Below are 72,089 nucleotides of genomic sequence, written 5' to 3'. Positions count from 1 at the left end.
TAAATATTCACTTACCTTTGATGATCTTCATCAGAATGCATTCCCAGGAATCCCAGTTCCACAATAAATGTTTGATTTGTTCGATAAAGTTCATTATTTATGTCCAAATTCCTCCTTGTTGTTAGCGCGTTCAGCCCAGTAATCCATCTTCATGAGGCGAGAGCACTACGTCCAGACAAAGTCCAAAAGTTCCGTTACAGAATGTAGAAACATTTCAAAAGATGTATAGAATCAATCTTTAGGATATTTTTAACATAAATCTTCAATAATGGTACAACTGGAGAAATCCTTTGTCTGTAGAAAAGCCATGGAACGAGAGCAACCACTCACATGAACGAGCGTCAGAGTTTGTGGCACTCTGCCAGACCACTCACTCAAAGAGCACTTATGAGCCCCTCCTTTACAATAGAAGCCTCAAACAAGTTTCTAAAGACGGTTGACATCTAGTGGAAGCCTTAGGAAGTGCACAATAACCCCATAGACACTGTGTATTCGATAGGCCAAGCTTTCAAAAACTACAAACCTCAGATATCCCACTTCCTGGTTGGATTTTTCTCAGGTTTCCACCTGTCAAATGAGTTCTGTTATACTCACAGACATCATTCAAACAGTTTTAGAAACTTCAGAGTGTTTTCTATCCAATACTACTAATAATATGCATATATTAGCATCTGGGACTGAGTAGGAGGCAGTTTACTCTGGGCACGCTTTTCATCCAAAAGTGAAAATGCTGCCCCCTATCCCAAACAGGTTTTAACAAAGAGTTGCAGTCTGTTTTGAAATGGGTTGCCAGTAGATAAACTAGTCCTGACAATCTCTAAAACTAAGAGCATTGTATTTGGTTCAAATCATTCCCTAAGTTCTAGATCTCAGCTGAATCTGGATATGAATGGTGTGGATGTTGAACAAGTTGAGGAGACTAAATTACTTGGCGTTACCTTAGATTGTAAACAGTCATGGTCAAAACGTATAGAGTCAATGGTTGTAAATATGGGGAGAGATATGTCCGTAATTAAGAGATGCTCTTTTTTTTGACACCACACACCAAAAAGCAAGTTCTGCAGGCTCTAGTTTTGTCTAATCTTGATTATTGTCCTGTCGTGCTGTCGAGTGCTGCAAGGAAAGACCTAGTTAAGCTGCAACTGGACCAGAACAGAGCGGCACATCTTGCTCTTTATTGTAAACAGAAGGCTGATATAAATACTATGCATGCCAGTCTCTCTTGGCTAAGAGTTGATGATAGACTGACCGCATCACTTCTTTAAATAAGAAACAATGTGTTGAAAGTCCCAAATTGTTTGCATAGTCAATTTACACACAGCTCTGACACACACACACACTTACCCCACCAGACATGCCACCAGGGGTCTTTACACAGTCCCCAAATCCAGAACAAATTCCAGAAAGCGTACAGTATTAAATAGAGCCATTATTCCATTTCATATTGCTCCAATAAACAGCAAACCTGGTTTCAAAAAACAAATCAGGTAAAAGCTCATGGCACAACGCCTCTCCCCTATTTGACCTAGATAGTTTGTGTGTATGTATTGATATGTACTGTCGGCTACATGTGCCTTAAAAATGTAATGTTTCATGTTTTGTGTGGACCCCAGGAATAGTAGCTGCTGCTTTTTCAACAGCTAATAGGGATCCTAATAAAATACCAAATACCAAGTCAGAACAGTAGGCTAAATTATGAGGGGAAAAGGGGCCAAATTATTAGGGTGAGGCACATTGGCTACTAACAGCTTACTACACAACATACACTTAGTATTATTTTCGTAGCTACAGTGTGCATATCTTTCTGGCATATTACATCATTTATGCAACATGACTGGACTTGTTGTGCTGTGCTCACTTGAACAGGAAGGTGGTGCGACGGTCCTTCGTGGGCATATTTGGTCATCAAACTTTGTCATCAAAATCTGTTATTCTCTGGATTTATGGTGCTTTCAAGACAACTGGGAACTGGGGAAAAAAACAAGGTCGAATCATGATGTCACGTTCCTGACCTGTTTCTGTTAGTTTTTGTATGTGTTAGTTGGTCAGGACGTGAGTTTGGGTGGGCAGTCTATGTTTTCTGTTTCTATGTTTGTTTAAGGGTGACCTGATATGGCTCTCAATTAGAGGCAGGTGGTTTTCATTTCCTCTGATTGAGAGTCATATTAAGGTAGGTGTTTTCACACTGTTTGTTGTGGGTGGTTGTCTCCTGTGTCAGTGTTTGTCGCGCCACACGGGACTGTCTCGGTTTATGTAGTCTGTTCCTGTTCGTGAGTTCTTCGTGTATTTATGTAAGTTCCATGTCCAGGTCTGTCTACTCCGTTTTGTTATTTTGTTAATTATTCAAGTGTATTTCGTTTTCGTGTTTTTTCGTCTTGTTCATTAAAATCATGTCATTTCACAACGCTGCGTTTTGGTCGAATCCCTGCTCCTCCTCTTCGGATGAAGAGGAGGAGGAAAGCCGTTACAGAACCACCCACCGATCCAGAACCAAGCAGCGTGAGTTCGAGCAGTGGACATGGGAGGACGTGTTAAATGGAAAAGGTTGCTACACATGGGAGGAGATCCGAGCTGGAAGAGATCGCCTTCCATGGGAACAGCTGGAGGCGATTAGGAGAGCGGAGGCAACGGGAGAGAGAGACCGGATTTATGAAGGTACGCGGCTAGCACGGAAGCCCGTGAAGAAACCCCAAAAATTTCTTGGGGAGGGGGCTAAGAGGTAGTGGGCCAAGGGCAGGTAGGAGACCTGCACCCACTTCCCAGGCTAACCGTGAAGAGCGGGAGTACGGGCAGACACCGTGTTACGCAGTAGAGCGCACGGTGTCTCCTGTACTTGTGCATAGCCCGGTGCGGGTTATTCCACCTCCCCGCACTGGTAGGGCTAGATTGGGCATTGAGCCAGGTGCCATGATGCCGGCTCAACGCGTCTGGTCTCCAGTGCGTCTCCTCAGGCCGGTATACATGGCACCAGCCTTACGCATGGTGTCCCCGGTTCGCCTACATAGCCCGGTGCGGGTTATTCCACCTCCCCGCACTGGTCGGGCGACGGGGAGCATTCAGGCAGGTAAGGTTGGGCAGGCTCAGTGCTCAAGGGAGCCAATACGCCTGCACGGTCCGGTATTTCCGGCGCCACCTCCCCGCCCCAGCCCAGTACCACCAGTGCCTACACCACGCACCAGGCTTCCAGTGGGTTTCCAGAGCCCTGTTCCTCCTCCACGCACTCTCCCTATGGTGCGTGTCTCCAGCCCAGTGCCTCCAGTTCCGGCACCACGCACTAAGCCACCTGTGCGTCTCCAGAGCCCTGTACGCACTGTTCCTTCTCCCCGCACTCGCCCTGATGTGCGTGCCCTCAGCCCGGTACCTCCAGTTCCGGTACCACGCACCAGGCCTATAGTGCGCATTGAGAGTCCAGTGTGCCCTGTTGTTGTTCCCCGCACTAGCCTTGAAGTGCGTGTCTCCAGTCCGGTGCCTCCAGTTCCGGCACCACGCACCAGGCCTACAGTGCGTCTCATCCGGCCAGAGCCATCCGTCTCCCCAGTGCCGTCTGAGCCATCCGTCTGCCCAGTGCCGTCTGAGCCATCCGTCTGCCCAGTGCCGTCTGAGCCATCCGTCTGCCCAGTGCCGTCTGAGCCATCCGTCTGCCCAGTGCCGTCTGAGCCATCCGTCTGCCCAGTGCCGTCTGAGCCATCCGTCTGTCCCGAGCCATTAGAGCCGCCCGTCTGTCCCGAGCCGTCAGAGCCGTTAGTCAGTCAGGAGCCGCTAGAGCCATTCGTCAGTCAGGATCTGCCAGAGCCGCCAACCAGACAGGATCTGCCAGAGCCGCCAACCAGACAGGATCTGCCCGAGCCGCCAACCAGACAGGATCTGCCAGAGCCGCCAACTAGACAGGATCTGCCAGAGCCGCCAACCAGACAGGATCTGCCAGAGCCGCCAACCAGACAGGATCTGCCAGAGCCGCCAGCGAGCCATGAGCGTCCAGAGCCGTCAGCCAGCCATGAGCGTCCAGAGCCGTCAGCCAGCCATGAGCGTCCAGAGCCGTCAGCCAGCCATGAGCGTCCAGAGCCGTCAGCCAGCCATGAGCGTCCAGAGCCGTCAGCCAGCCATGAGCGTCCAGAGCCGTCAGCCAGCCATGAGCGTCCAGAGCCGTCAGCCAGCCATGAGCGTCCAGAGCCGTCAGCTAGTCATGAGCGTCCAGAGCTGCCATGTATCCAGAACTGCCCCTCAGTCCAGAGCTGTCTCTCTGTCCGGAGCTGCCCTTCAGTCCGGAGTTGCCCCTCTATCCTGAGCTACCTCTCTATCCTGAGCTACCTCTCTATCTTGAGCTACCTCTCTATTCTGACCTACCTCTCTGTCCTGAGCTACCTTGTCCCGGAGCTGTCCCTTATTTTTGTGTTGCCTCTTATATTAGGTGGGTGGAATAGGAGGGTGGTCATTCTGAGGGGGAGAAGTAAGCTGGGATTGACTATGGTGGGGTGGGGACCTCGTCCAGAGCCTGAGCCACCACCGTGGTCAGATGCCCACCCAGACCCTCCCCTAAACTTTGTGCTGGTGCGCCCGGAGTTCGCACCTTAAGGGGGGGGTTATGTCACGTTCCTGACCTGTTTCTGTTAGTTTTTGTATGTGTTAGTTGGTCAGGACGTGAGTTTGGGTGGGCAGTCTATGTTTTCTGTTTCTATGTTTGTTTAAGGGTGACCTGATATGGCTCTCAATTAGAGGCAGGTGGTTTTCATTTCCTCTGATTGAGAGTCATATTAAGGTAGGTGTTTTCACACTGTTTGTTGTGGGTGGTTGTCTCCTGTGTCAGTGTTTGTCGCGCCACACGGGACTGTCTCGGTTTATGTAGTCTGTTCCTGTTCGTGAGTTCTTCGTGTATTTATGTAAGTTCCATGTCCAGGTCTGTCTACTCCGTTTTGTTATTTTGTTAATTATTCAAGTGTATTTCGTTTTCGTGTTTTTTCGTCTTGTTCATTAAAATCATGTCATTTCACAACGCTGCGTTTTGGTCGAATCCCTGCTCCTCCTCTTCGGATGAAGAGGAGGAGGAAAGCCGTTACACATGATGACATCAGTGGTCTTCATGTCAGAGCTCTAGAAAGAGACCAGAGATCCCGACTTGCAATTCCTAGTTGGATGACCGTTCAAAACGTATTTTCCCAGTCGGAGCTAGTTTTTTTCAGTTCCCGGGTTGTCTTGACCTCACTGAATTCTGAGATATCCCAGTTTCCAGTTGTCTTGACCTCACTGAATTCTGAGATATCCCAGTTTACAGTTGTCTTGACCTCACTGAATTCTGAGATATCCCAGTTTACAGTTGTCTTGACCTCACTGAATTTTGAGAAATCCCAGTTTCCAGTTGTCTTGACCTCACTGAATTCTGAGATATCCCAGTTTCCAGTTGTCTTGACCTCACTGAATTCTGAGATATCCCAGTTTCCAGTTGTTTTGAGCGTGGCAGAAGTCATGCTGGATTGACAGCATGGCCAATGTTGAATGTTTATCCTTTTAAGATTGGAAAAGAGACCCTTACACCCAGACTGTGACCACACACCCACTCCACTGAATAGCAGGCGAGTGATGGTCAGTGACTGTAACGGCAGCCTTCCCTCTCTTCACTAGAAGAGAGGGTGTAACAGGGATCAGACCAACACGCAGCGTAGCCAGTGCTCAACATGTTTAATAAAACGATAAACAGTGGACACTTAACACAATACAAAATAACAAATGTGGCAAACCGATACAGCCCTATCTGGTGCAGAGAAAACACAGAGACAGGAAACAACCACCCATAAACCCCAACACAAAACAAGTCACCTATATATGATTCCCAATCAGAGACAACACAAAACATCTGCCTCTGATTGAGAACCATATTAGGCCAAACATAGAAACAGACAAACTAGACACACAACATAGAATGCCCACCCAGCTCACGTCCTGACCAACACTAAAACAAGCAAAACACACAAGAACTATGGTCAGAACGTGACACACCCAGACTGTGACCACACACCCACTCCACTGAATAGCAGGCGAGCGATTGCTTTGCAATGCTTGCAGGTAGCCACTGATTCCTTTTAAACCACTCATTGTTTAATTTGCCAATTCTAACTTGTTGTGTAATGTTTATGTCCAATGGCCGATGAGCACCGATACGTTTTATCTAGAATTTATCTTCATTATTCTCTTCATATGACAAGGATTGAAAAGGATTTGCCAGTAGATTGTCGACTTGATTCATGATGATGACTACTAGCTTGCTAGCTAAGATTTTGAAAGTATGATGTTGACATGATCAGTCCAATTAAAGCTACGGTAGATATAACGTGATTTGACTTCATTTTATCTGTGGCCAATGACTTTGAGCTTTCTTGGATGGGCACTTATAATGTAACTCTATGGCATCACCCAAGGGACTTCAATTTTCAAGCTATACCCGTAGATTTTGCGGTGACGTAATGTCCCCATGAGTGACAGAACACTGAGCCATTCATGGCGCAAGTAGAGAACATTACCAACCCTACGCTCTGTATTTTCCACTGGCTGCCCCACCACCACAGAAAGCACTGAGCTAAGCTGAAACACCTCCATTTTGGAGCTGCCTTACTCAAGAAAGCAAAAATGAGACCAAGTTTGTATGCGGCTTTATGAACTCAATGTTTTTTTACATTGTTTGCAAACTGATATGTGACACGTACTAATGCCAAAATAACATGCTAAACAGGTGGCGGACCGGTCGCCACCACTGACTGTAACCATTTCTAATACACCACACTGACTCCTCAGATGCAGCTGCACATCGCTATTGGACTGAAAGACAGAGGCATAAGTTGTTGAACACACCTGACAGAGCAAAGGAACGGGACATAAAAAAGAGAAGGCTGCGTCGCCATAGAGACAGGTTTGTTTATAAATGTAAACCAATCCATACATTATACAGTACCCGAGTTGAGAAAAGTGATATTTTAGTGTGTAGTTTTTTAGTTTTGGGATTCCAGTGTTCAAGACCGTTTGTTTATTGGGCAGAATAACTTAGTCTCCTATAATTTCACAGGCTTTGGTCAGTTGGTCAAAATAACTCTTTTGATGTGGAGACAGAGTCAGATAATTATTTTTAAATAACCTCCCAACCCTGGCGCTCTCCTCATTTTTGAGGACCTGATTGTGTCAGCAGACCAGGGGAAGAAGGGGCATGTGCTCTTATGGGGAGTTAAACTGGAGCAACCGTCCATGTCCACCACAGCCCTACCCAGAACATCAGTGCAATAGACCACAGACAATCACCTGCACCTTAGAGACTGTATTCACTGACTCTTCACACTTGCTTCTCAAGAGACTTTCTGCACCAACTCCCACTCAACCACTCTTACAGAGCCTTCAGAAAGTATTCACACCCCTTGATTTATTCCCCATTTTGTTGTTACAGCTTGAATTATAAATATATTAAATTTGACTTTTTCCACACATCTACACACAATACCCCATAATGACAAGGGGAAAACATGGTTTTTGAAATGTTTGATAATTTATTCAAAAATAATTTACACCTTTCATAAAGGGATGGGGGGGGCTGTGCCCTATGCACTTGTGGCGATCTGAGAGGATTTGATTGGTGTAAACAATCTGGTAATGGCTCCACCTTGCCCTCTGATAGGCCAGGTTGAAGTTTCACCATATTGCTTACTGTATACCAGTTTATGCATGAGGGATGATTTGGGATTGGCTCAGTGTCTCTGCAGACTCCTGTTGTGCCAGCAGAGGGCACTGCCACGCCATATTAATACAAACTGTTACCTTGGCCAGGAGCTCTCTATCAGGGCTGGGCAAAAGAGGGAGAAATTCTGGTACAACAAAATGTGCACACCTCCCCAAACCCATGAGCAAAAACATTGTTGCCTAAAACTGTGTTTATCTTTGCAGTTTCATTTGATAGTAAGATATCTATAAGATAAAAGATTAATATATAATTTAATGTCTGAACCAGACAGCCAACATTCAACTCAAACTTTGACATATTAGCAACTAAACCTCCATTTACATCTTTAAATGTGGGTTGATTGTTAGCCTTTTGATAATAGGAGTCTTTTTACAGAACATTTGTAATGGATGTGGACTGTTTCCAGCCAGTGAGATCATATTTATACGTGCAAAAAAAAAAAGATTGGACAGAATAATTGGACTGCAGAGCCGGAGAGGGCCAGTGGCTAGAGGGACCTCTTGCACAATTTCCTGTGTTTTGGCGCTTCCTATCTTTAAACAAACACAGGAAGTGGTCTATGCAGCCACATTGATCTACATTCCATAGGAAGTAAAGAACAATTCACTGACCCCACCCAAGTTTACTCCCACTGTGCACACCACCTCAATTCAATGTGGAAATGTGAGTAATATTTGGTTGAGACGTTGATCAATGAGATTAACTTTAATTAACCGACTCTGTAATATCCAGTTTGAAAACTATACTCGACTAATAATCAACTACATTTAAATATTAGAGTGAGATTGAAGACACATTGTGATCTGATTTGACCAGAACACACCATGAATTCAACAGGGATTAGCACCAATCCATGAATTCAACAGGGATTATCATTATTTTGGGGCAGCAGGTATCCTAGTGGTTAGAGCGTTGGGCCAGTAACTGAAAGGTTGCTAGATCGAATCCCCGAGCTGACAAGGTCTGTCTTTCTACCCCTGAACAAGGCAGTTACTCCACTGTTTCTAGGCTGACATTGTGAATAAGAATTTGTTCTTAACTGACTTGCCTTGTAAAAGGTAACAAGAAAACACCAAGCCATGGAGGTAGTTGCCATTTTGTGATGTAAACTTCTTTATATTTCTGCCCTGCTAGAGCTTTCCCGGTCAACTATAAGTGCTGTTATTGTGAAGTGGAAATGTCTAGGAGCAACAACGGTTTAGCCGCAAAGTGGTAGTCCACACAAGCTCACAGAACGGGACCGCCGTGTGGTGTAACACGTAAAAATTATCTGTCCATTCCAAATTGCCTCTGGAAGCAATATCAACACAAGAACTGTTCCTCACGAACTTCATGAAATGGGTTTCCAAGGCCGAACAGGCGCACACAAGCCTAAAATCACCATGCTCAATGCCAAGCATCGGCTGGAGTGGTGTAAAGCAGACTCTGGAGCAGTGGAAATGCATTGTCTGGAGTGATGAATCACGCTTCACCGTCTGGCAGTCCGACGGATGAATCTGGGTTTGAGGATGCCAGGAGAACGCTACCTGCCAGAATGCATAGTGCCAACTGTAAAGTTTGGTGGAGGAGGAATAATGGTCTGGGGCGGTTCATGGTTCAGGCTAGGCCCCTTAGTTCCCGTGAAGGGAAATCTTAATGCTACCACATACAATGACATTCTAGACGATTCTGTGCTTCCAACTATGTGGCAACAGTTTGGGGAAGGCCCTTTCCTGTTTTAGAATGACAATGGCTCCATGCACAATGGAGGTCCCTACAGAAATGGTTTGTCGAGATCGGTGTGGAAGAACTTGACTGGCCTGCACAGAGCCCTGACCTCAACCTCATCGAACACCTTTGGAGTGAATTGTAACGCAGACTGCGAGCCAGGCCTAATCGCCAAACAGTGCCCGACCTCACTAATGTTCTTGTGACTGAATGGAAGCAAGTCCCTGCAGCAATGTTCCAACATCTAGTGAAAAGCCTTCCCAGAAGAGTGGAAGCTGTTATAGCAGAAAAGGGGGGACTAACTCCATATTAATGCCCATGATTTTGGAATGAGATGTTCGACGAGCAGGTGTCCACATACTTTTGGTCATGTAGTGTATCAACCAGGACCTTTGATGTTGCCCACACTTGAAAAGAAACCCGATATGTATAATACCATTCTAGCCAAGGTGCAACATGTATCTTCCAGACTAAGGGTCTGTACTACTGTTGGCTACTGTCATGATGTGTAACACAATTAGAGCTGTATTGTGGAACAGCATCGTGTAAACCTCTGTCCGTGTAAAAGATGATATGCATTTAAATGAACACCTTTATTGCACCAGAAAATATATGTACAAGACAACAACATGCATTTCTAGCACAGACTTCAGTAAAGACATGGATATACAATTGTTACGGATACAAGTGTTCTGTGTGTATCCTGTGTGTATTTCTTTTCTCTCCTTCTCCCCTACTCACAGGTGACAATAATCATTCCCCAATCAGTCATCAATCAGTCGCTAATCGGAAGACACCTGCTCCTTTTCCCTTACCCAATCACAGTCCCTTTCCCTTGGTTTAAAACCCCTGTCAGTTGTTGTCTCCCCAGCTCAATCTCTTTGTAACATGCCTTCTGTCTGTAGATCGCTTGTGTGTTTTGCAGCTACATGTCACTTTGTCCCCACCTGTGAGTATTGTTTTGGTTATGGTGTTTGAGTGTTTGTTTGATGGTGGGAAAAGGGGGTAACCAGACAAGTCGCCCTTGGGCTACACTACCCGTAGTTAAACATTGTTAAAAACACTAGTTAGAACTGGGCGGACCACCCCCTGTATTTTTGGTTAGTTAGTTAGCTGTTTGTGAAGTAGGCTAGTCTAGCTTAGGGGTGTTTTTGAATTATTATTCTTTCATTCCTTGGGTCCCGCTCAGCCCCTTTTCCTGCTTCCCCCCCCCCATTTACCGTGTGTTTATAAATAAACATTTAGTGTTTGACGGTAATTAAGTTGTCTGTGTTATTTGTTCTCACTGTTACGTTTTCACTACTATAATTTGCATGAGTTGTGTTACGGGTCCCATTACCATCCCCCCTAGACTGTCGGGCCAAAGGGATTCGTAACACAATGAACCAAAAAAAGGCTTTGATGCTTTTAACTATTTATGACCTCTTTCATCCCCTCATTCCCGTTGCTCAGTGAACCTTCCACTGCACCCTTGCAGTCTGTTGCACATTTCAGGCAGGTTGACATTGCCTGTAGTATTTCTGCCTGTAGTGTTTGATTCACCAAGACTCACACCTGCTGTAAAAGGGGGGAAAATAAATATTAGCTGGAGAAGATATTAAAATGGCATCTAGAAGGACATGTTTCTAACTGTGTCTATAATGATGCTGCAAAGGTTGGAGTTCTCAAAGTCCCTCTTCCTTGTTTCCTTTCAAATGTCATCGTTGACATGAGGCCATTTGTCAGGGTTCTGTTTAGAACACAAGGCCATTTGTCAGGGTTCTGTATAGAACACAATGCCATTTGTCAGGGTTCTGTATAGAACACAAGGCCTTTTGTCAGGGTTCTGTATAGAACACAAGGCCTTTTGTCAGGGTTCTGTATAGAACACAAGGCCGTTTGTCAGGGTTCTGTATAGAACACGGCCGTTTGTCAGGGTTCTGTATAGAACACGGCCATTTGTCAGGGTTCTGTATAGAACACGGCCATTTGTCAGGGTTCTGTATAGAACACAATGCCGATTGTCAGGGTTCTGTATAGAACACAAGGCCGATTGTCAGGGTTCTGTATAGAACACAAGGCCGATTGTCAGGGTTCTGTATAGAACACAAGGCCGATTGTCAGGGTTCTGTATAGAACACAAGGCCGTTTGTCAGGGTTCTGTATAGAACACGACCATTTGTCAGGGTTCTGTATAGAACACAAGGCCATTTGTCAGGGTTCTGTATAGAACACAAGGCCATTTGTCAGGGTTCTGTATAGAACACAAGGCCATTTGTCAGGGTTCTGTATAGAACACAAAATATGTACTTTCCAAGCAACACACCACAACCTAATTTATAAGTGAAACAAATATGGCAATAGTTTACTGGTGCACTGCTCTCTACACCCGGTCCGGGATGTCCCCCGCTTCCCAAGCTTTGAGATCTGTAATTTTACAAAAGGACAATTCATGTATTACACATGTACAGGATTTGTCCATCCAGTACGACATGTCACACCCTGATCGGTTTCATCTGTCCTTGTGCTTGTCTCCACCCCTCTCCAGGTGTCGCCCATCTTCCCCATTATCCCCTGTGTATTTATACCTGTGTTTTCTGTCTGTATGTTGCCAGTTTGTCTTGTTTGTTCAAGCCTACCAGCATTTTCTCAGCTCCTGGTTTTCCCTATTCTCTCTTTTCCTCGTCCGCCTGGTTTTTGACGTTTGCCTGTCCTGACCCTTTACCCGCACGCCTGACCACTGCCTGACCCTTTACCCGCACGCCTGACCACTGCCTGACCCTTTACCCGCACGCCTGACCACTGCCTGACCCTGAGCCTGCCTGCCGTCCGGTGCCTTTGCCCCCCTACTCTGGATTATCGACCCCTGCCTGCCTTGACCTGTCATTTGCCTGCCCCGTTACAATAAACATTGTTACTACACACAGTCTGCACTTGGGTCTTACCTTGATTCCTGATATGGCAATATAATGTTATTCAACTCATACCAATGAAACATTACATTTGATTCTCTATGTGCTCTTCCATCTTTATTAAACCCTCCTTTTGTTTAGGTTGAAGTCAAAATACCTCAACCGGACTCCTTTAGAAGGTCACGGATCTTCTAAAGGAGATGTAGGACACTTTTTTTTTTTTTTATTCTGAAAACAAAGTAGTTTTACATGTGTTCACATCCAAATAAACGGCCTAATTTCAATATTATTTAAAATGGTTGTGAAAAAAAGTGTCATAGTTGCGTCCAGCAAAGGAAAAGGATCTGACTTTAAGCGTTTTGGTGAAGGGGACTGAAAAGGTAGAAGGAGACCTCCGTCTCCCACATGACCTATCCCTGGAGCTTGAAGGCTCAAGATTGTCTGCATTCAAATATTGGACAACATTTGCAAATGCAATTCTTGGTACAATTAGAATACTTTTCCCAAATACTGTACATCGATCAAGAAGGAGAATAAGGGGTTGGCTTACGTAGCGAAGGGTCCTCCACTGTAATACTTGGTGGCCTGTGCTGCGTTTTAGCGTTTTGCTTCTTGGTAGCAGTGGCACAGGTTTTCTGGTGCGTCAGGGCATATTTTGGTGGGGGCTTGGGTAGACCTTTGCCTGAAAATAAAATGTGTAAAATAACATCCAGCCTTATTCTACACACATTTGTCAAGCGTTAAAATGTTACTGAAGTGGAAGACATTTAAAAAGTTAAACTAAACACATTACCAAACTTTAAACCAACATTCCTCCCAAGCCTCTACCCCCGGAAATCCAGACAGATTTCAGCTCAGTTTCACGTTTCACTACACTAACAATGGACTGTCCTGTCTAGGTTGAGTCTACCTCCCCACTAGCCACATAGTTGTAGATTTGAAAGGATCAGTTTAAGTAATTTAAGGTCCTCCCAGTCTATTAAAAGGCAAGGTAGTTGTTCAGTGGCTAGGTTTCAGGGACAGGGGCTTGATTAGTCATCATTGCAGGCTACCATACTTACATACTGTAACTTGGAGGCAGTAGTGGCTGGAGTTGGGAGACTACATTCCTCCTGCGATTCTAAACACACAATATACAGAATACAACCATGCCAAGTAAATTGAATGTACACAAATTGTCAATATGTGTTTAAACATACCGATTATAAATTATTTGAATATAGTTCTCTTTCTGTTTTACTTGGAGATTTCCTGCACTTTATTATTGCACTAACTATTGTCTATTGTCCATGAGAATTATTTTAATATTTGTGTTGTCAAAGAAACTGACTCCAAGGCGATTGAATTTATGAATCTTTTGATCTCTTTGGACTTCATCCAACATGTTACTGGGCCCACCCATAAACACAGCCGTACTCTGGACATGGTTATTACCAAGGGGCTTTCTACTGGGCCTACCCATAACCCCGGCCATACTCTGGACCTGGTTATTACCAAGGGGCTTTCTACAGGGCCCACCCATAACCCCGGCTATACTCTGGACCTGGTTATTACCAAGGGGCTTTCTATTGGGCCCACCCATAACCGTGGCCATACTCTGGACCTGGTTATTACCAAGGGGCTTTCTACTGGGCCCACCCATAACCACAGCCATACTCCGGACCTGGTTATTACCAAGGGGCTTTCTACTGGGCCCACCCATAACCACAGCAATACTCTAGACCTGGTTATTACCAAGGGGCTTTCTACTGGACCTGGTTATTACCAAGGGGCTTTCTACTGGGCCCACCCATAAACACAGCCGTACTCTGGACATGGTTATTAACAAGGGGCTTTCTACTGGGCCTACCCATAACCCCGGCCATACTCTGGACCTGGTTATTACCAAGGGGCTTTCTACAGGGCCCACCCATAACCCCGGCTATACTCTGGACCTGGTTATTACCAAGGGGCTTTCTACTGGGCCCACCCATAACCGTGGCCATACTCTGGACCTGGTTATTACCAAGGGGCTTTCTACTGGGCCCACCCATAACCACAGCCATACTCTGGACCTGGTTATTACCAAGGGGCTTTCTACTGGGCCCACCCATAACCACAGCAATACTCTAGACCTGGTTATTACCAAGGGGCTTTCTACTGGACCTGGTTATTACCAAGGGGCTTTCTACTGGGCCCACCCATAACCACAGCCATACTCTAGACCTGGTTATTACCAAGGTAATTTCTACTAGACCTGGTTATTACCAAGGGGCTTTCTATTGGACCTGGTTATTATCAAGGGGCTTTCTATTGACAAATCCTTTATTGTTTATGTAGCTTTATCTTATCATCACTGTGTTTTTTTTACTACCTTGTTGCTCATAGCACAGGGTAATACTGAACGCAATACTTGTGAAGTTGCTACAGATTTTATTGAGTGTGTGAACAATACTCCACCACCTATTCTGCCTTCATCTTGTGGTGATTTAGTTAATAACTGTAATAGCAAATGAAGGGCAACCATTGATGCCATAGCTCCAGTAAAGTTTAAAAAGGTCACAACCAAACAGAGAGCCCATTGGAATGAAGAAACTAAATAAATTAAAGAGAAATTGCAGAAATGCAGAGAGGAAGTGGAGAAAGTCAAAGGTGCAGGTCCATTATAATATTCTGAGAGTGCAACTTGGCATATATAACAAGGCAATTTGTATACCTTGATCACTATTAAATCTGTATAATTTGAGAGTGCTCTTCTCAACCATTGAGGACCTGATAAATCCCACCCCTGCAAACCTATGTGAACTTTCCGCCACATCTAAATGTGATGAGTTTGCTGTAACGCTTGTCGTCGGGAGAAGGAGAAGAGGACCAAGGTGCAGTGAGGTAAGTATTCATAATCCTTTTAATAAATACGAATACTACAACAAATCAACAGTTCTGCAAGGTGCAAATACACAAAACAGAAAACAACTACCCACAAACACCAGGTGGGAAAAGCCTACCTAAGTATGGTTATCAGAGACAACGATAGACAGCTGCCTCTGATTGGGAACCATACCAGGCCAAACACATAGAAATAGAAAACATAGAAAAACAACATAGAATGCCCACCCCAACTCACGCCCTGACCGAACCAAAATAGAGACATAAAAAAGGAACTAAGGTCAGGTGTGATGAGTTTGCAGCATATTTCAAAAAGAATTATCAGTCAAGCAAGAACTGATGAGAAGTTAGATGATATGCGCCCTAGCCTACCACGCAAAGGCAATATGGAGTTATTTCCCATGGTTGATACAGACATGCTCAGGAAAGTGATAGTACAACTTAAGCCTTCTACCTGCCTTCTCAGTCCTATCCCCACCACCTTCTTCAAAACTGTTTTTAATTGCATATCTGAAGAAGTGCAAGCTATTGTTAATCACACACAGGTACTTTCCCCACTGCACTAAAAAACCCTTCCGAAGAGAAGTAATCTAGATTCTTCAGCTCTTAGCAATTTCTGGCCAATCTCCAACCTTCCATTCTTAAGCCAAAATTCTGGAGAAATTGGTGTTCAAACAGCTACATCCTTTTTTAAGTGCCAACTGTATTTGGGGAAATTATTTGGGCAACAAGCCTGGAAAGGAAATCAGAGCCGCAAAAACCTTGGTTTTCTGAGAGGAAGACAGTCTGCCTGTTTCAGAAGCTGAAACCAGGAGCACCTTGAACTCAGACAGGACATGACTCAGACAGGACATAACTCAAGCATGTATCCACAGGCTCTGGTTTAGTCTCTCCAGAGAATAAGGAAACAAAATGGATGGGAATCATGTAAGCAGTAAAATTAAGGTTTAAAAAACACCTTATGGAACAGCCGGGACTGTGAAGCAACACAAACATAGGCACAGACACATGCATACACACGATAACATACACATTATACACACACACACGATAACATACGCACTATACACACGTACACATGGATTTAGTACTGTAGTTATGTGGTAGTGGTGGAGTAGGGGCCTGAGGGCACGTAGTGTATTGTGAAATCTGTTAATGTATTGTAATGTTTTTTTAAATTGTATAAACTGCCTTAATTTTGCTGGACCCCAGGAATAGTAGCTGCTGCCTTGGCAGCTAATGGGGATCCATAATAAACCCCAGGAATAGTAGCTGCTGCCTTGGCAGCTAATGGGGATCCATAATAAACCCCAGGAATAGTAGCTGCTGCCTTGGCAGCTAATGGGGATCCGTAATACATACAAACACAAAAATGAAAGGTACATTTGTTTGCAGCTAGATGATTTGTAGAGGAACACCATCAACGTTGATTTTCAAATCTATTGAATCCTCAATGAAAATCTGGATGATCAACCAGAGTCTTTGCTCTACCTAGCTTTTGAAAACCCTTCTCCATATGACGGGTTTTCAGCCATTACATTCGTCCACATTTTGCTATGCGTAAACTACCATTTCAACGTTGTGTTAAAAACATTTAGAGATGTCAATAATCGCTTTCAATACTGATCATTCATGTCTTCTTTCATGTCAGCGAGAAAGAATCTAAAAATATATAGAATGTTACTTACTGTCACAGTGTACCATGGAGATTTGGACAGGTGGAAACAGTAAGCCTATAAAAAGTTGTGTAATAATGAACTTTTTTGTAGTATTATTTCTCGCTGATATTTAAAAATATATATATATTCCTAATGTTTCTCAAACAGTACCTCAAGCGATGAGTGTTCATGTTTAGAGCAAGCGTCGGGGTTTTAACAAAACTCCCCCTGGTCAGAAGATACTATCTTCAATAGTCTCTGAAGTAGTAGTTAGCGTATATGAATGGGGTACTATATACCCTACTCAACACGATCATATGCTGGGACCGAGAGACTGAAAAACAGCTTCTATCTCAAGGCCATCAGACTGTTAAACAGCCATCACTAACATAGAGAGGCTGCTGCCAACATACTGACTCAAATCTCTAGCCACTTTAATAATGAATAATTGGATGTAATAAATGTATCATTAGTCACTTAAACAATGCCACTTCATATAATGTTTACATACCCTACATTACTAATCTCATATGTATATACTGTACTCGATACCATCTACTGCATCTTGCCTATGTTGCATGGACATCTCTCATCCATATGTACATATTCTTATTCATTCCTTTACACTTGTGTGTATAAGGTAGTTGTTGTGAAATTGTTAGATTACTTGTTAGATATTACTGCACGGTCGGAACTAGAAGCACAAGCATTTCGCTACACTCGCATTAACATCTGCTAACCATGTGTATGTGACAAATAACATTTGATTTGCCTCCCCCGCATTCAAACCGACATAAAATAAATAAATGAAACGCAGCATAACGTGATTGGAAATCTCAACAAACAAGCAAGACGCCGCAATGAACAATTGAATGCGTGCGCATTCACCCGAGGGAGAGCTTTTCGGCACAACACGGCATATTTTTGAACATTCAGCCCCTCTTCTTTGAGAATGACCAATAAACGACCCACTGCACCCCTGGTGAGGTTGTTTTCATTATTCCAAGATGCCAGCTTGACGTTTGCAGTCACAAAGATGATGAAAGATGCACAAAAGCCACTTCAATATCATAAATGTACAATGAACAAAAATATAAATGCAACATGCAACAATAAAACACTTGGGAGCCAGGCCCATCCACATTATATATTTTTTCCCCACAGAAGGGCTTTATTACAGACATAATTACTCCTCAGCAACCCCCAGGTGAAGAAGCCGGATGTGGTGGACATGGGTTGGCATGGTTACATGTGGTCTGCGGTTGTGAGGCGGGTTGGAAGTACTGCCAATTTCTCTATAACGACATTATAGTAGATAAATTAACCTTAAATTCTCTGGCAACAGCTCTGGTTGACATTCCTGCAGTCAGTGTCACGCTCGTTGAAAAGAGTGGACCAAGATGCAGCGTGGTATGTTTCCATCTCTTTTAGTAGGAAGAGAAAAACTCAAAGAACAAAAACATTAAAGTGAACAAACAAAACGTGAAGCTAATAATAGTGAACACAGGCAACTATACATAGACAAGATCCCACAAAGCACAATGGAGAAATGGCTACCTAAATATGATCCCCAATCAGAGACAACAATAAACAGCTGCCTCTGATTGGGAACCATACCAGGCCAACATAGATATACAATTCCCCTAGATAACCCACCCTTAATCACACCCCGACCTAACCAACATAGAGAATAAACAGCTCTCTATGGTCAGGGCGTGACAGTCAGCATGCCAATTGCATACTCCCTCAAAACTTGAGACATCTGTGGCATTGTATTGTGTGACCAAGCTGCAAATTTTAGTGGCATTTTATTGTCCTCAGCACAAGGTGCACCTGTGTAATGATCATGCTGTTTAATCAGCTTCTTGGTATGTCACACGTGTCAGGTGGGTGGATTATTTTGGCAAAGGAGAAATGTTCACTAAAAGGGATGTAAACAAATTTGTGCACAACATTTGATAAAAACAAGCTTTTCTTGCAAATTGAACTTTTCTGGGATCTTTTATTTGGGACTAACACTTTACATTTATATATTTGTTCAATAGAATGTTGTAAAACCCTGATAGTCAGGTTAAGTCATTGTATTGAAGTTAAAAAGTTTTACCCTCATTTCAATGTTTGTAAAGCTGGTTTAAATGATATGAAAACAGTACTGGTAACTTTTTGCAAATCCAAATGTGTTTAAAACGTAGATTCAACGTCACAATCGGCCTACGTTGACAAATAACATCCAAACAACGTTGATTCAACCAGCTTGTGCCCCCAGTGGTTAGATACTTAAAAAGATGATTATAAATAATATTCCATATGGGAATCATAACAAATGTCTGCATTTACTTTTCTCCACTATATAAAACCATAGACACGTGACAAAATCATAAAAGCACAACAAGATAGCTAATACCACTAACATTATAGAACACAATCACATACAGACATCTTGAACATCTGTCAATGTTTGGTTCAAATCAGTTATACAGATAACAAAAATAAATAAATAAAAACGCTCTGCCAAGGGTAAAAACAGGGTTAGATTTGCTGAGAGTGGCGAGACTGGCTGAGCTTCCATCAGTAGCCTGCCACAATCACATAAAAATATGCCCCATCCGGTACACACACATCCTGAGCCAGGAACTTCCTAGCACCCTGCCTTAATCTTTTTAGAAATGATGGGGGCTTGTGAAGCAAAAAACACTTAAATCTTCAACTTACCTCCTATTATTATAATTATTTAGCACTCAACACCTTCTACACCGTTTAAGCTAGAAACGCCATTCAAACTTTAAAACATGTAGACTGATCTGGTTTGATTTGTTTGTATTCAGCTTTTTTGACATATTTTATACTTTTTATTAAGTTATATATTTTTTTGTCCTTCTTTACGTCAATCTTTATAGTACATACTACCTCAATCAGACTGACGAACCGGTGTCTGTATGTTACCTCGCTACTTTTATAGCCTCGCTACTGTATATAGCCTGTCGTTTTACTGTTGTTTTATTTCTTCACTTACCTATTGTTCACCTTTCTTTGCGCTATTGGTTAGAGCCTGTGAGTAAGCGTTTCACTGTAAGGTCTACCTACACCTGTTGTATTCAGCGGACGTGACAAATAAACTTTGATTTGATTTATTCATTTTCATGGCATTTCCTCAACATTTTAAAACTCCCCATTTTGACATCACTTCCAACAATCCATTCACTGTAAATTCAATAATGCAACTTTTGACTCAAATCAGCTACTTTGACCACATCAATAACTATGGTACGGCTTGGGTATCACTAAATTGACCACTGACATTTTGAATCTTGAGTAATTTTTCTCGTGCTCTGCTACGCAGTACAGTTATATCTGACTAAGATCAAAACATGAAGTCAGAAGTGCTTCAACCTCGTCAAATATAAGAGGAGAGATTATTTCACAGAAAATAATAACGTTCCTTGAGTTTTGTCGGAGTTTAGAGTGATGAAAAGTAGCTAACAGCTAACTGCTCTCTCATATCTCTACATCGAGCAGAGCAGCCCAAGCGAAGCTGTTGCTATGGACACTCACACGCTCAGAGTCGCCATGAGCAGAGTGTGTGCGGGAGTGATTGAGTGACAGACAGAGAGGAGCAGCAAATTGATTTACTAATTGAGGAAGTTATTTCTGATTTTGGGTTTCAGGCAGGGCCTTATATTTGGCAGAAGCAATCGGGCCTGTGTATGCAGCCTGGTCTCATAGACTAGACGTAACATAGTAAATGTTAATCCGGGACACTGAAAATAGTATGAAATGTTATGTTTGGTATGGTTACACAATTAAGGCAAAATCATATAACGTGAACGTCTAGCAACCCAAATGTTGGGTGTTCAAATCTCATCAAGGACAACTTCTGCATTTTATTAACTTTTCAACTACTTACTACTTTGCAACTACTTAGCATGTTAGCTAACCCTTCCCCTAACCCTAACCTTAACCCTTTAACCTAACCCATATCCATGGACCATAGACACATAACAATAACATAAAATAAACAAGATACCTAATACATATCGTACTAATTGGAGGGCACACGACTACTGAACCACACAACTACTGACCACAACCACACAACTACTGATGACCACTACTGACCGCAAATACAGACCACAACTACTTACCACAACTACTGAACCACACAACTACCGACTACAACTACTGACCACAACTACTGAGTCACACAACTACTGACCACAACTACTGAGCCACACAACTACTGACCACAACTACTGACAACAACTACTTACCACAACTACTGAACCACACAACTACCGACTACAACTACTGAGTCACACAACTACTGACCACAACTACTGAGCCACACAACTACTGACCACAACTACTGAGCCACACAACTACTGACCACAACTACTGACCACAACTACTGACCACAACTACTGACCACAACCACACAACTACTGACCGAAACTACAGACTACAACTACTGACCACAACTACTGACCACAACCACACAACTACTGACCGAAACTACAGACTACAACTACTGACCACAACTACTGACCACAACTACTGACCACAACCACACAACTACTGACCACTACTGATCACAGCTACTGACAACAACCATACAAATACTGACCACAACTACTGAACCACACAACTACTAAACCACACAACGACTGACTCAAACTACATCCCACAACAACACAACTACTGACCGAAACTACAGACTACAACTACTGACCACAACTACTGACCACAACTACTGACCACAACCACACAACTACTGACCGAAACTACAGACTACAACTACTGACCACAACTACTGACCACAACTACTGACCACAACTACTGACCACAACTACTGACCACAACCACACAACTACTGACCGAAACTACAGACTACAACTACTGACCACAACTACTGACCACAACTACTGACCACAACCACACAACTACTGACTGAAACTACTGACCACAACCACACAACCACTGACCGCAACTGACACACACAACTGCTGACGACAACTACTGACCGCAACTACTGAAACACACAACTACTGAACCACAACTACTGACCACAACTACTGACCACATTTACTGAACCACAACTACTGACCACAACTACACAACTACTGACCACTACTGATCACAGCTACTGACAACAACCATACAAATACTGACCACAACTACTGAACCACACAACTACTAAACCACACAACGACTGACTCCATCTACATCCCACAACAACACAACTACTGACCGAAACTACAGACTACAACTACTGACCACAACTACTGACCACAACTACTGACCACAACCACACAACTACTGACCGAAACCACTGACCACAACTACTGACCACAACTACTGACCACAACCACACAACTACTGACCGAAACTACAGACTACAACTACTGACCACAACTACTGACCGAAACTACTGACCACAACTACTGACCACAACCACACAACTACTGACCGAAACTACTGACCACAACCACACAACCACTGACCGCAACTACTCACACACACAACTGCTGACGACAACTACTGACCGCAACTACTGAAACAGACAACTACTGAACCACAACTACTGAACCACAACTACTGACCGAAACTACAGACCACAACTACTGACCACAACTACTGAACCACACAACTACTGACCGAAACTACAGACCACAACTACTGACCACAACTACTGAAACACACAGCTACTGACCACAACTACTGACCACAACTACTGAACCACACAACTACTGAACCACACAACTACTGATCGAAACTACAGACTACAACTACTGACCACAACTACTGACCACAACTACTGATCACAACCACACAACTACTGATCACAGCTACTGACAACAACCATACAAATACTGACCACAACTACTGAACCACACAACTACTAAACCACACAACGACTGACTCAAACTACATCCCACAACAACACAACTACAACTACTGACCACAACTACTGACCACAACCACACAACTACTGACCGAAACTACAGACTACAACTACTGACCACAACCACACAACTACTGACCGAAACTACAGACTACAACTACTGACCACAGCTACTGACCACAACTACACAACTACTGACCGAAACTACTGACCACAACCACTGACCGCAACTACTGACCGCAACTACTGAAACACACAACTACTGAACCACACAACTACTGAACCACACAACTACTGAACCACACAACTACTGAACCACACAACTACCTCCCACAACCACACAACTACTGACCACAACTACTGACTACAACTACTGAACAACAACTACAACTACCTCCCACAACCACACAACTACTGACCCACACAACTACTGAACCACACAACTACTGACCCACACAACTACTGACCCACACAACTACTGAACCACACAACTACTGAACCACACAACTACTGAACCACAACTACTGAACCACAACTACTGAACCACACAACTACTGAACCACACAACTACTGAACCACAACTACTGAACCACACAACTACTGAACCACACAACTACTGAACCACACAACTACTGAACCACACAACTACTGAACCACATAACTACTGAACCACATAACTACTGAACCACATAACTACTGAACCACAAAACTGCTGAACCACAACTACTGACCACAACCACACAACTACTGACCACAACCACACAACTACTGACCACAACTACTGACCAAAAACTATTGACCACTACTGACTATGGACGGGCATTTGAAATTATTTCACTATTCAAAAAATATGATTCAAGTAAAACTGGTAACACTTTACTTGACACACAGTGTCATAACACCTTAAGACAAAGTCATAACCATGTGATAACGGCTGACCTAACCTGTCATAACCTGTCGTAATATGGTCATAACATTCCATTACACCGTAACCTACAAGTGAACGGTATGTTTATGTTCTATAACAGTTTCTGAAATTGACCATGTTAAATTATTATTGCGCACAAATTGATGTCAGACATGCACCCACCCCAATGCTCTGTTGCTGAATACCGGGTTGAATGCAGAAGCAGATTTCAGGAGCAGGACAAGACACCCTCTTTTAGACTGATGATTGACATAAGAACATGAACATGTACTTGATCTGCCTTTTTGGCTTATTTGTTGATGATGTCATAATAATTTTTCACAGTCATAAAGTGTATTATCTTAGTCCAAGTAAAGTGACACCGTGTCATAAAGTGTTTTTTCTGCAAGTTACTTAAAATATGAATGAAAAAAAAAAAACATGACTGTAAAGAATTAATATCAACTGAAACAAAGGACTTAAGAAACAAACGTTCAAACGGAAGGAGACTTCTTGGCAGGGAGAAAACACGTTTGAATGAAGGTGTAAATATAACTGTCATAACAGTAATATGACCATATTATGACAGGTTATGACAAGTTATGGTTATGACCATGTCATAATGTGTTATGATGCTGGGTGTCAAGTAAAGTGTTACCATAAAACTTGTTAAACTTCCAAGCCCCACAGCTTTACTTCTAAAATTACCATCTAGTCCAATATTGTGATTTTTTTCAAGGGCTCTCAATTCAGCAGAGCTTTTAAATGAGTTACAAGAAGGTTGTCAGGAAAAGGCCCTGTTCTCTGCAACACATGGAAACAAATTCTGAATTCTTTCTATTTGTAAAGCCGTTATTGTCTGTCCACTTTGAATGTTTAATGAAGGCTTATTTCTATAAATTAAATGTAGCCTAAATAAATAATGAAATCAACAGATTTCGAAATAAATGAAATAAATATGATAGGCTATGAAAAAATTGTTACATACAAATTGTTACTTTCATATGGGAATTGTTTTAATAGCTTGTGAAATCATTAAATGCTATGTGTTGCGTTTGCAATTCAACATCGGCTAAAATTGGTGTAGGTCAAACAAGCAGTCTGACACGTTTACTAAACACGTAACCATCAGGAAAACAAGTCAAAACAATGGTTGGTTTCCACAATGGAACTTTGTTCTGCAGGAGACAAAAATATGCTGCAATTTTTTTTATCTAATGTTTATATACAAAAACAGGATATAGGAGCTTGAATGTACAATTCAAATTCGCACCACTTGTATTTTGGCAGGGAATAGGGAGCCTAATTTGTCGTCCGTTTGGCAATAAGGCGTAAATGTAGCCTATAATAAATTAAATCAATGATTGCTGTTGGTTTATTGGATTTTGTGGGAATGATGCTGTTACTTTTACTGCAACTCTCTATGTGGGGAGCAACTGGAGCAGACACCGGCCGAGAAGCAACTGTTTGTACATCCAATGCATGTTTCTCTTTTCACATGGAGGGAGTCAGCTTTGAAGACGCTCGATTGAAATGCCATGGTGACGGAGGTTACTTGGTAACAACTAAAGACAAAAGCGAGATAGCAGAACTTCAGTCAACCCTTTCACAGATCGACGTAAGCCATCGCTATTTGGACTTCAAATTTTGGATCGGACTGAAATTGCGTAAAGGCGACTGCATTATAAGGGACATGAGTCTCAACGGTTTTAAGTGGATATCTGGAGGGGAATATTCACAATATTCGAACTGGGAGAAGGAACCTCGCAGCACCTGCACAGAGGAGCGTTGCGTGTTGGTACATTTTTCTTTATGGAGTCGCAATGAATTGAAATGGACGGATGGATCTTGCAAAGACAAGGCTTTTTACTCGTGCAAATTCTATTTCAAGGGAATGTGTAAACCTTTGTTGTTGGCAGGAGGAGAGCAAGTGAATTACATGCTCCCATTCTCAGCAAATCCATTAAATGATGATAATAACATGACTGCATTCCCATTTGGAACATATGCTGATATAAGATGCAATGACAGTGATCACTTTTCTATTTGTAAATTAACGGATGGTGTCTATGGTTGGACTATCCCTGGTCCGTTTTGCGGCTCAGATAAACAGAACTGTGGGTATAAAAACGGTGGATGTGATCATTTGTGCGTTGATAGTGACGCTGGTGGTGTCCGTTGTGGATGCAAGGACGGTTATGTGTTAGGACAGGACACAGTATCATGTGGCCTAAAGGAATATTGTCACAGTTCTCCATGCCAGTACCAATGTGTAACAGGACCAACGGGCTTCTCGTGCGTATGCCCAAACGGCTTCCAATTGGATAAAGACCAATTTGGTTGTATTGATGTTGATGAATGCTACATTAATGCCTGCGGTGGTCATCATTGCATCAATACCCAAGGCAGTTACACATGTAGGTGCAAGGGAGGCTACACAATGGTTGATGGCAAATGCCACGATATAGACGAGTGCACGGAATCTAGATGTCCCCAAATATGTCTTAACTCTGAAGGATCCTTCTCCTGCCATTGCATCCCGGGGTTCACTGTGTCCGAGGACGGTCATACTTGTATAGACATAGACGAATGCTTCAGTAATCGATGCGAGGACAAATGCACTAATACCATTGGTAGTTTCAGGTGTTCCTGCCATCAGCACTTCCGGTTACACCCTAATGGAATCACCTGCGTTCGAGATGTGACTGTTGTCTCCACTGCGGAGACGTCAAGTGATCATAGAGACACTGACCAACACGACGAGACCATGGACACTATAACCATATCGCCGGTTGAATTAAAAATAGAGACTCAGTTCACCCACGGACCACCTCAAGACACTATTAGGCACGACATTACGCATGACATTACGCAGCACAGGCCGTCCAGCAAAACCATTGGAATGAGTGGGCCAACGCATAATTACAATTTGTTTAGCTCTTGGCTGTCTATTTGCGTCATTGCTTCTGTTGTTCCACTACTTATTCTCATTGCAGTAACCTCTGGTATTGTCATATTTCGATGTAGTAATTCAAAAAAAGAAGCGAGGAAGAAAATCGCCACTGCTGACAGTTATTGTTGGGTGGCTTCTGGTATAGAGACTCGGTTAGACACATTTGATGGGTCACTTGAAAGCACAGCTTGAAATTGTGTGAACTCTTGAAATGTTAAACGATAACAAATCTAAATAATATTCAGACATTGCATTACCTACTAAAATATATTTAAAAAATCGTTGAAGAATCTGAATACAAATGTTTTCTTTTTACAGCGTGTCTGAGATCATTGCCTGTACTTCATCAAAGCACATCTCCAATTTTAAGTATGTTTTATTCATAAAGGTTTAACAATGTTATTTCATCGTCATACACTCAACAACAAAAATGTTGGGTCGATTTTTACTATTTTCCTGAGTTCTTGTTATTCATGTATTTTTACCCAGCAGTGGGTTATTTCTTACTTTATTGCTCGGTAATCATAATTTATATGTTTTGCTATACTCCTTCCTATACAGTCCATTGCTGTGTGCAGGAAGTTAGTCCAGTCACGTTGTGCGTGGTTTACAGACCTCAGTCGGAGTCTCAACTCACTGTTGAGTTGGAGTAGTAGAATACACAGGGTGCCATTTCGAAACTTGATTGTGCATCAGCAGTTTCTCTTGTTATAGCCTATGTGGTTCACTGACGGTCACTCAATTAGCCTATGTCAGTTATCATATTTTTAGATCGATAATTTATTTTAGTTAGTCTAGCCAGCTATCTAATCTTGTAATACTCATATCTGAATTACCAATTGCATGTAGGGCACGTGCCTAGGGGCCCTGACCTCCAGGCGGCCCCATTGATTTTGTTACTCACTCTGTGTAGAATTGCAGAAAATCGTCTTTTAAACCTGCAAAAATGTCTCCCCCTCCATGGTGAAATGTGCAGAATTGCAGGAAATTATCTGTAAAACTGCAACAACAACAAAAACTTATGTAAAGCAAACATATTTGTTTACCTTTTCTAAATAAAATACATTTCCTGCTAACAGATCCTTATGTCGTGTTTAATCCCATTGGTGAATTAATGTGTAGTGTACTTGCATATATTTATATATTTTTTATTTAACCTTTAGGCAAGTCAGTGAAGAGCAAATTCTTATTTACAATGAAGGCCTAGGAACAGCGGGTTAACTGCCTTGTTCAGGGGCAGAATGACAGATTTGTATCTTGTCAGCTCAAGGGTTCGAGCTTGCGACCTTTACGGTTACAAGTCCAATGCTCTAACCACTAGGCTACTTGCCCCCCCCCTTCTTGCCCCACTCAATGGGCCCATATCTCAATAACGCATCATCAAAAACACAGCAACAACCACCCGACCTTGCTCTTTTTCAAGAAAACAACCCAAGTGACCCAATGCTTGCAACCCATCAAATGGGTCATCCAAACAACCCAACATTTTTTTGCTTCAAGTTCACAAATGACATCTTATTGATTACATCTTGTCACGGCTGTCGAAGGAAGAGGACCAAAGCGCAGCGTGGTGAGCGTACATATTCCTTTAATTTAGGATGACGCCGACAAAAACTATAAACAATACAAAAACAACCGTGAAGCTTAAGGCTATGTGCCACAAACAAAGTTAACTTCCCACAAAGAAAGGAGGGAAAAGGACTACCTAAGTATGGTTCCCAATCAGAGATAACGATAGACAGCTGTCCCTGATTGAGAACCACACCCGGCCAAAACATAGAAATACAAAATCATAGAAAGACAAAATATAGAATGCCCACCCCAAATCACACCCTGACCAAACCAAATAGAGACATAAAAAGGCTCTCTAAGGACAGGGCGTGACAGTACCCCCCCCCCCCCCCCCCCCCCCCCCCCCAAAGGTGCGGACACCGGCCGCAAAACCTGAAACTATAGGAGAGGGTCTGGGTGGGCATCTATCCGCGGTGGCGGCTCAGGTGCGGGACGCAGACCCCGCTCCACCACTGACTCACCCCACTTTGGCGGCACCTCTGGTGCGGGGACCCTCGTTGCGGGCCCCGGACTGGGCACCCTCGTTGCGGGCTCCGGACTGGAGACCGTCGCTGGGGGCTCCGGTCTGGGGACCGTCGCTGGGGGCTCCGGTCTGGGGACCGTCGCTGGAAGCTCCGAACTGGAGGTCGCCGTGGGAGGCTTCGTGCCGTGACTCCTCACGGGAGGCTTCGTGCCGTGGATCAACACTGGAGGCTTCTTGCCATGGATCATCACCAGAGGCTTCTTGCCATGGATCATCACTGGAGGCTTCTTGCCATGGATCATCACTGAAGGTTTCGTGCCATGGATCATCACTGGAGGCTTTGTGCCATGGATCATCACTGGAGGCTTCTTGCCATGGATCATCACTGGAGTGAGGAGACGTATGGGCAGTCTGGTAGGTGGAGCTGCCACAGGGCTCACCAGGCTGGGGAGACATACAGGAGGCCTGGTTCTGGCAGCAGGCACAGGACTCACCAGGCTGGGGAGACATACAGGAGGCCTGGTTCTGGCAGCAGGCACAGGACTCACCAGGCTGGGGAGACATACAGGAGGCCTGGTTCTGGCAGCAGGCACAGGACTCACCAGGCTGGGGAGACATACAGGAGGCCTGGTTCTGGCAGCAGGCACAGGACTCACCAGGCTGGGGAGACATACAGGAGGCTTAGTTCTGGGCGCAGGCACAGGACTCACCAGGCTGGAGAGACATACAGGAGGCTTTGTCCTTGGCAGAGGCACCGGATACACTGGGCCGTGGAGGCGCACTGGAGGTCTTGAGCTTAGAGCCTGCACAACCCGTCCTGGCTGGGTGGTTATCTTCGCCCTGCAAATGCGGGGTGCTGGCACAGGACGCACTGGGCTGTGCAGACGCACCAGAGACACAGTGCGCAGAGCCGGCACAGGATATCCTGGGCCGAAGAGACGCACTGGAGACCAGGCGCGCTGAGCTGGCACCATCCATCCTGGCTGGATGCTCACCCTAGCCCGGCAGATGCAGGGAGCTGGGATGTAGCGCACCGGGCTGTGAATGCGCACTGGAGACCCCGTGCGCTCCACCGCATAACACGGTGCCTGACCAGCTCGCCACGGTAAGCACGGGGAGTTGGCTCAGGTCTATAACCTGATTCTGCCAATATCCCTGTGTTCCCCCCCAAAAAAATGTTTTGGGGGGGGCTGCCTCTCGGGCTTCCTTGCTAACCGTGTTCCCTCGTAACGATGCCGTTCCGTCTTTGCTGCCTCCAGCTCCTCCTTGGAACGGCGATATTCCCCAGCCTGCCTCCAGGGTCCTTCACCGTCCAGGATTTCCTCCCAAGTCCATGAGTCCCCCTTACCACGCTGCTTGGTCCTTTTTTGGTGGGAAGTTCTGTCACGGCCGTCGTAAGACGTAGACCAAAGCGCGCTGAGCGTACATATTCCTTTTATTTAGGAAGACGCCAACAAAAACAATAAACAATACAAAAAACAACCGTGGAGCTTAAGGCTATGTGCCACAAACAAAGTTAACTTCCCACAAAGAAAGGAGGGAAAAGGGCTACCTAAGTATGGTTCCCAATCAGAGACAACGATAGACAGCTGTCCCTGATTGAGAACCATACCCGGCCAAAACATAGAAATACAAAATCATAGAAAAACAAAACATAGAATGCCCACCCCAAATCCCACCCTGACCAAACCAAATAGAGACAGAAAAAGGCTCTCTAAGGTCAGGGTGTGACACATCTGCAATTTAAAAGGTCTAATATACTTAAATGCAGTACGTTTTAATTTGCTCCAAGGGGGCTATACTAATATGGCTGGATATTTAAAAATGGCAAAATATTTCAATGCACCTACAAAGGAAAAAAATATTATTTATTCCCTTCAATTTACACTCCTTTCACTAATATCCAGACATTTCTGACAGCATGCCAAGGACTCACAAAAACACATTGTATCGGAGCACACACACACACGTGCACTTAATTGCAAAAATCTGTTATATTTTTATAATATTATAAAATTGTATTACTCTGACGAATTGCAATGAATTAAGGCGTGTCAACGAAGGATTAGAACATTTATGTTGAAATATGAATTAAAATAAACGAAAACACCTTGTGTGCCAAAACTGCGTGCAACTGACCACCGTGGTTAAAGTTTTCACTTGTGGCTGTGGGAAACAGTGGGGAAAAGTCACATGTAAAATCGGATATCTATGCCATGAAGGTGACACGCTTAAACGTTATAACTTTAGAAACAAATCTGGCAGTTTCCATTTCCTTCCTTCCTCTAATCTTTTGTCTCTAGGGTTTCTCCTTTCATGGTTTACTCAGTATAACTAAATGGATTTTGCCCTCCACGAATCCTCCTGTGATGTTTACTGCGATCATGGCAAGGAGAACGAATCCTTTTGTTGGTTTGATAACCATAATTATTATAACTATGTTAATGCTAACGGTGCGAGGGGAAAGCATTGAATCGACTACCTGCGTGTGCAAGGGGAACATTTGCAACGCTGTAACCCTGGGTGCTGTCGATTTCCAGACATCGGGGGAAAAATGCCAAAATATGGAAGGAGAGTTATTGACCGTTCGATCTGCAGCATCAGACGAAATTATTGGAGATTTACTTGTAGGCGTAACGGGAGACTTCTGGATCGGATTGCGCCTACCAGCTGACCGATGTAGCAACATCGAATCGAAATTGAGAGGATACCAGTGGGCAACTGGATTTCAAGTCACAGAATTCAGCAACTGGAAAGACAACGTAAATATCTGCGCTCCACGGTGTGTGTCCGTTTCTACCGATCGAATGTGGACAGAACGACCTTGCCAGGAAAAAGTCGAGGGATTTTTGTGTCAGAATGTTCATAAAAGCACGTGCCAAACACCGCATATGGAGGCTCAGGAGTTTTCTTTTCTAGACGTCATCTATAGTAATGAAGGATGCGCTGGGGCTCCATGCGAACATTTATGCACAGAGGCACCAGGGGGCTACAAATGCTCGTGTTATGAACGCTATATTCCAAGAAGCGAAAACCCCAACTTGTGTAAAATGCACTGTCCTTTGGCCAAATGTCCAGTAATATGCGACAGACACAGCGCTGGGACACAATGTGATTGTCCTAGTGGCTTCATAAAGAGTGATGATTATTGCCAAGACATTGACGAATGCGAGAATGGATATTGTGATCAACGTTGTGTTAACACGTTTGGAGGTTTTGTTTGTTCATGCAGAGCAGGATTTTCCCTTCAAAATCTCGTTAAATGTGTCAAAACAGACGGAAATGAAAGTGTTCCCTTAACAACGCCTGTACACAGCGACTTTTTAGCGCCAGGTTTTAACTTTACAAATAATGTATCATCAGCAACAGCGGGGGGGTTTCTTTGGGTATGGATTTTCATTGCAGTGGCGGTCATAGTGCTGATACTTGTTGTTCGGTATTGTGTTATTAAGCGTCATGAGCAGAATGTTGATAGCCAACAGAGATGTAATGATGAGGCGTTATAGAAACCAGTGACTGCCACATTAAGGAATGAGCAAAAGCTACTCAAGTTGGGGAGGGGGTTAATGATACTGTTGTTCAATATTACTTGTATAGCCATGTTGTCATAAATGTTATGAAACCTAAATAAAGATGTCTAAAAGAAACAACGAATGACTTATAGCATTTCCATATGTAGAACATTCTCATAATGGTTTCTAAATAGTGTATGATAAAAAAAAAAAGTATAAACGGTTTATGAATAGTAAAAATTCAAAATAAAAGTTAACATTTCGTTGATGGATAGATACCCTACAAATGATGCATAAACATTTACAGACAAGGGCATATGGTTCTTTAAATCAAAGTAAAATAACAATTGGTTGCTTAATGTCACGGACCATTAATGCTTTTGATAATATTAAATGTGGCCTAATTATTATACTGCTAGTGTTATAATTAGTACTACACTATGAATTGTCAACATGTACAAGCTGAAGGAGGTCCTGAGCTTAGCCATGATGTTGTATTCAGATTTGGTAGAATCACTTTTTTCTGTTGTTATTATCAGTATTGTAAAATGAAGCCCCAAGAACATCCATCAGGGACACATTTTTGTTACTTTATTTGGTCAAATAAAAATATATATCATAGATACAGCAGTTTCTGTCTTAATATTTACAATGACCTCAATTTGTCAAAACAAATGGACAAACAAATCAACGTGCTAATTTCACTTGGCCCATTGACTAATCAACTTCTGCATGTAGATGTGGTGTACTAACATATTTTACAGTGTAAGAAAATACAATGAGCAGAAGGTGATAGCCAAATCGGGACATTCGGGGGTAATGCGCACGGTGGAGATTTGGTCTGGACTCTCCACCGTCGTTGCACCGATGGAAACTCCCACACACCTACCTGAGCACTCCTCTGACCACCCCTTTAGAGCCCTCTGTTGCCACGAAATAGTGGGGTTGTGAAAGGCCAACCAGGGAATCCCCAGCACCACCAGAAACTCAGGGGAATCAATGAGGAAGAGACTAATCCGCTCCTTATGACCCCCCTGCGTAACCATGTCCAGTGGAGCCGTGGCCTCCCTGACCACCCCTGACCCTATCGGTCGACTATCTAGGGAGTGCGCGCGGAAGGGTTTGTCCATCTGAACCAGGGGAATCCCTAACCTATGCGCGAAACCGCGGTCCATAAAATTCCCCGCTGCGCCTGAATCTACTAGCCCCTTATGCTGGGAATGGGGGGAAAACTCAGGGAAAGAAATCAACACATACATTTGACCAACAGGGGGCTCTGGGTGAGCCTGGTGCTGACTCACCTGGGGTGTCCGAACAGTGCTCGGCCTGCCGTCTCGACTCCCAGACGAGTCCCTCCAGCACCGGTTAGCAGTGTGCCCTCTCCGACCACACCTAGTGCAGGAAGGGGCTCCTCCTCCGATCGCACTCGCTGCAGCACCCCCTAACTCCATGGGGGTTGGCGCGGAGGCGCTGGGGGGTGGAACCAACAGGACTCGATCCGGACGCCAACGTGTAGCCAGCAAGTTGTTCAACCTTATGGACATGTCCACTAGCTGTTCCAGGGTGAGGGTGGATGCTAGCTCCCTGCGGACGTCCTCCCGTAAACTGCACCGATAGTGGTCAATCAGGGCCTTGTCATTCCACCCTGCGCCAGCGGCCAAGGTCCTGAACTCCAGAGCGAAGTCTTGTGCACTCCTCGTCTCCTGCCGTAAATGGAACAGACGTTCACCCGACGTTCACCCTCAGGTGGATGGTCGAACACAGCCCGGAAGCGGCGGGTGAACTCTGGGTAGTGGTCCCTCGCTGAGTTTGGTTCATCCCAGACCGCGTTGGCCCACTCCAGAGCTTTGCCTGACAGGCAGGAGACGAGGGCGTTCACGCTCTCACCTCCCAAAGGAGCGGGTGAACGGTTCCCAGTTAAAGCTCCAGTTGGAGCAGGAACCCCTTGCACCCGGCCGCAGTCCCATCGTACACCCTCGGGAGCGCGAGCCGAATACCGCTGGGGCCGGACAACATCAGAGAAGGTCGTGGTGCTGGTTGGAGTGTGGCTGGTGGAGGGGTAGGAAGGCCACCCCTCTCCCATCTCTCCATCGTCGCCATCACTTGATCCATGGCGGTCCCCAGACGGTGGAGAACGGTGATGTGGTGTTGCACACGCTCCTCCATGGAAGTGGAGAGCGCGTCAGCTCCTGCTGACTCCATTTAATTACGGTGCGGGATTCTGTTAGGTGCCTCCTAAGAAGAGGTAGGTGCAGGAGTTAGGAGCAGGAGAGCAAGGAATTCCAGTTTGCACAGTCGTTTATTATAAGTCCCAACCCACCAACAACAGGCGAGGAAAATCCCGAAACACACGGAGGAGAAACCTCTACTCCTAACACAGTACCAACGGTACAACGACTGTGAGGGATAAAACCCTGTGGCGCAAACATGCACCCCTAACAGAGCTAACACAGCAAAATAATCCCGCACAAAGACTAGCAGGCAGCGGAGGTTAATAAACCCACCGAAATTAACTAATCAGACACAGGTGATAACAACAACAGACAGACACAAATGAAAAGGAAAAATGGATCGGTGGCAGCTAGTAGGCCAGCGGCGACGACCGCCGAGCACCGCCCGAACAGGGAGAGCAGCCACTGTTACGGCTGTCCTCGCTGACAGAAGGTGGGGACCAAAACGCAGAGTGGTTAGTGTTCATTCTTTTAATGAAAATCAACAAAACACTTCAAAATACAAAAACAACCAACGTGACAAAACCGAAACCGTCCTGTGTGGCAACAAAACCTCCACAGGAACAAACACCCACAAAACACAAGTGAAACCCTGGCTGCCTAAGTATGATTCTCAATCAGGGACAACGATTGACAGCTGTCTCTGATTGAGAATCATACCAGGCCGAACACAAAATCCCAACATAGAAAATCAACCATAGACAACCCACCCTACTCACGCCCTGACCAACTAAAACAAATACATGACAAAGGAAAACAGGTCAGGAACGTGACAGAACCCCCCCCTTAAGGTGCGAACTCCGGGCGCACCAGCACAAAGTCTAGGGGAGGGTCTGGGTGGGCGTCTGTCCACGGTGGCGGCTCTGGCGCTGGTCGTGGTCCCCACCCCACCATAGTCAACCCCCGCTTCCGTGGCCTCCTCCCAATATTCACCCTCCATGTCAATCCCACTATTCCAAAGGGCAGTAACAGACTGAGGGGTAGCACCTGACTGAGGGGTAGCACCTGACTGAGGGGTAGCACCTGACTGAGGGGTAGCACCTGACTGAGGGGTAGCACCTGACTGAGGGGTAGCACCTGACTGAGGGGTAGCACCTGACTGAGGGACGGCAGCTCCGGGCTGAGGGACGGCAGCTCCGGGCTGAGGGACGGCTCTGGCTGGTCCTGGCTGGACGGCTCTGGCTGGTCCTGGCTGGACGGCTCTGGCAGGTCCTGGCTGGACGGCTCTGGCTGGTCCTGGCTGGACGGCTCTGGCTGGTCCTGGCTGGACGGCTCTGGCTGGTCCTGGCTGAACGGCTCTGGCTGGTCCTGGCTGGCTGACGGCTCGGGACAAACGGGCAGCTCTGACAGCTCGGGACAGACGGGCAGTTCTGAACAGACGGGCAGCTCTGACGGCTCGGGACAGACGGGCAGCGCTGGGCAGGCAGACAGTTCAGACCACGCTGGGCAGGCAGACAGTTCAGGCAGCGCTGAGCAGGCAAGCAGCGCAGGCGGCGTTGGGCAAACGGCCGACTCTGACCTGCTGAGGCGCACAGTAGGCCTGGTGCGTGGTGCCGGAACTGGAGGCACTGGGCTGGAGACACGCACCACAGGGAGAGTGCGTGGAGGAGGAACAGGGCTCTGGAAACGCACTGGAAGCCTGGTGCGTGGTGTTGGCACTGATGGTACTGGGCTGGGGTGGGAAGGTGGCGCCGGATATACAGGACCGTGAAGGAGGACACGCGCTCTTGAGCACCGAGCCTCCCCAACCCTACCAGGTTGAATGGTCCCCGTAGCCCTGCCAGTGCGGCAAGGTGGAATAGCCCGCACTGGGCTATGCAGGCGAACCGGGGACACCACCTGTAAGGCTGGTGCCATGTACGCCGGCCCGAGGAGATGTACTGGAGGCCAGATATGTTGGGCCGGCTTCATGGCACCCGGCTCGATGCCCAACCTAGCCCTCCCAGTGCGGCAAGGTGGAATAGCCCGCACTGGGCTAAGCACGCGTACTGGGGACACCGTGCGCTCCACCGCATAACACGGTGTCTGACCAGTACAACGCCCTCTCACTCCACGGTAAGCCCAGGGAGTTGGCTCAGGTATCCAACCCGGCTTCGCCACACTCCCCTTTAGCCCCCCCCCCCCCAAGAAATTTTTGGGTGAGCCTCTCGGGCTTCCGTGCTAGCCGCGTACCCTCATACCTCCGGTTCCTCTCTCCGGTTGCCTCTGCTCTGACCAACTAAAACAAATACATGACAAAGGAAAACAGGTCAGGAACGTGACAGCCACATTTTTTTTTTTTTTTTTTTTTTTTTTATATATATGTTTTATTATTATTATTTTTTTTTCAGGGGTGGATCAGCTTAATATTGCGGAAAGAATGTTGCTTCCAATGTAATTGTCTGCATCATTTCCAATCCCCCATATTTTTTGGGGTAAATATATATATCCATACACGTATGCATACATATACACATATATACATACACATACCTATATAGACATACATACTTTTTTAAAGAATATACCTTTATTATTATTCCCCGCAAACCCTACCACCGATCCCCCAATTGGAGTAAACTGATAAACATTTCTGTTTTTACCTTCAATTTATACATCTTATACACATTTTACAGACACAGTCTACTTTATAATAGTTCTCTCTTGTTTGTTCTTAGTCCTTCCTCTATTTCTGTTGTCCATCCAGTTTGATTTCCACTTGTAACTGTGCTATTTCACAAAAGCTCCGCCCCTATACACATTTTACAGATCCCGTATGGTTTACATTGTTTATCTTGTTATTAGTCCCACCCTTCAGCTCCACTCAACCCTTCCCATTTATCTTCCAACATCATCCATTTCGGATTTTTATTTGCCATACATTTTTCAACTGTGCTGTGATGCTTCACAAAAGATTTGAATCTTCCTATTCTCATAGCTTCCACGGATTGTAAATTAAAAATAAACATTTTTGCTAAAATAATTATTATATTATTGATTGATTGACTATGGCTTTTCAAATCCCCCAGTATTGCTATCTGTAGCGTTAGTTCTACGCAAATGTTGCAATTCTTCCGCCATTCCTGGACCTGTGACCAAAAACGAGCTACATACGGACAATACCAAAATAAATGATCTAGTGACTCTGCCTCCTCACAGCAGAATCTGCAGAGCTGGGAAGATTGTATCCCCCATATATATAACATTCTATTAGTTGCAAGAATTTTGTACAGTAATTTAAATTGAAAAATTCGAAGTTTTGAATCCGGCGTTGTTTTGCGTATCAATTCATAAACCATGTGCCATGGAATGGGTACATCAAACATCTCTTCCCAACTATTTTGTAATTTATATGGCACAGCTGTCATGTTTTTGGTCCTTAAATAAAATTGGTATATGTTTTTATTTATCACACTTTTCTTTAACCATTTATGTTCTTTAATATAGGGCCGACATACAAGTTCCTTACTTTTTTCCCCTTCTACTTGCCTCTTCCATTTTTGTGGTAATGCTGCAATTAATTGGTTGTAATTTTGGGTAGAGCAGACATTTCCATATGTCTGTGTTAGCTGCATGTGTGACATTACTCCACCAGTCCTATATATGATATCATTCACAAAAATTATACCTTTTTTAAACATTTCTTCGATAAATACAGTTTTTTTTATCAATTACTATATTTGAATTTAACCACAATATTTGTTGTACTATTTGTTCGGTCCTTTCAGGTGGATTAAACTGAAATTGCAACCAACTTTCTAAGGCTTGTTTAAAAAATAAAGATATTTTGGAGATTATTTCCTTTTCAAACAACCGAAAGTGAGCAGGTGTAATCTGAATAAAGGGAAAAAGGCCCTTCTTGAACATAGGATGAGACATTCTTACCAATTTACTAGAGAACCAGTTTGGATTTAAGTATAACTTTTGTATGACTGATGCCTTTAGTGAGAGGTCTAACGCTTTAATATTTAATAATTTCTGCCCTCCGAATTCATATTTGTTATATAAATAGGCCCTTTTAATTTTATCTGGCTTGCCGTTCCAAATAAAATGGAATATTTTTTGTTCATATAATTTAAAAAGCAGGTCACTAGGTGTAGGCAAAACCATAAGCAAATAGGTAAACTGTGATATGATTAAAGAGTTAATCAGGGTGATTTTCCCACAAATAGACAGGTATTTTCCTTTCCATGGTAGCAAGATCTTATCTATTTTTGCTAACTTTCTATAAAAATTTATTGGAGTGAGATCATTTCTTTCTTTTGGGATTTGTATACCGAGTATGTCCACATCTCCGTCAGACCATTTAATTGGTAAACTACATGGCAATGTAAAATGTGTATTTTTTAGTGATCCAATACGTAATATGGTACATTTATCATAATTTGGTTTTAATCCAGAGAGGATAGCAAATGTATCTAGATCCTCTAAGAGGCCGTGGAGAGACTCTAGTTGTGGTTTTAAAAGAAAACATGAATCATCAGCGTACAATGACACCTTAGTTTTTAGGCCCTGGATTTCTAATCCCTTAATATTAATGTTTGATCTAATTTTAACAGCTAACATTTCGATGGCAATAATAAATAGATATGCCGATAGTGGACAACCTTGTTTTACTCCTCTAGATAGTTTAAAACTTTCTGAGATGTAGCCATTATTTACTATTTTACACCTAGGGTTACTATACATAATTTTAACCCATTTTATAAGAGATTCCCCAAAATTGAAATATTCTAGGCATTTATATATAAACTCCAGTCGTACTTTATCAAAAGCCTTTTCAAAATCAGCTATGAAAACCAGGCCTGGTGTCCCCGATATTTCATAGTGTTCTATTGTTTCCAGTACTTGCCTTATATTATCTCCAATGTATCGTCCATGTAAAAAACCTGTCTGATTAGGATGAATAATATCTGACAAAACTTTTTTTATTCTATGCGCCAATCATTTTGCTAGGATTTTTGCATCACAACACTGAAGTGTAAGAGGTCTCCAATTTTTTAAATGGACTGGATCTTTATATATACCACTTGGGTCCTGTTTCAGTAAACCTTTGGTGGAAGTCGTGACAGACGTGGCAACTCCAGAAGCCTGAGGGGCTTTACCTCAGTGTGAAATAGAGGAAGCACTACCTCTACTGTTTGACAGGTAAGCCCCAAAAACAATATGACCTCAAACATATTATTAATTAAGCAGTAAAACTGATTTGTGAAAGAAAAATGCATTTGTCAAACACATCAGACCATGTTTATGATCAAATGTATCCATGACCTAAGTTATTAATTGATCTCATGCAAAACATTTAATTAAACTGAGGGCTATTTTTTGATTACTCTGATGAAGATGAGAACTCAGATGAAGGTAGAAGTCCTTTTGCTGAGAGATCAGATGACGACTGCTATGCTATCTGAAATCATACACCACCTCTACCTCTTTCTCTCAGTCTCTCTCTCTCCCGCAGGAGAGGGAGAAGGCCGCCACCACCTCCCTCAGGAGCAGCCTTGTCTTCCCAAGTTGACCCTTGACCCGTCACCTTCTGAACCCATTCAGGGAAATGTAATTTGCCAGATGAAGAGCTAGTGGTGAAGGTATGTCTCATCTCAGCGCATTTGCTGCCATGTTTCCTCCTTTCCTCTGTTTCTTCCAGTTCTATAATATGGCGACATCATCATCAGCTACTCAGACTGTTAGTTGTGGACCTTTTTACTGACGAATGTGTTTGCTCTTCATGATTGTGTTGTTTGTTGTTATATTTTCTACGCTGCTGTGATTGTGATTTTTGTGTCATTTTGAGATGCAAAAGAGTTGTTGGTCATAATGGGACTGTATCAATGAAAATCTGATATTGTGTGGAATGTACTGTTACCTAACCCATATACTTCAGCAGGTCATTGTACCCTACGCCATCATTTCAAATGGTGGGACATAGGGGCTCTTTCCCTGTGTCCTACTGAAGCTTACTGGCTGATGAAGGACAATAACGTATCCCTATTTACAGCCGCACGTGATTTGACAGTTGTTTTACCAAAATGAATTGATGTCAGTTGATATATTTATGGTATAAAAAATATATAGTGTACAGTTCACAAAAATATAACCTACTAAGATAGGAACCTGGCACAATGCTGATTGATATACTGCAGGTTACGAGCAGTGGATTGGTCTGAACAACTTTAGTAGGCCTAGTGATTTTACTGTGAGTTATGAGAAAACAATCAGCAAAAGGGATGGAAATAAAGCATTTTGTAAAGTAAATACTTAGATTGACTTTGTAGGCAAATTCCTGACATCAGTGAACCTGCGCCAGGGATGTCATGAAGAATTAGGGCGTTTTGAAAATGGGGCTGATACAGTGGTACACTTTTTAGGCCGTGCAGGGGCTCCTGTTACCATTTGCAACCAGCTACCCAAGCTGCTCTTACCATTTGTAACAGGTAACAACTTATTAGGCTATAGCTTATTATATGGCCGACTGACCTTCAAATAGGCCACGCAATATAGGGCTATATGCGAGAATAAGCACATCTTCATAAAGGAGTTTTCTTATAGGCCTGTAATAGGCTAGGTGTAGCTACTGTATAGATGAAAATACATATAGGCCTAAGTGTATATTATCAAAGCTTATATGCTGTATATATAGCCTACCATGCTAGTATGTTCATTACCTTACGTGCATTCTTTCTGTAGGCTACCACTGCATTGCGGCATATTTTGCAACAGGTGCGTTTATCTGCTTGGGGTTAACAGAGGTATTTTCTGAAGGTGAAAGCCAACTCATGGCACAGCTGCTGTATTTGGTTAGGCAGTGAGAATTCAGTACATATCTGTCTTGTTTATCAGAAATATGCTGTGCTGAAAACCATGGCAATAGAGGTATTGTTGTGGCCATTATGTGAATAATGGATATAGGGGTTGAATGGCCATATAAAGGTTGATGAATGTTTAAATAGTATTTTTCAGAGGTTCTCAAGGCTCACATATCAATATAAAACATGTTTTTATAAACATTTACATAGATATACATGTTTTCTGCCATGAACCTCTATACACCCCTAGAAAACCTTCTATTTTAACAAGCCATGTCTAGTCATGGAATCCCCAAAATTGTGTTTTTGTAGCTCAGACTTGTGACTTAGCACAAAATATATTTGGGAGGAATCAGAAATATTTGTGAAATCTCATACCCCTGGTGGCCATGGGGTGCTCCGTAGCGCCCCCCAAAGGTGCAATTTCTCCCTTACTTTAATGATTTGTAAGTCAAGAACAGGTGAATATATCCCAACATTATTTGACATGAAGGTTAACTAAGGGACCCTAATTAAATCATGAGGCTCCCACATTTCAAAGTTAAATATTAAGGACTGAAAAACACTTTTTAAAAAGTGCACCAATTTTGACATTGAGTTGGCATGTGCTGATGCAGCACAGCATTATATAGGTTTTAATGAAGGTAAATATCGATTTACAGGCATATTATAATGATATTGGCGAATATATTGATAAGAACCCGAATAGGGTAAGGGTCAGAAAAAGAAACTACAAAACGTCGCCATATTTGTAGTTCACAACTTATCCGGTTTAGGGTAAAAAACGTGTAATCATTTTTGCATACATGATAAAAACAAAAACGGATATTGCATAAGCAAACGTAAACGTGATTCAAATTAAAGACAGATGCAACTACAATAATTTATGAACACTATCAAAAAGTAGTAATACACATCTGACAGGATCACATGATAAACTTCCTTTCTAATTAAAAAAATTAATAAATTACAAATTACAATACAATAACATAAAAACATAGGACATTACTACAATAATATTTTCTCTGAAGAAACATAAAATAACATTGAAGTAAAAACAATTCATCACAAGAATTGACTTTCAAAAGTTAAAGTACCTAAATTAAAGTAGATAAAATAAGGTCAGGGGTTACAGTTACAAACCTATGATAGAGTTGAACGAATACAGTGTTTTTTTGTTATTGACTAATTCTAGATATTTCATTTCGTATTGGATTTCAAGTAAAAATATAGTGCATTTGGGGACAGATTTCAAATATCTGTTTTTGTGTATATACAATTCAATTTCAGTAATATATCCATTACAGAATAATTTTCCTTTAGGAGAGATCTTGTTCTTGGAGTTAAAAATGTATATATTATTACATTTCTTATCCAGCAGGGGGAAACCTTCTAACATAAGTTGTGCATTTATCTAGACATGTTCTCCAAAACACAAATGAGATTTCATTAATTGAGTAAGTCCTGAAGGTATTGCTTTGCATATATAATTACATTATTTTATAATGTATTGAGAAGCTATATGCTTCTAAGAACTTCCTATAAGAGAGAACCAAAAGTGTACAGTACAACGAATGTATTAGTAATTTGTGTTGAAATGTATCAAATGCTTTACAAAAATCGAATAATAAAATAATAGCCTCTGAGTCAACTGAATCATGATACCCTTCCTACAAAGGAGTATCAACGTCACGTGACGTCACGCGACGTAACCGTACGGTGAGGGCACAGCAGTGACCCAAAAGACAAAGAAGACAACACATAGATGTCTGTTCGAAGTGCATGTTAACCATTCTCCACCTTGATATGTCAGAGACTTGGTTGTTGTTATGATCATAACTGGTAAAATGTACAATTTATTTCCTGTAATTGTAGTAGTAATACAAGCAATTGTGAGCTTTACTAAAAATACGGGACCTGTTCAGCAGGGCTCAACGTTACAGAACGGTCACGTACAAATGTTTTGTGTAGAGGCAATCGTGTCAGTGGTACAAACTATAACAACACAAAAAAAAAAATACCTGAAAAATACCGATTTAAGTATAACTTTTATTGTCAGCTAATGAATGTATGCCCTATACACATGTTTGCTGTTTATTGACCTGAGAATTGTTCATGTTACAGAACCAAATCTTAATATCCTAATTTAACTCTGGAAATGCCACAGCATGCATGTTTCAGTCAGTTCTGCAAAATAAAAAAGATCAAAGTTACTTTAATATGCTTGCAGTCAACCCCTAGTGATGTAACTGCCTACGTCAACACCTTCTACTCATGAGACCAAGCCCATGCATATACAGTTAAACAAACTTGCAGGAGAGAACAATAGTTCCAGTGTTTTCTAAGGGCTCAGCAGTAATTATCCATTCACGAGTGGCTTACAGTGGTGTGTCTGACTTGTCTCTTACGGGGGTCTGTGTCTATGTATCTCTTTTAGCCTTGAGGCACTTTCTCACAGACACCCAGTTTTGACTGCAATGTCTCACACATCTGCTCAGACCATTTCTTATAAGAGGCAGAGACTAGAAAAGAACTGTGGAACAATATTAAACCTTATAATGCATATAATGCTAATCTGTGGTCCAGGACCCTATAAATGTAGTGGGGGAGGGTCTTATAGCCCTTCCCCTTCTATTAATACAACATTATTATAATACATCACTCATTTGATGCAGCTCCTATCATGACTCCAAGGTGACACCCATCAGGAGCCTTTTAGTTCTAGACTTGGCGCTCCGGGACCGCTTGTAGTGCGGTAGCAGAGAGAACAGTCTATGAATTGGGTGACTGGAGTCTCTGACAATTTTATGGGCTTTCCTCTGACACCGCCTATTTTATAGGTCCTGGATGGCAGGAAGCTTGGCCCCAGTGATGTACTGGGCCATTCGCACTACCCTCTGTAGAGCCTTATGGTCAGATGCCGAGCAGGCGGTGATGCAACCGGTCAGGATGCTCTCGATGGTGCAGATGTTGAACTTTTTGAGGATCAGGAGACCCATGCCAAATCTTTTCAGTCTCCTGAGGGGGGAAAGGTTTTGTCGTAACCCTTTCACAGCTTACTTGGTGTGTTTGGACCATGATAGTTCGTTGGTGATGTGAACACCAAGGAACTTGAAACTCTCGACCCGCTCAACTACAGCCCCGTCAATGTTAATGGGGGCCTGTTCGGCCCACCTTTTCCTGTGGTCAACAATCAGCTCCTTTGTCTAGCTCACGTTGAGGGAGAAGTTGTTGTCCTGGCACCACACTGCCAGTTCTCTGACCTCCTCCCTATAGGCTGTCTCATCGTTGTCGGAAGACCATGAAACCAGCAGGGCATAGCTGGACCTTTTGTCCCATTTGGGCTTTGGGCATTTGGGCCACATTAATAACTCTATCTACATGTACATATTACCTCAGCTAACCGGCTATACCGGTACCCCCCTGTATATAGTCTCCCTATTGTTATTTTACTGCTGCTCTTTAATAACTTGTTACTTTTATTTTTGATTCTTCTCCGTATTTAAAAAAAAAAACTGCATTGTTGGTTAGGGGCTCGTAAGTAAGCATTTCACTGTAAGTCTGATTTGATTTGATTTTGTTCATGTAAGCCATGACCAGCCTTTCAAAGCACTTCATGGCTACCGACGTGAGTGCTACGCGCGGTAATTATTTAGGCAGGTTACCTTCGCCTCCTTGGGCACAGGGACGATGGTGGTCTACTTGAAACCATTAGGTATTACAGACATGGTCAGGGAGAGTTTGAAAATGTCAGTGAAGACACTTGCCAGTTGGTCCACGCATGCTTGAGTAAACGTCCTGGTAATCTGTCTGGCCCCGCGGCTTTGTGATTGTTGACCTGCTTAAAGGTCTTGCTCACAACGGCTACCGAGAGCGTTATCACACAGTCATCCAGAACAGCTGGTGCTCTCGTGCATGCTTCAGTGTTGCTTGCCTCAATGTGAGCATGAAAGGCATTTAGCTTGTCTGGCAGGCTCACGTCACTGGGCAGCTCGCGTCTGGGTTTCCCTTTGTAGTCCGTAACAGTTTTCAAGCCCTGCCACATCCGACGAGCGTTAGAGCAGTAGGATTCAATCTTAATCCAGTATTGACACTTTGCTTTTTTGCTGATTCATCTAAGGGCATAGAGGGATTTCTTATAAGCATCCGAATTAGTGTCCCGCTCCTTGAAAGTGGCAGCTCTAGCCTTTAGCTCAATGCGGATGTTGCCTGTAATCCATGGATTCTGGTTGGGATATTACGTACGGTCACTGTGGGGACGACGTCATCGATGCACTTATTGATGAAGCCAATGACTGAGGTGGTATACTCCTCAATGCCATTGGCTGAATCCCAGAATATTTTCCAGTCTGTGCTAGCAAAACAGTCCTGTAGCGTAGCATCCGCGTCATTTGACCACTTCCGTATTGAGCGAGTCACTGGTGCTTCCTGCATTCGTTTTTGATTGTAAGTAAGGAGGATAGAATTATGGTCATATTTGCCAAATGAAGGGTGTTTTTTTCCTCTGGTTACACATTTAACATGCTGGTAGAAATTAGGCAAAACTGATTTAAGTTTGCCTGCATTAAAGTCCCCGGCCACTAGGAGCGCCGCTGCTGGATGAGCATTTTCTTGTTTGCTTATGGCCCTATACAGCTCGTTGAGTGTGGTCTTAGTGCCAGCATCGGTCTGTGGTGGTAAATAGACGGCTACGAAGAATATAGATGAGAACTCTCTTGGTAGATAGTGTGGTCTACAGCTTATCATAAGGTACTCTCAGGCGAGCAATACCTAAAGACTTCTTTAATATTAGACATTGCGCACCAGCTGTTATTGGCAAATAGACACACACCCCCACCCCCACTCCCACCCCTCGTAGCTAACCCTAGCAGCAACATTATGTACAAAATAAGTTTAAAATAAAGTTACAAACAACGCAAAAAAATGAACAAAATAGCACAGTTGGTTAGGAGCACGTAAAACATCTGCCATCCTCTTCGGCGCCATCTCAGCTACTCCTGTTTATTTCAGGGCATGTAACCTAGGCTATGTCTGCAAAAACTCGAGGAATGAGGCAACTTCGATTTAAAAAGAGAATACAACTTTTTATAATGACTTTTCCTGACAATTACGCTGGCATACACTACGCTGTCTATGTGAATTAATGCTTACTGCTGTCGCACGTGGTCGACGGAGTCCCAAGTGTTATTTCTGTTTAAGATTCAGCTTTCTCGCTTACCTGCCCTAATTGGGATCAGTTCCCTCCTCTATGGTGACCACGGTCACCTGCTCTGCATCCATCACCACGAGCCCCTCCTCAACTGCCTCCTTTGGTGACCACGGTCACTTGCTCCGTACTCTATGTTGACCACGGTCACCTTCTCTGCCTCCTCCATCACCACAGGCCCCTAGTCAGCTGACTCCTCTATGTTGACCACGGTCACCTTCTCTGCCTCCTCCATCACCACAGGCCCCTAGTCAGCTGACTCCTCTATGGTGACCACGGTCACCTTCTCTGCCTCCTCCATCACCACAGGCCCCTAGTCAGCTGACTCCTCTATGGTGACCACGGTCACCTTCTCTGCCTCCTCCATCACCAAGAGTTTTATCTGATCTTAAATGGTTAGATCTGGAACCTTCTTTTTTTTACAGGGTTCCCCTACAGGCACAAATGGTGCCCCAAAGCATTTTTTTGTGTGAGTGTACTGTGAATAAAATGTCAATATACTGTCAATAATGTTACACTGAGCAACTACTAAGGCCCAAATGATTTTCTCTCTCTGATAATTGTAATGGTAGTGCAGCCAGGACATACCAGTCAATAAATAAACTAGCTGATCACAGATCTAATTAAAATGTTAAATACAATTGTTTATTCTATTATTATATGTTATATGCAGAGTCAATTATGCAGAGTAATTGTTTTATCTCTTAAGTTTGGTGAGGAATAGAACATAATGAAGTTGATTAATTATATGGTCAGTTCCCGAGTGAGTGTAAAACGCCAATGTAAAACGCATTACTTTTATACATCCAGTGAAATATCTGTCTCATTGTTCTATCTGTGGTTAAATGGTCGGCGATAGTAGCTCATTCCGCTCATTAATGGCTCTTTTCACCGGCGAAATCACTCTCCGATTTCATCGTGAGGGACAATAACCAAAACCTGAGTAATGATTATATTATGCCCTGCGATGCACACTCCCGCACACAGGTGGCGTACCTCTACGTTTGTGTAGTTTGACAAGCCCAGTCTGTCGAAAAAGAAGATGTGAAAATTGCCATCGCGTTTGTTTTTATCTTTTTTTGTAGAAGATATTAAGCCATAAGTAATACTGTATTCGATAAACAATGGACACATAACTTAATCCAGTACACAAAAAGCATTTATGATTCCGTTTTAGCGAAGCAAGGCCTCAGGTAAGAACGCCCGTTCGAGGAGTCTTGCAGGGCAAATGGCCAGGCAAGGCCTGGTCAAGTAACGTTAACGATAAATTTGAATAAAAGTGAATTTTAATAAAAGCGGTGTCCCTTCTAGACTAAACCGCAAGGACTGGGTAATGTTACACAACAATTTGCTAAAGTTTATAAATTGAAAAACAAATGCCATCACATACTTTATCAAAATAGGTAAATATGTAGCTAACTGACGTTAGCTAACTAGCAATAAATTGTGGCGAAAACCCAAACCCCAAATAACATATTGCTAGCTAACAATAGCTAGCTAGCAATAACTTGAAGCGAAAACCCTAACCCCAAATAACGTTAGCTAACTACGGTTATCTTGCAATTTGAGACTTTATTTCGTAGCTTATCCAGCCGAGACCCAGTACAGGTAACTAAATTAGCGTAGCAACACTGATTAAATCACTGTCTACATCAGAACACAATGGCTATGTGTGCTAACTAGATAGCAAGTCACCAAATTACATAACAGCCCTGCATTTTATACAGGTTTTTTCTTTTACAGGTTGTTTATCTATCTGGTCTTTACTTAAGGAGAGTGAAGATAACTAGCCTGCCGTTCTCCACCCAAACTGAGCCCAAGCCTATATTGACTGGGGTCCTGATTGTGACAAAGGAGTTCCCTGGGCACCGCAGGAGAAATGGCATCAGTGAAAGACAGTAGTCAAACACTCCGGCTGAATATCATCACGAAAGATAAAGAAGAGGAAGTGAAGATTTGGGAATGTGATGATTACCCAGGTAAGAGCAGGTTTTATCAACAGCGTTTACAACCCAGGTAAGAGAGCAGGTTTTATCAACAGCGTTTACAACCAAGGTAAGAGAGCAGGGATGTATTCATTAGTTGCAGAATGTAGCAAAACCTTGGGTCTATTGCAAAACGTTTACAACAGAAACCGTTTACAATGTAAATAAGAGTTTTTATTGGATAAATTCAGGTAGGTCCCTTCCTGTTTCGTTCCTTTTGCTTCTGTTTGGTTCCTTGTATATGTCCATAAGGTATTGTAATGTATATAGAATACTGTATTCTCAACATGGCTCATTCCAATTTTTCTACCACTGTACATTGCATTGTGATACTGTTATACACACCGCGTATTCATTTTTACCTTTACGTTTTAGTAATTTAACAGATGTTATTATCTGCCTTGCTCAAGGGCACATCGACAGATCCCCCCCCTCCATCTAGTTGGCTCGGGGATCCGACTCTGCGACCTTTCGGTTACTGGCCAAACAGTTTGCTACCGTGTGCACTTAAGATTCCATCCCAGGTTTTATCAACAGCGGTTACACTGGTCCTCGAGGGCCACAGTGCCAGCTGGTTTATATACTTGCCTTTTTAGTGAGAGACTGATTTATTAGAATATTATTTTTAAGATGCCAATTCTATTTTTTACTTAAGATACCTGGGGCTGTTGTTGATCGAGCCAGGCAGATATCAAGTACACAGTTAGGTTATTTAGTTGTACGCCAACCACTTTGTTACATGGTTTTGGTATTTATTTTATTTCCTCAAGTGAATGCAACATGTTAGTTTTAGACGCAATGCACTTGTCACATTTTGACACGTTTTTCTATTCTCATTTACACAGGAGAGAGTCCAGACATGGCATCAGTAGAGCTGGTAGGCAGCAGTCAAACACTGGGGCTGAATGTCACCATTAATGATGAACAGAAGGAAGACATTGGGGAATCTGCTGATCATGGTAAGAGCAGATTTGATGTACTATTTTTAGGCACGTCAGATGATTTAACGGTTCTAAGTCCCACTCCAGCAATCTTTGAACTTTTCCAGTTAAAAAAGTAAAGCACAAGCATTTCGCTACACCCGCAATAACATCTGCTAAACATGTGTATGTGAACACTAACATTTGATTTGAAGTATATTCCAAGTATAAATTCAGTAAAGTACACACACACATATGGGTGAAATAATATGTTTAGACACAATTATGAATTTAAGGTTTGGCAATTGAAGGAGTTGCATATGGAAACAATGGAGGAGCAATTGAGGACAAAAGAGCACCCCACCACAACCACACTTTTACCATGTCAGAGGACACCTAGAGGTTGGACAAAAGAGCACCCCACCATAACCACACTTTTACCATGTCAGAGGACACCTAGAGGTTGGACAAAAGAGCACCCCACCATAACCACACTTTTACCATGTCAGAGGACACCTAGAGGTTGGACAAAAGAGCACCCCACCACAACCACACTTTTACCATGTCAGAGGACACCTAGAGGTTGGACAAAAGACCACACTTTTACCATGTCAGAGGACACCTAGAGGTTGGACAAAAGAGCACCCCACCACAACCACACTTTTACCATGTCAGAGGACACCTAGAGGTTGGACAAAAGACTACACTTTTACCATGTCAGAGGACACCTAGAGGTTGGACAAAAGAGCACCCCACCACAACCACACTTTTACCATGTCAGAGGACACCTAGAGGTTGGACAAAAGAGCACCCCACCACAACCACACTTTTACCATGTCAGAGGACACCTAGAGGTTGGACAAAAGACCACACTTTTACCATGTCAGAGGACACCTAGAGGTTGGACAAAAGAGCACCCCACCACAACCACACTTTTACCATGTCAGAGGACACCTAGAGGTTGGACAAAAGACTACACTTTTACCATGTCAGAGGACACCTAGAGGTTGGACAAAAGAGCACCCCACCACAACCACACTTTTACCATGTCAGAGGACACCTAGAGGTTGGACAAAAGAGCACCCCACCACAACCACACTTTTACCATGTCAGAGGACACCTAGAGGTTGGACAAAAGACCACACTTTTACCATGTCAGAGGACACCTAGAGGTTGGACAAAAGACCACACTTTTACCATGTCAGAGGACACCTAGAGGTTGGACAAAAGAGCACCCCACCACAACCACACTTTTACCATGTCAGAGGACACCTAGAGGTTGGACAAAAGACCACACTTTTACCATGTCAGAGGACACCTAGAGGTTGGACAAAAGACCACACTTTTACCATGTCAGAGGACACCTAGAGGTTGGACACGGGAGTGAAAGTTCTTTCCTGTCCCTTCTTGTCCGGGCAGTGTTTTACTGTCCCTTCTTGTCCGGGCAGTGTTCTTCCTGTCCTGAACCCGCAACAGTTCTGTAACCCCGGAAACATTCCTGTCTCTTCCTGATAAAAATCACTCCCATCTCGTGCTCTTTTTTTCGCCCGCAGAAATATATAGGCCTTAAGCGTTGGTTTACCAAGTATTATTAAAAACATGAGCTGGCGCACACCCAGAATAATTATTTTGTGTGGAGTTCCTGACTAATGGCGAGTAAACTATACAAATAGTTTATTAAATTACCAAAATGTTTTTATAGTTTATGGTTTACAAGTATTGAACATTTCATTAATGCAATATGCGACAGTTATGTGGTTGTTTTACCCAAGTCTCTGGATAAGAGCGTATTCTAAATGACCTAAATGTAGATGTATTAAGGCTGGAGGTGAGGACAGAGACCCTAGCAGGATGGTCTGCTCAGCACTGAGCATATTAAACTGTAGCCTACAGCTGAGCACAGCATCGGCATAAAACTGCGGCCTGCGGCTCAGCACAGCACCGGCCTGCGGCTCAGCACAGCACCGGCCTGCGGCTCAGCACAGCACCGGCCTACATTTGAGCACATATGAACATTTACAACACATTAACATTTACAACATTTAAAAACCTGAGGGCCAGTACTGCATGAGGCAATCTATTTTTATTTCACTCTTCACCTCTGATGGCATTGGTTTAGTTAAATGTGCAAACAATTTGGTTTGAAGGTAAAGTTGTTAGAAGTATGAGCAGCTATGCGTCGCTGCCACAGGCCGCTGCTTCGATGCCTCAGGCCGCTGCTTCGATGCCTCAGGCCGCTGCTTCGATGCCTCAGGCCGCTGCTTCGATGCCTCAGGCCGCTGCTTCGATGCCTCAGGCCGCTGCTTCGATGCCTCGTGTCGCTGCTTCAGGCCGCGTGTCGCTGCTTCAGGCCGCGTGTCGCTGCTTCAGGCCGCGTGTCGCTGCTTCAGGCCGCGTGTCGCTGCTTCAGGCCGCGTGTCGCTGCTTCAGGCCGCGTGTCGCTGCTTCAGGCCGCGTGTCGCTGCTTCAGGCCGCGTGTCGCTGCCTCAGGCCGCGTGTCGCTCTCTCCAGTTGTTAGCCTATTTGATTAAACCGCAGCATTTTTTACAAGCCGTTTACTTGTTTCCTTCATTGTCAAAGCAACTCCAGCAAATTTAGGTAAAACATTTTTTTTCTTTCTTGGCTCTAATGTTAATGTTAGTGATGGGTCCTAGATGAGCAACAGTGAGCTGACGGAAGGGGAAGTGTGGAAATGATTTACATTTTTGTGTACGTTTTTATTAAGTAAACTATGTTAGGCCTACCCTACACATTTGTTGTTTATATGAAATGCTCCTCACATGCCATATTTCCACCTAAAAAGCAAACGCAATTTTACACTATTCCTGTACTGCCCGTTCCTGTGGACTGTTGATCCTGTCCCGTCCTGTCCCGAACTAGACTCTAGAATTTCACTCCCATACCTGCCAGAATCTCACAAATCCCACTGAATTCCTGTTCCTGTGTTAAGCTCTATACCCTTGACCAACCATTGAGATGTGCCTTTTGTTAAGTACATCAGGTGATACAGACACACCTACAGTATGTAACTCCTTTTCAGTAATGCTTTTTCAGGCACATTTCTTTCTTTTTAATTTGATCCAATGATTATGAATGTGTGCTGCACCTGCTCACCTGTTTTTATGTTGTCATTCACCCAGGAGAGACCTCTAACTCCTCTGACCAAGTCGAGACATTTCCTGCATCAGGGAAGAAACATCAGGAAGGGAGCAAAGCTAAGGGGTCTCGCCACTGCCCACACTGTGAGGAGAGCTTCCCATTCCCATCATATCTTGAAAGACACCTTCGAAAACATTCTGGAGAGAAGCCTTATTCCTGCTCTGTCTGTGGGAGGAGTTTCTCTCAACTGAGTGGCTTGAACGTGCACCAGCGAACACACACTGGAGAGAAGCCTCACCGCTGTCCTCACTGTGAGGAGAGTTTCCCATTCCCATCATATCTTGAAAGACACCTGCGAAAACATTCTGGAGAGAAGCCTTATTCCTGCTCTGTCTGTGGGATGAGTTTCTCTCAACTGAGTGGTTTGAACGTGCACCAGCGAACACACACTGGAGAGAAGCCTCACCACTGTCCTCACTGTGAGAAGAGTTTCCCATTCCCATCATATCTTGAAAGACACCTGCGAAAACATTCTGGAGAGAAGCCTTACTGCTGCTCTGACTGTGGGAAATGCTTCACAACATCAAGTCATCTAACCTCTCATCGTCGAGTTCACACAGGGGAGAAGCCTTACTCCTGCTCTGACTGCGGGAAGAGTTTCCCATTCCCATCATATCTTGAACGACACCTGCGGAAACATGCTAACCATTGTGTTATATGAAGGTCATGTGGTGGCAACCAGCACTGAACAATACATTTTTGGCCAGCAGTCAACCCAGCCGGCCAGCAGTCATCCCAGCCGGCCAGCAGTCAACCCAGCCGGCCAGCAGTCATCCCAGCCGGCCAGCAGTCAACCCAGCCGGCCAGCAGCCAACCCAAGCCGGCCAGCAGCCATCCCAGCCGGCCAGCAGCCATCCCAGCCGGCCAGCAGCCATCCCAGCCGGCCAGCAGCCATCCCAGCCGGCCAGCAGCCATCCCTGCCGGCCAGCAGTCAACCCAGCCGGCCAGCAGTCAACACAGCCGGCCAGCAGTCATCCCAGCCGGCCAGCAGTCATCCCAGCCGGCCAGCAGTCATCCCAGCCGGCCAAACCATACACTGTTTCTTGTTCACTGGAATCGTCATTAAGTAGAAGAGGAATCGGTTAGATTATCCTTTCCTCCAAAACGTATCAATCCCATATCATCTGTTTTGTATGTGTCAAGTCTATTGAGGGGGGCACAGGTTACAGTTTGTATGTGTCAAGTCTATTGAGGTGGGCACAGGTTACAGTTTGTATGTGCCAAGTCTATTGAGGTGGACACAGGTTACAGTTTGTATGTGCCAAGTCTATTGAGGGGGGCACAGGTTACAGTTTGTATGTGTCAAGTCTATTGAGGGGGGCACAGGTTACAGTTTGTATGTGTCAAGTCTATTGAGGGGGGCACTGGTTACAGTTTAGGCTTAAAGCCTGTTTTGTATGTGTCAAGTATATTGAGGGATGCACAGGTTACAGTTTAGGCTTAAAGCCTGTTTTGTATGTGTCAAGTCTATTGAGGTGGACACAGGTTACAGTTTGTATGTGTCAAGTCTATTGAGGGGGGCACTGGTTACAGTTTAGGCTTAAAGCCTGTTTTGTATGTGTCAAGTATATTGAGGGATGCACAGGTTACAGTTTAGGCTTAAAGCCTGTTTTGTATGTGTCAAGTCTATTGAGGGGGGCACAGGTTACAGTTTGTATGTGTCAAGTCTATTGAGGGGGGCACAGGTTACAGTTTAGGCTTAAAGCCTGTTTTGTATGACATATTATAAGTGGTGTCCAGTACAACCTATGACAAAGCTTATAATTAGTTTTATTGATAGTTTGGCTTCTTTGACGAGTGAAATTATATTCTCCCAGACATTCTCCCAGTCAATAGCCTCATCATCAGACATATACTTTACCCATGATTTAACCATTTGGAAGATATTTTTTTGCTTTAGTAATTGAAGATGAAAATAAATAGCAGACACCAAACCTCTGGACAAGTTCCCAAATTTGTACCTAATGGGACACCGTAGGCACAAAGTGCAGACTGGAGACAAAGGTAAAAGAGACAAAGATCCTGGAAACTAGGGAGACCCTCTTGAGTTAAATACATCTCCTAGATTTTTGATCCCTTTTGCAGTCCAGGCTTTTGGCTCAAATGGTTTATTACCTGAAAGTAATAGCCTTGTTATGCCGTAGAGGGGTATAGAGATGCCACTTCCTGTTACCACCTACATCATCTCTCATGGACAGATCTATGTAAACGTAACTGGTACCATAGAATCTGTCTGGAAGGAACGGGACGTGTGTGATAACGAACGGCAGTAGGTCTGGTGTTTTGGAGTTTTCGTCACCGGTTATTTGGACAAATCACGATGTCGCAGATGTTTTAGCGTCTTCCGAATTTCGAAAGGCGAGTGGACATTCGATTCGTCACTAGTAAAGAGAGAGGGTGAAGCTCCTCATTTTCTAGAATCTCTTAATCCATTTCTCTTAACACATATGGACCTAGAATTGTAATCGTGCAGCTGACCAATTACGCAACACTTTAGTTCTGGATTAACGAATTTGACCATTTAAACACTTCTAAACATTCCTCAAATTATTTACTGCATTAGAGATAATAGAACAGTAATATACTATAACATGTATTCCACATTATACTAGAAAAAGAACACATCTTTCTATCTAGTAAAAGGGGAAACTAGTTCCTTTTCAATAATTACCAAGAGACTGGTGTAGACTGATGAACCATGATATAAGTGATCGGCCATTAAGACGTCCGCATGCATCCCAGCCTAAACAGGTCCTTGTAGTACCACAAACCGGACCTTTGCCATTCCATAAAGGTATTGATGTACATGTTTATTGAGTAAGTTTACATTCCTGCTGACTGTCCGTCACGAAAGAGGATTTTAAGATTTTGGGAATACGATGATTAACCAGGTAAGCGAGCAGGTTTTATTACCAGCGATATGCGATCTGATCACTGATAATAAAGGCTTTACCCTGAATTCAGATCTCGTCCCTGCTGGATAAATCTCAACAGAAGATCTTAAGAAGGGTTGTTTCCTTCTGAAGTAACAACAATCCAGCCGCATGGTGGCAAATATCTGTTTGTTTTTATTGGCCCACTACGTCATGGGGGGGGGGGGTCGTTTTGTCTAGAAGGTATGCTGCTTTTGTGAAAATTTACTTTTTGTAGCGAGTGATAATTAACGTAGCAGGTTAGGAGAATTAGGTTAAGGTTAGGAAAAGAGTTAGGTTTGGCTAAAGTGCCATTTTCTAAAATGTTTTGACGTCTAGTTGACATAAGCCTCTATTCCATCTAGGCATGGTGGATTAAGTGTCCGTGTTGTTATACGGGCTCCCGAGTGGCGCAGCGGTCCAAGGCAATGCATCTCAGTGCTAGAGGCGGCACTACAGACACCCTGGTTCGATTCCAGGCTGTATCACAACCGGCCATGAATGGGAGTCCCGTAGAGCGGTGCACAATTGACCCAGCGTCATCCAGGTTTGGTCGGTGTAGGCAGTCATTGTAAATAATAATTTGTTTTTAACTGACTTGCCTATTTAAATAAAGAATACATTTTAAAAAAATAAGTAATGCTTGGATGCCACCTGCTGGTAAGGTGCTGAACTGTTAGGTTATAGACCGGATGCCGTTGTTCAGCAGGCAGTATATAGAAGTTGTTACACACTGGCCAAGGCACTGTTGGCTTCGTCAATAAACTATATGAAACACGTGCTATCCGGGATTTAAAAATGTCTCAAAGGTCTTTATTACAGACAAATATTCTTTGGTTTTACCTCAGTATATCGCTATTCGATTAGCTGACTCCCTTGGCTCTTCTTTGGTAGCTAACTCAGCTGTCAAATCGGTAAGTCTCCGCTCTCTCTTTACTTGATATCTGCTGGCTTTTATGTTGTGTTCTGTGGGTTTGTGCCTGTGCTAGTCTACTATTTCTCATCTGCGGGATCGTCTGAGACCAGTCACCCGGACAGCTGATGAAACCGAGGAGTATTTTTGTCTTTAATAAAGACTTTTTGTGTAGAAACTCATTTTGATTGGCTGGGCCTGGCTCCGTAGTGTGTGTGGTCTGTTCCAGCCACGCCCCTTCCCAGTCATGAAATTCATAGGTTAGGGCCTAATCAATTTATTTCAATTGACTGATTTCCTGATATGAACTGTAAAAACAGTCAAATCATTGAAATTATCGCATGTCGCGTTTTACAAATTTTGTTCAGTATCGATAATTCCTTGATGCAATAATCCCAGAGGCAGAACAGGTCGAAAAGTTAATTGGAGGACGAAAAACAAACGAGGAGCAGACAAGGTACTAAACAATTATCACAAGCAGGAAAGATTTTCCACTTTCCTTTTAAGCCAGAGGCAAGCCTGTCGGAGCAGAAGTCAGTGCTGCCTGGACTGGAGTAGCCGAGCAGGATCGTGCGTCCCCCGCGTGTGGGGAATCTAATTGGTTGTTTACATCACACCCCGTGGATTGGTGGATTGTAGCTCGCCACTGCCAACACTCTGCATGGCTAGTGGCTGACTTTAGCCAACTCAAGCTAGCGAACGCAGAGTAGATTCTCCATATGTGACCCGTTTCAGGATACTAGGCGTATATTGCGGGTCACTAATTCACAGGAGAGCCGTTTGAACGTAACCTTTTTTTTAAATGAAAATGCCTGTTTTTGGGGCAGAAATGCCTTCCGTGACATGCGAACTTTCATGTGCCTTAATAACAAACTTGTATGCTAGCTAGCTAGCGTGTTGCTTGTATGCTAGCTAGCTAGCTAACGTTACGTGTATGATCTTATTATTCATATCTCAGAGCCATTTGCTTGGCTGGTTATAGCCTAATGTTAGCTATCTAACATTGAACCTGGTTGGTTAGCTAGCTGCGAATTCATGCAAGGTAGTAACGTCATGAGTTGGGATTATGTTTCATTGTTTAGCTAGCTAGCTACATGTCTTAGCAAAATACTCCACTATGCAATTAACCATTTCGGGTGCATTCGTAAATTCAGTCTGGCCATCTACTCTCGTCTGTGCCACAGCGCAGAATAACTGATGAATTTACAGAGGCTCAACACCCGTTGAATATGGCCAGTGTCAGTAAACGTCGGCAAAAAAACGTAATAAAATTGTTGCCAGCAGCAACAACAACAGTCACCAATGCTCTGGATAACATGTAAACAGCCCAACCAGCTCTGCTAGAGCGAATAAAATGGTCAGAGTTTGGGTTGGGGGCTAAATCTTAAGAAGGTGTGAACGATGCTGAATGGATGTAGCCAAAGAGGAGCACTCCAGTAGGTACCAAAACAATCAAAGGCCATTTTTTTAATCAACTTTCACAGCAGAATTACTTACTTTCCCATTGTTCCTCAAATACAGTGTATGATATACCATTTTGTATCTCTGTGTCTCTGCTTTTATCCAATGTAAAAAACACAATTTCAAATGTTGCTACACAAGACTGAATCTAGGCGGTCGGTCACATATGACGTTGATAAATAGTGCATTGTGGGTAGTTGAGCAGATATCTGGAAATAAGTTAATGATTATGTAAAACCCCAAAACATAACTATGTTTATAGGTAACCAGATCATGATTACAACTAAGTTACTAAGTCTTTGACCACTTTGTGTTGTTACTTTGAGTAAAAACTCCTGCTTCATACCCTTTAAGCAAAATGGTAAGAATGGTTTATCATATAGAGAACCAGTCAAAAGTTTGGACACGCCTACTCATTCCAAGGTTTATCTTAATTTTTACTATTTTTCTACATTATAGAGTAATATGGAAGACATCAAACTATGAAATGACACATGGAATCATGTAGTAACCAAAAAGTGTTAAACAAATCAAAATATATTTTATATTTGAGGTTCTTCAAAGTAGCCACTCTTTGCCTTGATGACAGCTTTGCACACACTTGGCATTCTCTCAACCAGCTTCATGAGGTAGTCACCTGGAATGCATTTCAATTAACAGGTGTGCCTTGTCAAAAGTACATTTGTGGAATTTCGTTCTTTCTTAATGTGTTTGAGACAACTTGTTGTGTTGTGACAAGGTAGGGGTGGTATACAGAAGATAGCCCTATTTGGTAAAAGACCAAGTCCATATTATGGCAAGAACAACTCAAATATGCAAAGAGAAACGACAGTCCATCATTACTTTCAGACATGAAGGTCAGTCAAACCGGAAAATTTCAAGAACTTTAAAAGTTTCTTCAACTGCAGTCGCAAAAACCATTGAGCGCTATGATGAAATTGGATCTCATGAGGACCGCCACAGGAAAGGAAGTTACCCAGAGTTACCTCTGCTGCAGAGGATAAGTTCGAGTTAACTGCACCTCAGATTGTAGCTCAAGTAAGTGCTTCACGGAGTAAAAGACACTTCTCAACATCAACTGTTCAGAGGAGAGTCAGGCCTTCATGGTCGAATTGCTGCAAAGAAACCACTACTAAAGGACACCAATAAGAAGAAGAGTCTTGCTTAAGCCAAGAAACACGAGCAATGGACATTAGACAGGCGAAAATCTATCCTTTGGTCTGATGAGAGTCCAAATTTGAGATTTTTGGTTCCAATGCCGTGTCTTTGTGAGACGCAGAATAGGTGAATGGATGATCTCCGCATGTGTGGTTCACACCATGAAGGAGGAGGTGTGATGGTGTGGGGGTGCTTTGCTGGTGACACTGTCAGTGATTTAATTAAAGTCAAGGCACACTTAACCAGCATGGCATGCGCTTAGTGGGACTATCATTTGTTTTTCAACAGGACAATGACCCAACACACATCTCCAGGCTGTGTAAGGACTATTTGACCAAGGAGAGTGATGGAGTGCTGCATCAGATGACAAGTGCTCAGCATATGTGGGAACTCCAAGACTGTTGGAAATGCATTCCTCATGAAGCTGGTTGAGAGATTGCCAAGAGTGTGCAAACTGTCATCAACCTCTGTTTTTCAAACAATTTTCTAGCTTATTTATTGGACTACTGCAGAGGAGTTGGGAAACAACATATCCTATCCCAAAGTTATTGATTCACATATATATATATATATATATATATATTAGAATGGTCTGTTCAATCCATGGGGGGTTACCAACAAGGTGAGGTGGTTTGACCTAATAGAAGTTATGTATTTTTGCTGTTTAATGACTGTCATGTTTAGACATCTACGGCAATAATTCCAACTGTGCTCTTGTTTTTATAAGATGTACTTTGTTAGTCCATATGTCATGGAAATGTGTCTTCTGCTTTATTACTACATGTTTTTCTGTTGTCATGCCTGCAAGGAGATGGTCCTGAGTCTTCAGACCTATCAGTGGAGACATGATCTACATCAGGGGAGAAACACCAGGAAGTTGACGAAGCAATGAGATCTCACCACAGTCCTCAACGTAAGAAGAGATCCACAAAAACGGTCACAGCCTAAACGGCACCTGCACACAGACACACTGGAGAGATGTCTTCCCACTGTTCAAGTAGCAAAGAAAGTGTTGCTTCTGTGACATTGTCAAAGAGACACAAGAGAGTCCGTCCTAAAGAGAAGGGTCAAAACTGCTCTGAGTACGGGCAAAGTTTAAGGAAACACATGCTGTTACATTCAGGAGAAAAACATTTCCACTGCCCAAAGTGTGCTAAAAAGTACACTAGATTAGATCAGTTGAAAGAACATGATAATAGATTATTGTGTAAAACCTTACCAATGCCCTGAATGTGAGAAGAGATTCTCTGACCATATATATCTTAACATGCAATTGTGAACTCAGTGCTGACAAGCCTTTCCGCTGCTCACATTGTTAGAAGACATACAAAGAGTGTTCAGTTCTTACTGAACACATGCGAGTACACTCTAGAGAGAAGCCTCACCACTGCTCTGACTGCGGGCTAACATTTTCAACAGTGCAGGCTTTAAAGAAACACAGGCAGTTACAATGTCAGGAAATATCACATGGTGTCGTTAGATCTTAACACTTGCAAGTCCATTCTATCAGTGCCCTAACTGTAAAGAAGAGGTACTCACAGAAAGGGCATCTTAAAGAACACCTGCATTTACATATTGGTGAGAGATCTTACCACTGATCTCACTGTGAGAAGACGTTCAACAGAGCATCAGACCTTACTCAACATCTGTACACACACACACACACACACTGTAAAGAAGCCTCAACAATGTCCTATTTGTGAGAAAAGTTTTTCACGTTCCAAAGAATTAAAAGCTCACCAGATAATGGCACATCAGGGAGAAAGACCTTATATTTGTTCTGACTGTGGAGAGAGCGCTTTGGTCTAAAATCTGAGCTTACAGCCCACAAGTGAACACACAATAGGGAAAGGCGTCCCCAGTGCCCCATCTGTGAGAAGAGTAGCGCAGCGCTGCATCTCAGTGCTAGAGGTGAAACTACAGACCCTGGTTTGATTCCAGGCTGTATCACAACCGGCCGTGATTGGGAGTCCTATAGGGCTGCGCACAAATGGCCTAGCGTCGTCCTGGTCTGGCTGGTGTAGGCCATCATTGTAAATAAGAATTTGTTCTTAACTGACTTGTTAAGTTTAATAAAGGTTAAATCATAAAAAATAAAATAATGTTTTACTCTAGTGGGCATAAAAATTACTATGAGGATTTAAGCATACAGTGCCATGCAAAAGTTATCATCCCCCTTGGGGTTTTTCCTATGTTGTTGCATTACAACCTGTAATTTAAACTGATTTCTATTTGGATTTCATGTAATGGACATACACAAAATAGTCCAAATTGGTGAAGTGAAGTGAAAAAAAATTACTTGTTTAAAAAATAATAAAATGGGAAAGTGGTGCGTGCATATGTGTTTTAATTTTTATTTCACCTTTATTTAACCAGGTAGGCTAGTTGAGAACAAGTTCTCATTTACAACTGCGACCTGACCAAGATAAAGCAAAGCAGTGTGACACATACAACAACACAGAGTTACACATGGAATAAACAAGCGTACAGTCAATAACACAATAGAAAAAAAGAAAGTCTATATACAGTGTGTGCAAATGGTGTGAGGAGGTAAGGCAATAAATAGGCCATAGTAGCGAAGTATTTACAATTTAGAAAATTAACACTGGAGTGATAGATGAGAAGATGGTGATGTGCAAAAGAGCAGAAAAGTAAATAAAAACAATATGGTTGATGAGGTAGGCAGATTGGATGGGCTATATACAGATGGGCTATGTACAGCTGCAGTGATCGGTTAGCTGCTAAGATAGCTGATGTTTAAAGTTAGTGAGGGAAATGTACGTCTTCAGCTTCAGCGATTCTTGCAATTCGTTCCAGTCATTGGCAGCAGAGAACTGGAAGGAAAGGCGGACAAAGGAGGTGTTGGCTTTGGGGATGACCAGTGAGATATACCTGCTGGAGCGCGTGTTACGGGTGGGTGTTGTTATCGTGACCAGTGAGCTAAGGCGGAGCTTTACCTAGCATAGACTTATAGATGACCTGGAGCCAGTGGGTCTGGCGACAAATATGTAGCGAGGGCCACCCGACTAGAGCATACAGGTCGCAGTGGTGGGTGGTATAAGGGGCTTTGGTGTCAAAACGGATGGCACTGTGATAGACTGCATCCAGTTTGCTGAGTAGAGTATTAGAAGCTATTTTGTAAATGACATCGCCGAAGTCGAGGATTGGCAGGATAGTCAATTTTACGAGGGTATGTTTGGCGGCGTGAGTGAAGGAGGCTTTGTTGCAAAATAGGAAGCCGATTCTAGATTTAATTTTGGATTGGAGATGTTTAATATGAGTCTGGAAGAAGAGTTTACAGTCTAGCCAGACACCTAGGTATTTTTAGTTGTCCTAAGTCAGAACCGTCCAGAGTAGGGATGCTAGTCGGGTGGGTGGGTACGGGCAGCGAACGGTTGAAAAGCATGCATTCGGTTTTACTAGCATTTAAGAGCAGTTGGAGGCCACGGAAGGAGTGTTGTATGGCATTGAAGCTCGTTTGGAGGTTAGTTAACAGTGTCCAAAGAAGGGCCAGATGTATACAGAATGGTGTCGTCTGCGTAGAGGTGGATCAGGGAATCACCCGCAGCAGGAGCGACATCGTTGATATATACAGAGAAAAGAGTTGGCCCGAGAATTGAACCCTGTGGTACCCCCATAGGGACTGCCAGAGGGACTGCCCCATAGGGACCCCCATAGGGACTGCCAGGCCCCCTGATTTGACATACTGAACTCTGTCTGCGAAGTAGTTGGTGAACCAGACGAGGCAGTCATTTGAGAAACCAAGGCTATTGATTCTGCCGATAAGAATACGGTGATTGACAGAGTCGAAAGCCTTGACCAGGTCGATGAATACGGCTGCACAGTACTGTCTTTTATCGATGGCGGTTATGAAGTTGTTTAGTACCTTGAGCGTGGCTGAGGTGCACCCGTGACCAGCTCGGAAACCAAATTGCACAGCGGAGAAGGTACGTGGGATTCGAAATGTTCAGTGATCTGTTTAAACCTCTAACGAGTCACAAACCCGGATCCGGGATCCCCCCCATCAAAAAAGCTGACTAGCATAGCCTAGCCTAAAGCCACAGGGATATCATATAATAAAATGTTCATGAAATCACAAGTCCAAGACACCAAATGAAAGATACACATCTTGTGAATCCAGCCATCATTTCTGATTTTTAAAATGTTTTACAGGGAAGACACAATATGTATTTCTATTAGCTAACCACCATAGCAAAAGACACAACTTTTTTTTTTCACCATTTTTTTCCTGCATAGGTAGCTATCACAAATTCGACCAAATAAAGATATAAATAGTCACTAACCAAGAAACAACTTCATCAGATGACAGTCTGATAACATATTTATTGCATAGCATATGTTTTGTTCGAAAAATGTGCATATTTCAGGTATAAATCATAGTTTTACATTGCAGCCACCATCACAACTCTCACCAAAGCAACTAGAATAACTACAGAGAGCAACGTGAATTACCTAAATACTCATCATAAAACATTTATGAAAAATACACAGCGTACAGCAAATGAAAGACAAAGATCTTGTGAATCCAGCCAATATTTCAGATTCTTTAAGTGTTTTACAGCGAAAACACAATTTAGCATTATATTAGCTTACTACAATAGCCAACCACACAGCAGCATTGATTCATGCACGTTAGCGATAGCGAATAAACCAGCAAAAGATATTACATTTTTCACTAACCTTCTCAAAACTTCATCAGATGACAGTCCTATAACATCATATTACACAATACATATATTGTTTGTTCGAAAATGTGCATATTTAGCGGCACAAATCGTGGTTATACAATGAGAATAGTAGCCAAGCTGCCAACAAAATGTCGGGAGAAATCTTGGGAGAGGCACCTAATCTAATCAATAACTAATCATAAACTTGACTAAAAAATACAGGTTGGACAGCAAATGAAAGATACATTAGTTCTTAATGCAACCGCTGTGTTAGATTTTTAAAATTAACGTTACTACGACATACAGCGTGCGTTAAAGCGAGACCGCACCGAAATTAATGGCGGAATAGTAGTTTTACATTTTTCAACAGAACAACGAATTAACATCATAAATAGTTCTTACTTTTTGATGAGCTTCCATCAGAATCTTGTGCAAGTTGTCCTTTGTCCAGAATCATCGTTGCTCGGTTGTAGATTGTCGTCTTCAACTTAGGAATTAGCAGCAAACATTAGCTATGTGGCCCAGACGTGTCCAACTCTTCATAACGCAGCACAAAGAAAGCACAAAGAAAATTCCGAAAATCGCAATATACTGATATAAACTGATATAACTCATCTAGGGGAAATCGTATGCAGTGCATGTCGACTCATAGATTACATGCAAATTAATAAACTGACCCTGGAACAGAGTGCCCGATTTCAGATTTCTCACTTCCTGACAGGAAGTTAGCTGCAACTTGAGTTCTGTTTTACTCACAGATATAATTCAAACGGTTTTAGAAACTAGAGAGTGTTTTCTATCCAATAGTAATAATAATATGCATATTGTACGAGCAAGAATTGAGTACGAGGCAGTTTAATTTGGGAATGAATTTTTACAAAGTCGAAATGGCGCCCCCCTATTGACAAGAAGTTTTAACTTGGCCTTCGAAGACTTTAGAAAGGCAGGGCAGGATGGATATAGGTCTATAACAGTTTGGGTCTAGAGTGTCACCTCTTTTGAAGAGGGGGATGACCGCGGTAGCTTTCCAATCTTTAGGGATCTCGGACGATGGTAATAGGGGTTGTAACAATGGCGGCGGATAATTTTAGTGTTTTCACCCCCTTTGCTATGAAGCCCCTAAATAAGATCTGGTGCAACCAATTACATTCAGAAGTCACATAATTAGTTAAATAAAGTCCAGCTGTGTGCAAGATAAGTGTCACATGGTCTGGCACATGATCTCAGTAGATATACACCTGTTCTGAAAGACCCCAGTCTGCAACACCACTAAGCAAGTGGCACCATGAAGACCAAAGAGCTCTCCAAAGAGGTCAGGGACAAAGTTGTGGAGAAGTACAGATCAGGGTTGGATGGTAAGAAAAATATCCAAAACTTTGAACATCCCACGGAGCACCATTAAATCCACTGTTAAAAAATGGAAAGAATATGACACCAGAGCAAACCTGTCGAGAGGGCCGCCCACCAAAACTCATAGACCAGGCAAGGCGTGCATTAATCAGAGAGGCAAAAAAGAGACCAAAGATAACCCTGAAGGAGCTGCAAAGCTCCACAGCGGAGATTGGAGTATCTGTCCATGGGACCACTTTAAGCCGTACACGCCACAGAGCTGGGCTTTACGGAAGAGTGGACAGATAAAAGCCATTCTTAAAGAAAATTATAAGCAAACACGTTTCTGGGAGACTCCCCAAACATATGGAAGAAGGTACTCTGGTCAGATGAGACTAAAATTGAACTTTTTGGCAATCAAGGAAAACGCTATATCTGGCGCAAACCCAACACCTCGCATTACCCCTAGAACACCAACCCCACAGTGAAGCATGGTGGTGGCAGCATCATGCTGTGGGGATGTTTTTCATCAGCAGGGACTGGGAAACTGGTCAGAATTGAAGGAATGATGGATGGCGCTAAATACATGGACATTCTTGAGGGAAACCTGTTTGTCTTTCATAGATTTGAGACTGGTTCGGAGGTTCACCTTCCTACATGACAATGACCCTAAGCATACTGCTAAAGCAACACTCGAGTGGTTTAAGGGGAAACATTTCAATGTCTTGGAATGGCCTAGTCAATGCCCAGACCACAATCAAATTGAGAGTCTGTGATATGACTTAAAGATTGCTGTACACCATCGGAACCCATCCAACTTGAAGGAGCTGGAGCAGCAAAAATCCCAGTGGCTAGATGTGCCAAGCTAATAGAGACCTACCCCAAGAGACGTGCAGCTGTAATTGCTGCAAAAGTTGACTCTTCAAAGTATTGACTTTGGGGGGTAAATAGTTATGCCTGGTCAAGTTTCCTATTTTTTTGTCTTATTTCTTGTTTGTTTCACAATTTAAAAAAAATAGCATCTTCAAAGTGGTAGGCATGTTGTGTAAATCTAATTATACAAACCCCCCCAAAAATCTATTTTAATTCCAGGTTGTAAGACAACAAAATAGGAAAAATGCCAAGGGGGTGAGTACTTTCGCAAGCCACTGTATTTCCTAAGCTTTCACACCTCAAAACCTTATTCCTTATGATACATTTTTTTACTGTCTTTTTTGCCATTTATTAATGTGTTTTTGCCATTCATTGTGTTTCTATGGGCTATAGTAGTAAAGGCCAAATTCAATATTTTCTCAAATAATTGTTTAATATCATTTTTTGATATCTAAAGGTGTCCTAAAATTCAAAATCAATTATCTGAATGATCGATGGCATGACCTTAAAACAGTTCCATATCTTAACAGTTCCTCCCAGTGGCTCAGACTTTGAGGCTTAATGTAAGTTCTATTATGACATTCTAGCCAATCAGAAACAAGTATTCAACAATGATGTGGTATAACTAAAGGCACAAGACATGTATGGAGACTGAACATTGTCTTCTCCTTCTATTCAGACTTTTCTGCGTTGATTTTGAGGTTGAAACCAATAGGAAATCAATGATTTAAATTCATGGTAACACTGAAATAACTGCCTCTTTCAGAGATGTGAATTATGATCAAAAGCTACATTTGTCGTTGTTTGTCATTCCAATAGATGTTGTTGGTGCAAGTTGTTATCTCAAGTTGTTATCTTATCCCCAAAAGCTTCCCTTGTTGCAGGATGAAGAACCACACACCCAACCCTTTATCTCATACCAGAACCACACACCCAATCGTCCATCTCAAACCAGAACTAGTAGTCTCTTCATCTGCAGCTAGATGACCCAGTTGACCCCTCACCCTCATAATGACACATTTATATCTGAACATTCCTTCCTGGGTCTGTAAAAGTGCTCCAGGGTGGAGGATATGAACTGGTCGGCTAACCCTGTCTGAAACATGCTGGAGGATATGTACTGGTCGGCTAACCCTGTCTGAAACATGTTAGGGGCTAATGTACTGGTCAGCTAACCCTGTCTGAAACATGTTGGGGCTAATGTACTGGTCAGCTGACCCTGTCTGAAACATGTTGGGGGTTATGTACTGGTCAGCTGACCCTGTCTGAAACATGTTTGGGGTTATGTACTGGTCAGCTGACCCTGTCCCACACATGTTGGGGCTAATGTACTGGTCGGCTAACCCTGTCTGAAACATGTTGGGGCTAATGTACTGGTCAGCTGACCCTGTCCCAAACATGTTTGGGGTTATGTACTGGTCGGCTAACCCTGTCCGAAACATGTTGGGGGTTATGTACTGGTCGGCAAACCCTGTCCCAAACATGTTTGGGGTTATGTACTGGTCAGCTAACCCTGTCTGAAACATGTTGGGGGTTATGTACTGGTCGGCTAACCCTGCCTGAAACATGTTGGGGGTTATGTACTGGTCAGCTTACCCTGTCTGAAACATGTTGGGGGTTATGTACTGGTCGGCTAACCCTGTCCCAAACATGTTGGGGCTAATGTACTGGTCAGCTGACCCTGTCCCAAACATGTTGGGGGTTATGTACTGGTCGGCTAACCCTGTCCCAAACATGTTTGGGGCTAATGTACTGGTCAGCTAACCCTGTCTGAAACATGTTGGGGGTTATGTACTGGTCGGCTAACCCTGTCTGAAACATGCTGGGGGTTATGTACTGGTCAGCTAACCCTGTCTGAAACATGTTGGGGGTTATGTACTGGTCAGCTAACCCTGTCTGAAACATGTTGGGGGTTATGTACTGGTCAGCTAACCCTGTCTGAAACATGTTGGGGGTTATGTACTGGTCGGCTAACCCTGTCTGAAACATGCTGGGGGTTATGTACTGGTCAGCTAACCCTGTCTGAAACATGCTGGGGGTTATGTACTGGTCAGCTAACCCTGTCTGAAACATGTTGGGGGTTATGTACTGGTCAGCTGACCCTGTCTGAAACATGTTGGGGGTTATGTACTGGTCGGCTAACCCTGTCTGAAACATGTTGGGGGTTATGTACTGGTCGGCTAACCCTGCCTGAAACATGTTGGGGCTAATGTACTGGTCAGCTGACCCTGTCTGAAACATGTTGGGGGTTATGTACTGGTCGGCTGACCCTGTCCGAAACATGTTGGGGGTTATGTACTGGTCAGCTAACCCTGCCTGAAACATGTTGGGGCTAATGTACTGGTCAGCTGACCCTGTCTGAAACATGTTGGGGGTTATGTACTGGTCAGCTAACCCTGTCTGAAACATGTTGGGGGTTATGTACTGGTCGGCTGACCCTGTCCGAAACATGTTGGGGGTTATGTACTGGTCAGCTAACCCTGTCTGAAACATGTTGGGGCTAATGTACTGGTCGGCTAACCCTGTCTGAAACATGCTGGGGGTTATGTACTGGTCAGCTAACCCTGCCTGAAACATGTTGGTGCTAATGTACTGGTCGGCTAACCCTGTCCCAAACATGTTGGGGGTTATGTACTGGTCAGCTAACCCTGTCTGAAACATGTTGGGGGTTATGTACTGGTCGGCTAACCCTGCCTGAAACATGTTGGGGCTAATGTACTGGTCGGCTAACCCTGTCCCAAACATGTTGGGGGTTATGTACTGGTCAGCTAACCCTGTCCCAAACATGTTGGGGGTTATGTACTGGTCGGCTAACCCTGTCCTAAATATGTTGGGGGTTATGTACTGGTCAGCTAACCCTGTCCCAAACATGTTGGGGGTTATGTACTGGTCAGCTGACCCTGTCTGAAACATGTTGGGGGTTATGTACTGGTCGGCTAACCCTGTCTGAAACATGTTGGGGCTAATGTACTGGTCAGCTGACCCTGTCCCAAACATGTTGGGGGTTATGTACTGGTCAGCTAACCCTGTCCCAAATATGTTTGGGGCTAATGTACTGGTCAGCTAACTCTGTCTGAAACATGTTGGGGGTTATGTACTGGTCAGCTAACCCTGTCTGAAACATGTTGGGGCTAATGTACTGGTCAGCTGACCCTGTCTGAAACATGTTGGGGGTTATGTACTGGTCAGCTAACCCTGTCTGAAACATGTTGGGGCTAATGTACTGGTCAGCTGACCCTGTCTGAAACATGTTGGGGGTTATGTACTGGTCAGCTAACCCTGTCTGAAACATGTTGGGGCTAATGTACTGGTCAGCTGACCCTGTCTGAAACATGTTGGGGGTTATGTACTGGTCAGCTAACCCTGTCTGAAACATGTTGGGGGTTATGTACTGGTCAGCTAACCCTGTCTGAAACATGTTGGGGGTTATGTACTGGTCAGCTGACCCTGTCTGAAACATGTTGGGGCTAATGTACTGGTCAGCTGACCCTGTCTGAAACATGTTGGGGGTTATGTACTGGTCGGCTGACCCTGTCTGAAACATGTTGGGGCTAATGTACTGGTCAGCTAACCCTGTCTGAAACATGTTGGGGGTTGTGTACTGGTCAGCTGACCCTGTCTGAAACATGCTGGGGGTTATGTGAGACTCGATATTTGAGTCTAGGCTCAAGGTCAATTATAATGTCTGTTTTAAATGACCCCACTTTTAAATTCCTGTTTGTATCAGCCTGTCTAATGACTCATGAAATTCAGGGAAGAGCTGTTTGTGTGTGTAAGCAAGAGAGGGGGGGGGGGGGGGGGGGGGGGGAGTGTGTGTTCTTAGTGACGGCAAGCTGTAATCCACCTTAAGGACAAGGCCCAAAGAGGATATCCATTAGTGTAATGTCTGTCCTCTCCTTCCTTTCATGTGGAGTGTTGCCTGTGTGTAGTATCAGTCTTTACCCTTTAGCTTCTTCAGTCTAGTTTATTTATTTATTTAACCTGGCAAGCCACTTAAGAACAATAACAGCCTACCAGGGAACAGCCTTGTTCAGTGGCAGAACAACAGATTCTTACCTTGTCAGCTACGAGGATTTGATCCTGCAACCTTCCGGGTAATGGCCCAACGCTCTAACCACTAGGCTACCTGCCGCTCCAAGTTTAGCAATACACAATCGTGAATACATTTGAAATAATTTAAAAAAGAAATACATTTTGTTCTACAGTTATGTTGTTTTTATTGGCATTTTTCCATATTATTTTACAACGATGGTCACAATCTGGAAAGATATGTGTGAACAAAAAGAGTGGCACTATTGCAGAGTGGCAGGAAGCAGGGTATTCTCTCAGCATGGAAGTGTCCTACTGGGCATGCTGTGCTACCTACAGATGTTACTTACAGATTTTAGTCTTTAGTCTTATTCATAAAATGTTGAGTTCTATCTGCTGACGGACATGCATAACACACACAGGGCTACTGTACATCAATGGGAGTAAGACAGAGAGGTTGAGCCGGACAACCAGAGATTGATGGGCCAACCATGAATGGCTGCTACTGCATTGGAGCCCACTTGGGTTAAGTAATCAAAGACTGGTTGTTGTTGTTCTCTCCCTCTTTCACTTCCTTTCATCCCCTCCCATCTCCTTTCATCCCCTCCCATCTCCTTCCAGCCCCGCCTATCTCCTTTCATCCCCTCCCATCTCCTTCCAGCCCCTCCCATCTCCTTCCAGCCCCGCCCATCTCCTTCCAGCCCCTTCCACCTCCTTCCATCCCCTCCCATCTCCTTCCAGCCCCTCCCACCTCCTTTCCTTCCAGCCCCTCCCATCTCCTTCCAGCCCCTTCCACCTCCTTCCATTCCCTCCCATCTCCTTCCAGCCCCTCCCATCTCCTTCCAGCCCCTCCCATCTCCTTCCAGCCCCTCACATCTCCTCCCACCTCCTCCCAGCCCCTTCCAACTCCTTCCATCCCCTTGCAACTCCTTCCAACTCCTTCCAGCTCCTTCCAGCTCCTCCCAGCTCCTCCCAGCTCCTCCCAGCTCATCCCATCTCCAGGCCTGTCTGAGGGGGCGAGGGGGGGCTGGGGGTATTTAGATACTGTCTTCCCCTGACAATGAGTTGATGTGGTCCAGTTGGTTGGAGCATGGTGCTGCCCAACCCTAGGTGTTGGGTTACATTTTGGGCTCACCTACACAATGTGTATAGTGACTTTAGATAAACTACCTATAGTCTACTGCTGCTCATCTTTGTCAATGATAATGCTAAATCACTTGCATTGAGGGAAGGGCCTGGCTGAAAATAGAGGTGCACCACTGGTCATGTTCCCAGTACAGTTGCACATTATCCAGATGGATATTTTTTGAAATGGGAGAGTCTGGGAGGAGAGTCAGGGAGGAAGTTGACAATGTTTTGTGAGAAGGGACTTGTATGGTTAGTTTTTCTCCTTTAGCATTACAACAACAACAACAGAGCACCAGTGTCTGACATGGACATAACACTGACTCATTGAAGGGACCACATGTTGTGACGCAGGGTCCGGCTCGTGTAAAGCAACTAGTAGTCGTCGTATCAGAGTAATGATGTAAATACAGTTTATATAATACATATCTACTATAAAAAAAAAAGAAACAAGTGAGACAGAAACAGATCTTCACAAGTGACCTAAAGCCATCAAAGAAGCACTATGTACTTTAGGAGGACAGAGAGTGGAGAGTAGAGGAACAACTTTAGGAGGACAGAGAGTGGAGAGTAGAGGAACAACTTTAGGAGGACAGAGAGTGGAGGGTAGAGGAACAACTTTAGGAGGACAGAGAGTGGAGGGTAGAGGAACAACTTTAGGAGGACAGAGAGTGGAGGGTAGAGGAACAACTTTAGGAGGAGAGAGAGTGGAGTGTAGAGGAACAACTTTAGGAGGAGAGAGAGTGGAGGGTAGAGGAACAACTTTAGGAGGAGAGAGAGTGGAGTGTAGAGGAACAACTTTAGGAGGAGAGAGAGTGGAGTGTAGAGGAACAACTTTAGGAGGAGAGAGAGTGGAGTGTAGAGGAACAACTTTAGGAGGAGAGAGAGTGGAGTGTAGAGGAACAACTTTAGGAGGAGAGAGAGTGGAGTGTAGAGGAACAACTTTAGGAGGAGAGAGAGTGGAGTGTAGAGGAACAACTTTAGGAGGAGAGAGAGTGGAGGATAGAGGAACAACTTTAGGAGGACAGAGAGTGGAGGGTAGAGGAACAACTTTAGGAGGACAGAGAGTGGAGGGTAGAGGAACAACTTTAGGAGGAGAGAGAGTGGAGAGTAGAGGAACAACTTTAGGAGGACAGAGAGTGGAGGGTAGAGGAACAACTTTAGGAGGACAGAG

General features: G+C 43.6%; 2 protein-coding genes and 2 long non-coding RNA genes across 6 annotated transcripts; 3 read left to right on the top strand and 1 right to left on the bottom strand.

Annotated features, from left to right (window-relative positions):
* Positions 1 to 25,020: 25,020 nt before the first annotated feature.
* LOC120023722 (complement component C1q receptor) lies at positions 25,021 to 26,563 on the top strand. Its single transcript, XM_038967789.1, is given in 2 exon segments — positions 25,021 to 26,439; positions 26,442 to 26,563. Coding segments are annotated over 2 exon segments (1,527 nt in total). The 5' UTR covers positions 25,021 to 25,034.
* Positions 26,564 to 30,988: 4,425 nt separating this feature from the next.
* On the top strand, positions 30,989 to 32,732 carry LOC120023693 (thrombomodulin). Its single transcript, XM_038967747.1, has one exon. The coding sequence runs from the start codon at positions 30,999 to 31,001 to the stop codon at positions 32,133 to 32,135; it is 1,137 nt and encodes a 378-aa protein (XP_038823675.1). The 5' UTR covers positions 30,989 to 30,998; the 3' UTR covers positions 32,136 to 32,732.
* A 14,648-nt stretch (positions 32,733 to 47,380) lies between these two features.
* LOC120023446 lies at positions 47,381 to 55,505 on the top strand. Of its 3 annotated transcripts, none has more exons than XR_005472686.1 (4): positions 47,381 to 47,556; positions 48,136 to 48,342; positions 49,194 to 49,307; positions 52,409 to 55,505. It is a non-coding gene; the product is annotated as an uncharacterized LOC120023446 (long non-coding RNA). The 3 variants fall into 3 exon arrangements; XR_005472685.1 differs by having other exon boundaries at positions 48,107 to 48,342; XR_005472684.1 differs by having other exon boundaries at positions 48,091 to 48,342.
* On the bottom strand, positions 50,910 to 56,365 carry LOC120023447. The gene is made up of 3 exons (XR_005472687.1): positions 56,183 to 56,365; positions 52,383 to 52,447; positions 50,910 to 51,787 (listed from the first exon to the last, which is right to left on the bottom strand). It is a non-coding gene; the product is annotated as an uncharacterized LOC120023447 (long non-coding RNA).
* Positions 56,366 to 72,089: the final 15,724 nt, after the last annotated feature.

This window comes from Salvelinus namaycush, chromosome 28, assembly GCF_016432855.1.
Source record: "Salvelinus namaycush isolate Seneca chromosome 28, SaNama_1.0, whole genome shotgun sequence".
Classification (NCBI taxonomy): domain Eukaryota; kingdom Metazoa; phylum Chordata; class Actinopteri; order Salmoniformes; family Salmonidae; genus Salvelinus; species Salvelinus namaycush.
The sequence above is the reverse complement of the archived record's forward strand: the minus strand, read 5'-3'. Positions and strand labels throughout refer to the sequence as shown.

Excerpts from the sequence above, each read along its gene's own strand:
- LOC120023693 (XM_038967747.1), top strand. The coding sequence starts at position 30,999 with ATGTTTACTGCGATCATGGCAAGGAGAACGAATCCTTTTGTTGGTTTG.